At 52.7% G+C, this 63,831-nt stretch overlaps 3 protein-coding genes across 3 annotated transcripts; 2 read left to right on the forward strand and 1 right to left on the reverse strand.

Annotated features, from left to right (window-relative positions):
• Positions 1-18,635: 18,635 nt before the first annotated feature.
• Positions 18,636-29,993, forward strand: POLG (DNA polymerase gamma, catalytic subunit). Its single transcript, XM_084213803.1, has 23 exons — positions 18,636-18,683; positions 19,249-19,866; positions 20,154-20,349; positions 20,743-20,910; positions 21,163-21,309; positions 21,530-21,609; positions 22,031-22,213; positions 22,329-22,489; positions 22,694-22,817; positions 22,893-23,117; positions 23,258-23,378; positions 23,562-23,633; positions 23,747-23,866; positions 24,045-24,205; positions 24,316-24,369; positions 24,459-24,576; positions 25,342-25,477; positions 25,565-25,811; positions 25,895-26,017; positions 26,312-26,483; positions 26,731-26,939; positions 28,003-28,160; positions 29,226-29,993. The coding sequence occupies exons 2-23, from the start codon at positions 19,283-19,285 to the stop codon at positions 29,285-29,287; spliced, it is 3,621 nt and encodes a 1,206-aa protein (XP_084069929.1). The 5' UTR covers positions 18,636-18,683; positions 19,249-19,282; the 3' UTR covers positions 29,288-29,993.
• Positions 29,632-53,001, reverse strand: FANCI (FA complementation group I; the record flags this gene model as incomplete). The annotated part of the gene is made up of 37 exons (XM_084213804.1): positions 29,632-29,700; positions 30,454-30,579; positions 31,106-31,201; positions 32,233-32,319; positions 33,035-33,094; positions 33,178-33,234; positions 33,862-34,046; positions 34,354-34,441; positions 34,567-34,635; positions 34,760-34,887; positions 35,457-35,508; positions 36,192-36,308; positions 36,754-36,830; positions 37,241-37,404; positions 38,661-38,840; positions 39,086-39,250; positions 39,642-39,763; positions 39,858-40,040; positions 40,852-40,953; positions 41,997-42,065; positions 43,154-43,276; positions 43,666-43,780; positions 44,640-44,710; positions 45,363-45,493; positions 46,639-46,726; positions 47,331-47,511; positions 48,292-48,428; positions 48,929-49,021; positions 49,250-49,382; positions 49,548-49,633; positions 50,554-50,677; positions 50,926-50,967; positions 51,398-51,455; positions 51,535-51,691; positions 52,097-52,227; positions 52,766-52,838; positions 52,918-53,001. The coding sequence occupies 37 exons, from the start codon at positions 52,999-53,001 to the stop codon at positions 29,635-29,637; spliced, it is 4,020 nt and encodes a 1,339-aa protein (XP_084069930.1). The 3' UTR covers positions 29,632-29,634.
• Positions 53,000-60,133, forward strand: RLBP1 (retinaldehyde binding protein 1; the record flags this gene model as incomplete). Its single annotated transcript, XM_084213814.1, has 9 exons — positions 53,000-53,166; positions 53,399-53,586; positions 54,407-54,452; positions 56,452-56,656; positions 56,924-57,125; positions 58,260-58,438; positions 59,055-59,213; positions 59,752-59,862; positions 59,975-60,133. 9 exons carry the CDS (start codon positions 53,000-53,002, stop codon positions 60,131-60,133), a joined length of 1,416 nt encoding a protein of 471 aa, XP_084069940.1.
• Positions 60,134-63,831: the final 3,698 nt, after the last annotated feature.

Genomic DNA, 63,831 nt, shown 5'->3' on the forward strand with positions numbered 1-63,831 from the left:
CTGAGAGCAGGGAAGTTGGTATGTGTGATGCTTACCTGTCTCTATCTCATTAACAGAAGTGAGGGTGAGAACAGATGTTTATTGCCTGCATTCAGATAGACAGGCCCTTTGCTGAACTGAGAGGCAGGAGAGAGGGGGAAAGTTATGAAAGAGATGCTCATGAAATACAAGCCAAACCCAAACAATGGAAACCCAAACGCAGGACACTTGGAAACCTGCGCCGATCCAGAAACAGCCCCAGGCAGGTATCAGGTTCCAGGAATTCTGGAAACACAAAACTGCTCAGTCAAATAATTATAACCCAGGGCAAATACACTGCCAGCTGGGGGAGAGTGCTCTGGTATTGGCACAAGGTAGGTGCAAGGGGCTGTGACTGCATTATACCTGGGAAAGTAAAACAAAGGGCTGCTTACTTTCAAGACTGATTTGCCCAAGGTGTCCACTCCACTAAAAAACAGAGAGCCAAGCATCTTACTGAGAGCCAGAATGGAGATACCCACCAGTAAACAAAGGAAAAAAAGAAAACAAAAAAGTGCTATTTCAGGCAAAGATAAATGTGCTTTGCATACAATCACCTTTGGAGTAATTCTTCCAGCAGCTAAAAAAGAGATTATCCTTCCTATGTAAAACACAAAGGCCTCTCCTTTCCCTCCAACATGTGGAATGGTTCCTGACAGTGACATGGGAAAGAGGGAGTGTGCAAGGCAAGGCAAGGCAAGGACGCCAATCAGCAAGTACCTGCGAGCTGGTAGCACACGTCTGCTGGTGCGATGACGGGAGCGTGCGTGTGTGTGCACATTCCTAGGGACACCCTCACTTCCACCAGCACATAAATTCACTACACAAGCCAAAGGTTCCTCTAGAGCAAGAGCCCAAACCTCCTTAGGAGGGAACGAGGGAAAACCAAAGGCAAAGAAAACATCAAGGCAGGGACTGAAGGAACAAAGGCTTCCCCCCTCTCAGCTTGGAGACATCTTCTTGGCCATTTAGCTCAGATCAAGTGTAGGCTCTGTTGACTCCCCCACCTATTCAAACGAACACTTTCAATAGTCTGATAGGTCTTTTCTGCTCTACAGCTTCTCTACCCCCGTGTTTGACGTCTCCAGTTAATGCCACATGCAGAAATACTGCCCTGAAGAGCCCTCGCTTAGATTGCGTGGTCAAGCACTTCAAAGTTAGGAAGTGTCCAATTTATGGCTGTCCACACAACCTTAATTCCACCTCGCTGTGCAGCCACTCTGGACAGGAAAAGAGGGAGTGAGCTAAAAATAGGCTGTGACCGTGTTGTCAGCCTCGTAAGGGCATGGGCAGGGAGAGGCTGAATTAACGTCTCATGGTCAGGATGAAATCAGGTACCCCCCGACTTGCCAGCGCTTGCTTTGGTGCCTTCAACCATGTACATTTTTAATATACAGAAATCACGTGCATTCTAAACATACAGAAAAATGCATTATTTATAGCTAATAAATAATAGATTGTTTATATAAGCAAAAAGAAAAACAATTGTAGGCAAGTGTAACAAATTCCCCTTCCTCCACCCTGCACCCATCCTTGCTTCATCCTGTGTGGGCAGAGAGATTTTTCAAGCCCCAAGCCTTGGCACAGATTTCTGCCACTATGAAATACAGGACTAATGTTATCTGGCAGCGGCAGAAGGCTGCTCTCCCGGGGCCGGCGGAGAAGGGGACTGCTGGGGCTGCCAGTGCCCAGGCCAATGCACCCACATACCCTTCACTTTTCCCTCCTGGCACCAGAACACGGAGGAGTTTTCTCCCAGGAGAAGGGTCTGTGCTGGAAGGATATGACCTAAAGGTGGAAAGGGGTGATGGAGCTGGCTGTGAACACCCTCCCACCTTCCCTGGCTGGTCCAGAGCTCTGAAATAAAGTGGTGGGAGTCCATGGTTTCACCCTGCTCCTAATCTCTTATTATTATTCCAGGGAAACAATAAATTTTAATTTCCACCCCCCCTTCCCCTCCAAGAGGCAAGCGAAGGGAAATCGTGATTCTGAACAATTCATAATTCAGCTAAACCTGAAAGGAATTTAAGGGACAAAGAAGAGGCATTTCTCGACTCGAAGAGCTTCCCCCAGACGAATTTCAAGGGCCCACAGCAAACAATGGGAGTGTCAGAGGTTCTCAAAAAGAAAAAAAAGTTCAAGAATCTTTACAATAAAAAGTGTTAGGCAACACAGAGGTCAGAGCCAGCTCCTCCTATAATAAATAGCGCAACTACCCTACATTAACTATAGGAGACATTTTAATGCAGTGCCTCAGCTTCGTGCTAATTATACTTTTTCACCATATTTTGAACCTAAGAAAAAATGTCATCAGTTAATTATAACAGATGAGGGAGTGTGAAGACTTCCTCAATAAATAATGCCTTGATATCTCATATCCAACAAGCTGCGTGCTCTGCTCTGAAGGTGCCCAGAAATATGTCCTCTCAGGAAATATATCAAGAACTGATGGTCCCATAAGCTGGCTTTGTTTCCAAGCCTTGATTTTCAGCCCAATAATTAAGTGATTTTTATGGATTGGTGAGAGTAAAGGTCGTGGGACTGCTAGAACGGTGCCAGAGAGAGTCAATGTTTAAAAATAAATAAATACCTAAATCAAAATGAGATACAAGAGACCTCAAAAAATTTCGCCCACGGCTGCACAGGTGAGCACGCAGACACAATTTGGTTTCTGGACCCATGTCCCATCCTTCCTGCATTCGTGGCATCTCCATGGGAGTCTGTCATGCACTGAAAAAGCCCGGTTTTAATGAAACCAGGCCGCTGCTGCCAGCACGCCGCCAGAAGCCAGCCACCACTGTCCACCCACCCCGAGGAGGAGAAAGAAGGGCACCATGCCCCTGCTGCTGTGCCACCCTGAGCACTGCCCCTGGCTGCACCCATCCCTGCCGAGGCTGCTGGGCATCTGGGGCCTTATGAGGTTCCTCAACTAAGCCATCTTTCTTTCAGCTCCCTTTTCCACCAAGCACCCCTCACTTCCCCCTCTGAAGAGCCGGGATTTGGCGTGGGAAAGATGTCTTTGGGCTTTTCACAAATCCAGTATCCCCTTGAACCAAAACCAATTAGCCTGGCCCAAGGTCCTGCCATTGATGGACTGTCCCTTCTTTTCAAACCCCCGCGGGCTCAATTGCTCTAAGGAGCCTGGATGTGAATGAGCAAAGCCCGCTTAAAGTGGTACTTAAGGCCAGACCAGGGTGAAGGAAAAGAGAAAGCCTCTATAGGAACAGCAAGCTGAGTTTCCAAGAGACAGCTAACTGCCGGAGATTGTGTTCTTTTGCTCCCCCCATTTTCTTTTTTTTACCCCCACTCCTTAGCTTTTGAGGCAAACGCTCCTAACCAAACCTGAGCCCCTGAATAAATATTAGAAAACACGAAAGCCAGAACCTCGTCCTGACTCTTTGCAGGAGCCCGCCTGTGGGAAGTGTGATGGCCCGGCCTCGTATGCAAGCTCCGGTCACAAACGTGCACTCAGAGGGACAGAGGGATGGTGAGAAGCCCGAGAAGATGTTTTTCTAGTTTGGGTGCTGGCAAGCATCTTTTCAAGATGACCAGGCTTGTGGGCATGAAACACCAAAATCCCCGACCTGGACAGGGCAACTCCCTGTACTGTGTGTTGGGGAAGCCAGTGTGGGCAGCCTCATGTCCGTCCTATGCTGGTGGCCCCTGGTGACACCCAGAGACTCAGGGCCTGCAATGTGGCAGCAGCAGTGCCAGAGTGCCACGCGGTACCCACACCGTGAACGGTGTGCGTGCACCACCTCGTGCCAGGAGCCTCAGTGCTGATGCCAAACCAGCACCTTCCCTCCACCCAGACACACGAGTGTTTCCCTCTGGCAGCTGTGATCCCTCCCTGGACGAGCAGCACCCATCCATGGCCACAGGTTGGATGGACCCTCCAAGCTCGTTGGCTCTGCCCTTTCTCCGGTGGCACAGACAAAGCCAGGGCAGAGCAGCAGGTAAGGGGAGGCTCTGTTTGCATCAAGGGTGCAGGGAGGGCATGGGAGCCAAGAGAGACAAAAGAAATGGCTGAGCCCAGCCTCAAGAGTGGAACTCGCCATTGCCAGGCAGTTCCACAAAAATGCCCATTGATGGGATTTCATCCATAACCAAGCGTGCACGCTCACACAGACTGGCTTCCAGGGGAGCTCCTTCCAACAGTAGGGCCTGAACAGCCCCTTCTCCACCTGACCCCGAGCCCTGGTGAGTTTGGCTTCCTCAGGTATTTGGTATAAACCCCCTTCATCTCATGCACCAAGCCAAACCCACAGCATGGCAGACAAGTTTTAGGAAAAGGTGGGAAATCGTGAGCTGGAGCACGCGATCTCCCAGAGCATCATTTCCTTGGGGTGAAACCCGCAAACTGTATTTTCCATTCATCCCCCAATGGCACATGCTGATTCTTCTGTTTCTGTCTCCCTCTGCCCATCCCCAGCTCTGCCTGAAGAACAAAGACATCACAACCCAGCTCCAGGAACCTCACCCGTGTTTGGCCTACGCTGCATCCTATTGCTCCACCAGGAGAGTCCCACTGAGAAGAGAAAGAACCAGGAATGCCGGGACATGGACTCTCATCTCAGCACGCCTGAAAAAGACGCCTTCCCTTCTGGGTTTTGCCTACGCGGGGGCAAAGACCCATCCAAACCAACAGCTACCCTAACAGGGCAAAAAGCAAAGCCACAAAGGGAACTGTGTTCAGCCAAAATCCATCCCTGGCCCAAGGACAGACCCTTGGGGATCTCCCTTCCAATATGGCACTTTTTTTAAAAAAAAGACAGAAAGCAGAGACCTGTTGGTGGGCTGCCAGGGACTCTCTAGATGCAGCAGGTATGCCACAAGCAGAGATTTGCTGGGGGGTTTCATCCACTGCCTCGCCCCCGACCCACACACACATGAGCTGGGGATCCTCATCCTGCTGTCCCCCATCACTCACTGCCACCTCCCTGGCTAATTGAGGGGGTGCTGCCTTCACACCTCCTCCAGACACCCACAGGATCATACCAACAATGGGGCAAGAATGAAGCATTAAAGCAGCAGAAAAAATTCAACCGCAATTTCTCTCTCCTGGACATTAAAGGCCAAATTGCTCAGTCCCTGTCTCAGTCCCCTTCGGAGGAACTGCTCTGGGGTAAGTGTACCAAGTACATGGCCTGAAAAATACCTGAAAAATCAGCTCAGGAGAGGTGATTTTGTGGAGGAAAAAAAATAGTAAAAGTCAAGAGTGGTTTCTGACCAGCTGATTGAATAGCAAGGTGAAAAAGCTTGCATCAATCCTTTGTAAGAGTTCTCATGTAGACACGGATTTCCACATTTCCATTTTATTTCATAAAATTATATATATGTATATGTATTTATATATACACACACAAAGACATTTATTATATGTGTGTATATTTTTTTTCCTCAGATCCTCTTTTTATATTTTCACCTTTTGCAATTACAAAGGCCAGGGACAGAAATACCTCCTGGGTTCTGCCAGTGCAGAACACTCCCACCAAACAGATTTTCTCTAACATGCTGGTTGAATGATTCCTCCTGAATTACATTCATTAGGAATTTGAATGTTTCTTTCCTCCATCCCCCATCAAATCATTACTCCGGAATAAATGCATTCATCAACCACCTTGCTCAGTTCCCTCCTGCTTTGTTCAGTCTAGTTTTAAAGCATCTCCACTGAAACCGTTTGCACCTGACTCGATGCTAGCGCACGAAAGGGGGGAAAAAATAAATAAGAGAAGAATTGAGCGCCACTCACAATATTGTGAAAATAATTGGAAAATTATTTCTTAAAAATAGCCAACATAATAAAGGAGGGAAAGGACTACATTCCTTCCTCCCCACCTCCGATCTCTTCCACAATTTCTGGGATTGAATCAAGTATACATATTCCAGATGGGCTGGAGAGAAGGAGGTTGGTTCTTAATGACACGTCTTTCGCTGCCTTTGGAATGAATGATTCATTCGGATCTTGCCGAGACTCGGTGCCACAGTTGAGTTACATTTCTAGAAAATCCGTATCTTTAATTCTGGCGCTGCGTGTGGGACCCAGCAAATCATGGAATTACTGCTGTAACTTCGGATTAGTAACGCTTTCTAAATGATAGTCTAATTCCAGGCCTTCATGCTTTTCAGCGTTCACACTCACACAGCCTTTTCCCTGGGAGGCTTCCTGCGGAATTAGTGCTGGCGTCTTCGTCTTTCTCTGCCCTTTTTAATTTCTCCAATGACTTCTCATTAGAATATATAATAACAGCTCCTCAGAACTTTTCTTTCTCCCGGTATAGCCAAATTCAGGCTGAGATCCTTTTTCCTTACTGTGGTTATGGCGGTGCTTTGCTGGCCCTGGAAGGGTGCACAGGCAGATTTAGCTTGGCGGGCCTACGTGCCATCTGACGCCATTACCCCGTGCAAGGGAAGGTGGAAAACCTGCCTGCGAGGTGCGGGGGGCTCCCAGCTCTCGCCTCCCCTGCCGGGCACGGGCGGCTCGGCCCTGCGGTGCTCCCCTCTCCCTCGGCAAGGGATGCCCACTGCGGAGGATGGGGCAGGGTACCCGCGCTCCACCTCGCCGAGTAGAGGGAACGCGGCAGCGCCTTTCCCAGCCCTCCCCATCTACCGCAGCACCTCCTGGGGGGCAGAGAGACAGCTAAGAGCCCGCTCGCAACCCCTGCCACAGGAAGGTTTCTCTCTGCAGCCTTCCCGGAGCTGTCACGACCCGTGTGGGTTGGCGGCAGCGCGGGGATCATCCCTGCGGGATGCGAGCGGCCAGTGCCGGGCGAGGGGCTGCTGGCGATGCTCCCGGCCTGCCCCAGGGTGCCGGGGGGCCCGGGGGACTCCGGTCCCGGCCAGGGGCGCTCGCCCCACGCCAGCTGGGAAAACGTGCCGGGGAGGCTCGGCGGAGAGCACGGTGCTTTGTGTCGCCATGGGAACGGAATGCAGATGTGCCAATTGCTTTTCTTTTCTTTCTTTTTCCTTTTTTTTTTTTTTTTTTATTTTTTTTTATTTGCCAGACATTGTAATACATATTATGTTTCAACTTCTGGGGCTTGCAGCGGAGGTGAGGGAGGCTTTGTGCCTTGCCAAGCGCTCGGCTCCCAAAGAAGCCTCAGGGCCGGGCGGCTGCACGCTGGAAGGGTGCACACAGCAGCGGGACCCCTTCCCTAGGCATCCCCCCGCAGCTACGAACAAAAGCAACAGCCACCACGCAAGAAAAGTGATCACATTCTCACCAACTTGACCTTCCAAAGGGAGGCCAGGATCAAATCCAAAGCCGAAAAAATAGAGCAGGACAGAGAGAGAGAGAGAGAGAGAGAGAGGGAGAGAGGGAGAGAAGGAAAGATATCCAAGAGCTGGGGGGTTTCGTGATCTGACTCGTAGGCTGGGACTGGGGGAAGGTTTATTTAGGGAGGGTGCTCGCTCTCTCCATCCTCCCAGAGCCGCAACACTCCGCAGCCTGGGAGTGAATTTCGACGTGCGTTTAACCGATAATTAAACCCCGGATTTATTTGGCACAGGAAGAATTGGTGCAGGGCTCGCCTCCCTGTCCCCGTCCCTCCCGCCTGCTGCCGCGGAGCCCCGGGCTGTCCGGAGCGGCCCGACGGGGAGGTCGCGGACCCACAGCCCTTACCTGGAGCCCCCAGGGCGACGAGTCGGGCCGTCTCTGCACTGCCGGTCCTGGTGCGGCCGCTTCCCCTGGGCGAGCAGGTCTGGAAGTCATTTCTACTTTCGGTTATCTAGCTTTATGATGGCTCCACAACACTCATACAGCTAGATAACCAAAGACAGAAACATCCCTCCGTCGGGGATGCGGGCCATCCGTCCGTCCGTCCTTCCGTCCGTCCGCTCCAAGGTGCGGGCACGGCCGGGGCAGGGCGGCCAGGAGCTGCCACCGGGAACCACACACACATTAAAAAAAAAAAAAAAAAAAAAAGAAAAAAAAAAAGAAAAAAGAAAAAAAAAAGGAAAAAAAAGAGGAAATTAAAGAAGAAGGAGAAAAAAAAAAAGAGAGAGAGAGAAAAAAAGATAAATACGAGGCAGAAAAGATGAGCCGGGGCAGAGCCACGAACGCACGGCGGGCTGCCGCGGGGGCTCGGAGCCGAACCGCGCCGTACCGAGACAGGTCGGGCTGTGCCGAGCTGAGCCGAGCCGAGCCGAGCCGAGCCGGGCCGGGCCGGGCAGCGCGGGGCTGGGCTGGGCTGGGCTGCGGGGGCCGATGCGAGGCGCTCGGTGCCCAGCCCGCCGGCCCGGCCCGGCGAGCGGCACTCGCGCTCCCGCCCCGCTGCCCAACTTCTACTCCCCTCGCATGGTAATCGCCCCCTTTGGGAAGTGACGTCACGCCGCGCCCAGCCAATCCCCGAGCCCTCATTTAAATCAGCGCCCCCTTTCCCGCGCTTTCCAGCCCGGGATGGGCTGTGCAGCGGGCCGGGATGGGACGGGGCGGGCACGGCTAGGCTCGGCACAGAGCGGCACCGGGCGGCACCGGCCCCTCCGCCGCGCCCCGCCACCGGCCGCCTCCTCCCGCCCTGCCCGGCCTGTGCTGGGGCTGCACCGCGGGTCGCTCGCCTCCCCTACCCCCTTCCCGCTTCCTCCCGCCCCGACGTGTCCCCGCGGCACCTCCGCTGGTCCGGGGGAGAGGCGGGCAGCACCCCTGCACAGCCTGCACCTGCAACTAACTTCTCTTTCCCGCTCCTCGGCACTCCCCTCTTTCCTTTTCGCCTCTTTCCCTATCCACGCTCTTCCTTTTCCCTCTCCCCATCCCCTCTCCCCTTTACTCTCTCCCTTTCCCTGGCCTTTCCTTTCTCCTCACCTTTTCCCTTTCCATCCATTTTCTTTTCGTATTCCCGACTCCTTCTTCCATTTTTCCCTCTCCTCAGTTTGCCATGCACCCCCCCCCCATGCAGCGTACCTCTCTCACACCTTCTCCTCCCCCAGCAACCGGAGAGGCAGGCGCGGGGCCCGCCCGTCCCGAAACGTGCCCCGGGAACGCACCCGCGATCCCCCACAGATGCTCTCTGCTCCCCATTTCCCCACACTTTTAATTATTTCCCCTCCAGGTTCTGCTATTTCCTGCACAGATTCTTAACGCGATGTGCGTGTAGCGGCGAATCCGGCACATACAAATAATAACAGCAACAATAATCAGACTAAAATGCCAGGAGGTAAATATGATTATCTGGGGTGCTTAACTGACCTACTCCTCACTTAAAAAAAAAAAAATTAAATAAAAAAAAATTGTAATCCCTCGCCGCTTCTGCACATCTCCTTTCTTTAAATCCCAGACGTGGGTAAAATGTGACCTGCTACAAAACGAAGAGATCTCGGCGTGAGCAGCCGCGGCAGAGCGCTGCCTGCCGGTCCCGCCGCCTCCGGCTCCCGGCGAGCTCCGCTCGGATTATTTATTTCTCCCTCTCTTCGCCCTCCCCCTCTCCGCCATCCCCTTAAAAAAAAAATTAAAAATTAAATAAATAAAATCTACGAGCTCAATCAGGCTAAAAGCTAAAGGACGAGGACTGCCAGCCCTTTGCGAGCCGGCGCTGCTCCCGGCGCCCAGGAGAGCCCGGCCACCGCTGCTTGGCTCCCGGGAACTGCCCGTTCCCTCCTGCCCCCCGCCTAACGAGAAACGGGCCCGGCTGTGCTCTGGCCGCCCCGACGGGGCTGGGGAAGGTGGGGAGAAATATTTTCTCCCTCCCCAGCCCCTCGGTGCCTTCCCCGCGGCCCGGAGCGGCTCGGGAGGGGACTTGGCCGGCGTTTATTTCAATCTATCCTGGAGACAGGGGGGGAAAAAAAATTGCCATGAATGGGATCGCCTTAATTTTACGGCCTTGGATTTTCTCCTAATTTATCGGTTTCGCTGTTAGGGTGGTCGCTGCTAGAATGCTGGCTTCTGGGGCGGGGGGAAGTCGCCCGCCCGCCCCGCTGCCTCGGAGGGCAGCCCGGGGGTGCGGAGACGGTGGCACCGAGCGGGCACGACGGGCTCGCCTGGCCCAGGGACCGGCCTCGCTGTACCCGCTTTAACGGGGGAGGCCCCGTTACTCACCCCGGGGCCCCGGTAGCGGGGAGAAGCTTGGGGCGCCGCCGACAGCTTTCCCCACTGCCGGGGCCGTTTCGGCGGCGATGCGGCCCCGCTCCAGCCCCGCTGTCCCTGCGGCAGCGGCGAGGGGGCCCAGCCGGGCAGAGCCAGCCCCGCCAAGGCGCAGCTCTGCCGGGCTGCCGCCGTGCGAGATCTCCCGCCCGCCGTGCCGAGCCCCCGGGCCGCCGTGTCGCTCAGCCGAGGATGCTGCGGGTAAACCACCGCACCTCGCCGGGCTTCTCGGGGCTGGAGACGAGATCCCCTTTCTCTGTGCCTGCAAAGGAGGTGATTTTCTTGGCAGAAATATATATTATTTTTATTCCCTGCTCCTTTTCGGCAACGTTTTGCTCTGCTCGGAGCTCTCGCCTTGACCCTCTCTCTCCGTGTAGGCAGAGCCCCAGTACGTGGGAGAGAATACCATGCGCTCTGGGTATTTTTTGTTTGGTTTTAGGCTTGGGTATTGTGGTTTTTTTTTTTTTTTTTTTAATTCTGGTTATTTTGGGGTTTTGGTTTTTGGTTTTTTTTTTTTCCTTGTGGCGGGTAGGGGTGGTTTGGGCTTTCTTTTTGGCGCAATTTTAGCAGGATGCGTACAAAATGGCTCCTTGGCACAGCGCAAAGCACCATCGAGAAGCCTGGGGAGGGATCGGCGGGGCTGCCCTGGCTCCGGAGCTCCGATGGCATCACCCGGAGCCAGCTCGGGTCCTCCTGCCCTGGGCCGCCCACGGGGGCCGCGAGGCTCTCCTTCATCTGCACGAGAGAAAAGCCCCCACGGCGGCGGGCGGCCCGACGGGACGGGGAGGGACGGCGGTGCCGGCGTGGCTCTGGCCATGGTGCTGCACCGGCCCCGGCCCTGCGGACCGCCCGCCCCACCCGCGGGCAGGACGGCCCCGCTGCCCGCTCCCTCCTCGGGTGACCCCGGCGCCAGGCAAGGCGGGCGGCCCCGCTGGCCGCACCTCGGAAGAGCCCGGTCACCAGGCCGCCCCTGAATTATTTAACGTGATCGCCCAGGAACGAGTCCGCTGCCTTCCCCTCTTCTACGTCCTGCACGTCTGACGTCACTTTTCTTTAATTAGGAGAAGTTATTTTTAGCCAACCTGGAGTAACCCCCCACGCCTCGCAGCCTCGAGCTGCATCTTCTAATTGTTTTTTTGGGCTGGTTTTTCTTTTATATTCGTCTTTTCCTTTTTTTTTTTTTTTTTTTTTGGCGCGGGGTTGGGGGGGGGGGTTGCTTCTCCCCTCACCATCGGGGCTTGGCAAAGAAGCGGCAGCTCCCGAACGGCGTGAAGTAAACGCGTCGCTTTGTTTAGTAATTAAAAGCCGCCTCTGAGCAAGCCCCGGCGCCGAAAAGGGAAAGCGGCTGCGTCTCACCCCCGGCTCCTCTTTTCTCTCCGGCCGTCGGGGCCGGGACCCAGGTGGGGACCGCCCCGGACCCTCCTCGCTTGGCGGGGCAAGGTTCTGCCCGTCCGGGGGCCGGGGGTGGAGGCACGTCGAAGGGATCCGGCCAGGTGCAGACTCTCAGGCCACCTGCACTGCTATGATTCGGGTTTCCTTAAGGCTGAGGCCTAAAATGCGTTTCACTTCCAGGGTGATACAGGGAAAAAAAAAAAAAAACAAAAACAAAACAAAACACAAAAGCCAATCAACAATCTCCGTGGAAATAAGCACTCGCGGGAAGGCAGGGAGCAAAAAAGAAGAATGAATGGGGGGAAAATTGAAAATTTAAAAAATGAGGATAAAAAACAGAAAGAAAAAGAAAATTATAATAAATAAGGATGAAATAAAACGCCTTTTCCCCCTTTTTCTTCCTTTTCTCGCTCTCTTTTTTTTCTTTTTTTTTTTTTTTTTTTTTTTAAGCAAAGGAAATGCATACAGCAAATGAAAAATGAAAAAATCCACCAGCACCAGAAGCTGGTGGCAGATCAGGGCACAGGCAGCGGTGGCCCCGTTGCTGCTCCTCAGGGGTAAATCCGAGCAGGGGAGCGGGACACCCTGATGTCCTCCCCATCATCCCTAAAAACAGGCCCTGCAGCAGCACCCGCTGCAACGGGAGGATGAACTTCCTCAGGAGCCCGGGATTTCTCCCGCGACCTAAAACCTGGGTGTCCCGGGAGGCTCGGCCTCATCCGGGCGTTTTGGCCGGTGCCGCTTCTCCCACCGGCGAGAGCGGAGGTTTGGGGGAAACTCAGCAGCCCCCGGCAGCGCTCGGCCCCAGCTCCCCGCCGTCCCGTCGGGGCTCAGCCCGCCCCGGGCCCCTCTCCCGAGCTGCCGGGCATCCAGGGAGAAGCTGCCGGAGCAAACGCGTCCCCGGCAGCAAAAGGTGCCGGGTGTTTCCCACTCGTGCCCCGCCAAGGGTGAGCCGGGGCCGGGCAGCGGCGCGGGGCGGTCCCGGTCCCGCGTGGTGCCGGCACCCGGAGGAGCCCAACTTCCCGGCGGGGACCGGCCCAACTTCGTATCCCCCCTTCCTCTCTCCCTGCCTCCCTCCTCCCCCTCCGGCAGCCGGTGTGTCCCCCCCGGAGGAGACTGTCCCCCCGCACCCTCCCGCCTCCCGGGGCCGCCCGCCGAGGCGGCGATGCCCGGCCGCGACACTCACTCTGCTGCCGTGCGGAGGGCAGGACGGTGGTCCCGGGAGAAGCGGGCGGCGGGGCCATTCCCCTCCCCGGGGCGGGCGGAGGGGCGGGCTGGGCTGCCCCCGGCCGAGCGGTGGCCCCCGCAGCCCCCAGCCCCAGGCGCGGGCCGGCGGGGGCGGCGGAGGCGGCTCTGCCCCGGCTCCGTGCGTCTTCCCGGCTGCTGCCGGTGCCGGCTCTGGTCGCTGGCCGGGAGCTGCCGCCGCCGGCAGGCTCTGCCCGCACTGACGTCAGCCCGGCAGCCGCCTATTCACTCCAACCATGGCGGAGAGGAGGAGGAGGAGGGAGAGGGGGAGGGGAGGAGGCGGTGGGAGGGAGGGGGAGAGGAGGAGGACGGGAGGAAGGCGGCGGTGGCGGCGGGGGCTGGTGGCTGGCAGGCTCCGCCGAGCAGAAAGCGCAGCCCCTCCGCCTCACCCCTTAATTACCCCCCGAGGATGGGGCTGCGCGGGGGAGGGGGGCCGTGTACCCCCCTTTCCCCGCGGAGAGCCCCTCTACCTCCCGCTCCCCCGAGCCCGCTGTCGCTCACCTGGCCGCCCCACCGGGCGCCCCACTCTTCCCCCGGCCCCGGGAAGCGCTTCTCCGGGGCGAGAGCGGGACCAGCTCCCCCCACACCCCGACACCCGGGTCCCCTCTTGATGGTGCCCCCCATCCCTTGAGGAGCGGACCCGTGACGGCGGACAGCGAAAGGGCTGAGGCCGCCCCTAAACCTCCTCTGGCCCGGGCCGCTCCCACTGCCCCCCGGCCGCCTTCCCGGCCCCGCACCGCTGTCCAAATGCTGAAAGGACCCGCGACTGCCCGGTCCGGCCCGACACGGCTCGGCCCAGTACAGTACGGCACGGCAAGGCACGGCATGGCACGGCACGGCACGGCAAGACACGGCCAGCCTGCGGGGCACAGGCTGCACGCGGGCCGAGTCCCCGGCCCTAGAAAAGGGGTCCCTCCTGCAGCCGTGCCGGGCCGGGCCGTGCCGTGCCATGCCATCCCCGACGGACAGGCCGAGCCCGGAGCCCCGGTCTCCCCGACAGCCGCAGCGCAGGGCTCGGTGGCCGCTGCGAGCTGGAATGGGGCGCGGGCACCGCCGGCGGGCCCCCCTCCTCTCCCCTCGGTCTCTATCTTCCCTCTCGTCTTTACAGAATCACACACGTACTGCACCGCCTGCAGCCTCTGCTGCAAGGCTCAAAAAGCCCTCCCCAAAAACCCACAACCCCCCCACACCCCAATCCCTCCTGGCACACCTTTACTTCGCTTCCGACCTTTCCTCTTCCTTCCTGCGTTTAACCTGGCTCCTAATTTTTATCTCCGATTCACTCCACCGATGCCCCGGAGCGGCTCTGGGGAGTCTCTCGCCGCCCCGATGAATACACAGGGATCCCCAGACAGGTTTTCTATGTAGGAAAAAATAAACCGATCGAGCCCGAGAGATCTGCAACAGCCGAACACGCCGCCTCGCCTCTACATTCGTGTTTTTAAATTCCCCCGTTATTTTCCTTTTTTGCATCTGCGAGCTGCCACGAAAGGAAATACAACCCCAAATGCCACCGCCGGCAGAAATCGGAGCTCGTTGCCAAATTCCGTAGTATTTTATTTTAAAAGCAATTAACACCATTAAAAAAAAAAAAAAAAGAAAGAAAAAAAAGAAAGCGCGTCTTCTCCTCTTCCCGGGGAGTATAAGAAATCCTTTTGCTCACCCAGAGTCGAAAACCTAATGGCATTGTCGTTAAACACGAAAAGGAGAATATTAAGAAATTGCAACACTCCCTCCCGAGCGCTCCCCCCCTCCCAGTTTATTTGCCCTAATAATTAATTCACAAGAGCTTAACTTCGGTGTAACCCCGGCGGTCTTTTCATTAAAAAATCCCCGCGTTTCCTATTGAATTAGCTCTGCTCCATTGTCGCTGAAATGAAGACGCCAAACCAACTTTTACCCTGAGCATTTTCTCACCAGCCCAAAGAAAAGTCTCTCTCCTTTTTCTTTTCTCTGATTTTTTCTTTTTTTTTTCCTTTTTTTTTTTTTCTTCTTATTCTTTTTTTTTTTCTTTTTTTTTTTTTTAATTCAAGCACCCAGGCGATGGACGTGTCCTGCAATTTAACTACTTTCAAATTCTTTGTTCGGGTCCCACCGGGGCTCTATTGTCACCCTATTGAGAGAGCTTATTGCCAAGTCAAGCCTGAGCGAATTGAGACACGCACGGGAGGAGCCCCGGGGGCTGGGAGCGGGATCCGTGGGCTACTCGGCCCGGGGGGACCCCGGCCCAGCCCCGAGGGAGCGGGCACGGAGCGGGGCAGGGGCTGCCGGCAGCCCCGGGCCGGGATCACCGGCACCGATTCCACAGGAGCCCGCAGCCGCCAAAGCAGCCCCGGCCCCGCAGAGCCCGGTGCTTGTGATGGGGCAGCCCCGGGAAGGGGCTCCCCCCGGGATCGGGCTCCTTTGAACCCTCAAAGCATCCCCCGCAGCGGCGCCCTGGCTCAGGTACCACGGCTGCGGGCAGGAGAGGGACTTACCTCGGATGCCCGCGGTGCCGCCAGCTTCCCTCCTCCGCTGGTTCTCCCTTAATCCCGAAAAGGAGGGTCCTCTTCTGCTGTCATCCCACCCTCGACCCCTCCAGCTCGGAGCCGGCTCCCGCCTGTCTCCTGTCGCCCTCTTCAGCGCTCACTTTGGGAGCTCCGGGGCTCGCTTCCCGAGCAGGGAAAGAGCGGGATATTGGGGTCCTTTGCTTTTCTCTTTTCCTTCCCTCTCTCCCGACTCCTCCCCAGCCTGAAAAAGGGGTTGCGAGCTGGAATAGGGGGGTACGAGCTTCACGGAAGGGTTATTTCAGGAGAAAAAGAAGCTGAAAGAGCAGTGCTGGGCACGGATTCCCACGTAAGCCCGTACGTCACCTATAAAAATTGCCCGTTTCTCCCGTTTCTTGGCTCCGGGGGGGCAGCTGAGGCATCTCTACCTGTGGAGGGAGGGGATGAAACACCGTTAAAACCGGCACCCCGTTAAAAACGTCCTGCTCCAGCTGGGAGGGCAAAGCAGAACCGCGGGATGCTGGAAAGCAGGGGCTGCCTCTCTGCATCATCACCCGCTGCCCCGTGGTGATGTTTGGCCTCCCCCTGCTCCCCCAAAAACACCCATCTGGAGCCTTGCTCAGCCTCTCGATGCCGGGGAGAGAAGGAGGTTTACGGGATTTCACGGCGATGGCACGGGGAGGGCCGCGGCGGGGACAGGGGTGCGCTGCGGCCACCACTTCCCCCTCCTCGCCGCCGTCCTCCTCTTGTGACCAACGGCGTCCCCGCCGTGTCCCGGGGGAAGAGGAAGCCCTTGACCCCTGGCCCCGGGGGCAACGGGGTTAAACAAAGTCCCACCGCCCCATTATCCGACAGACAGCTTTGAGCTCCCGGCGGGGAGTGGGGTCTCCAAGAAGCTGGCGAGAAGTCGCAGCTCCCACCGCCGGTACCGGACCCCGACGGGGCGCACCTGGATGGGGATGCTTCTCTGCATGACAGACAGACATAAAACCAAAAAACCTAGGGAATGAAAAAAAAAAAAAAAGAGAGAAAAAAAAGAAAATAAAAAGACGGTACACACCCCATTCCCAGTTGTGCATTGCAGCCAGCTCTGCTGGAACGGCGGATTTTTGAGGTTACTTCGGGTTGTTCACAGTGGTGAATTTTTTTTTTTTTAGTGGTGCCGTGCCTTGCCGAACCTTCGTGCCCGCACTCAGGTGAGGTACAGGCAGCCCCGGCCCGGTCCTGCCTGCAGACAAGGCAGCGGAGCTCGTTGTCATCATCCCTCCCCAGAGCGTGCCGCGAGAAACATTTAGAGAATTTATTTTTGCTATTTACGCTTTGAAGAGAGGAGAATTTTTTTTTTTTTTTTTTTGGTGGGGCGGGTTTGGATTTTTTAGAATTTATTTTTTTGCGAACACGATGAAAATAAGGAGATAAAAGACGCCAAGTAAGAGAAATCGGCGTTAACACAATGCATAGGAAGGGAGAACAAGTGCACCCAGGTCCTTTCCTAGAGCCACCCGGGAGCCGGGGGTCCCTAAACCGTTCTTCCCTTCACTCCAGGGCAGCTCATGGCTCTTCCATCCCGGCCAGAGCACCCGCAGTCTTGGAGCATCTCTCCCCGCCGGCTCCGCACCCCGCGCCCCGCCGAGCTCCCGCAGAAAGACCCGGAAACCTGAAGTCGCCGGTGTGGAGGTGGCCGAGGACCCGCAACCCCTGTGGCTCCCGGCAGGCTCAGGCAACGCGGGTGCCTCCCGCTGCCGGGTGAAACTGGCTGAAGCACAACCCCCACATCGAATGTGGGGGGCTGGGGGGCGGCAGGGACTTTGTGGGGCACCGAGGGGCTGTGGAAGGCATTCAGAGCCGCAGAACCCTGCATGGCGCCCTGAGCGCGTGTTCCTCACATCCCACACCGCTCCCACGCTGGCTCTGCCTTTTCGGAGAGCGGAGGGCAGCAGCGGCCCCTCGCCTCCATCCCCCCGACCCTGCACCCCCGTGGGAGGGTGATGAGGAGCTGGGGTAGCGGAGAGGAGGCGAACCCGGGCTGTGGAGTTCCGCAGGGGCCGGGAAGGGGCAAGGGGAGTCTCGGTGCCCGCTGGCCCTGTCCGGTGCCGCACGTGAAGCGGGGAGCGGGACGGGACCCGAGCGGTGTCCGCGCCCCGACGGCCCCGGGGGGCCCGGCCCGGCCCGGCCCGGCCCGGCCCGCAGCGGCGGGGCCGCAGCGCCACCTGGCGGCCCGGCACGGCCCGGCACGGCTCGGCACGGCAATGTCAGCGCGGGGCTGGGCTGTGCCGGGAGCCACAGTCCCGGCCGCAACAGCTCCTGCGGCGTCCACGGAGCCTGCACCCACCTGTCCGCACCGTGGCACCTCCTATTTCCCTTCCTTGTCAACCCACATCCCGTCCCTTCCATCCCATTCCCGGCACCTTGGATCCCCAGCACCCTGCGCCCACCTGCCCTGAAGGTGGCATCCCATTCGCTGCACCTGTGACCTTTCCCCTGCACCCTCCATCCCATTCCTAGTACCCTGCATCCACACCTTGCACTTTACTTCCTAGCACCCTAATTCCTGGCACCTGCATCTCCTGCCCTGTGCACTACATCCCATTCCCTGCACCAGTGGCCTTTCCCCTGCATCCTACATGTCCTTCCCTGCACCCCACAGTCCATTCTTCGCACCCTACATTTCGTCCTGCACCCTATATGCCCTGCCTTCCATCCCTGCATCTACGGCCTTTTCTCTCCCTGCAACCTGCATCCTATTCCTTGCACCCAACACCCATTCCCAGCACCCTACATCCTACTCCTTGCACCCATGGCCTTTTCCCTGCACCCTACATCCATTCCTTGCACCCCACATCCCATTCCCGTCCCCCTACATCCATTCCTTGCACTCTCCATCCCATTTCTCGCACCCTACACCTTCTTGCCTGCTCCCTACAGCTCTTCATCCCACACCCTGCGCTCATGTTCGGCTCTCCACCCACTGCTCCATCCCCAGCCTATCTGTGGGGTTTGGGGCTTCTAGGGTGACAATGCGGTGCGCGCTGGCCCCACCACCCTGGGCGTCCCAGCCCGCCCGCACTCAGGCACTTCCCGCGCTCCGCCTCCTTCCTCGGGCCGGTTAAACTCACGAGCAAAAGCGGCACCGGGAGTGCGGTGAACCCGGTACCGACCCTGCGGAGCCCCGGCACGGGCTGGAGGAGCAAAAAGATGAGCACAACTGCAGTGCTCTGCGCGCGACCGCGGCAGGACTCGAACCTGCAATCTTCTGATCCGAAGTCAGACGCCTTATCCATTAGGCCACGCGGCCACCTCCACTCCCGCCTCCCCGCGTGCCTTACTCACGGAATCCCGGCGGGCCGTACCATGCACGGGAGGGGGGCGGGACGGGACGGGACGTCACCGCGGCCGGAAGCTCCCCCGGGCGCCCTGGTTTGGATCTGGCCGCCGGTCCAGGCCCCTGTGACTCTTGCGGGGACCAGGTGGGAACAGGGGGGATTTTGGGGGGGAGAACATCTGTATGGGGTCACGGCTCTATGGGGCAAAACATCTGTATGGGGAAATACCGGTATGAGCGAACATTTGTACGGCGGGCACGGCTGTATGGGGGAAAACATCTGTATGGGGGAAAACATCTGTATGGGGAGCACGGCTGTATGGGGAAAACATCTGTATGGGGAAAACAGCTGTATGGGAGCACGGCTATATGGTGGGCACGGCTTTATGGGGGAAAACACCTGTATGGGGTAAAACATTTGTATGGAAACGCAGCTAAATGAGAGAAAACATCTGTATGGGGACACAGCTATATGGGGAAAGGCTGTATGTGGGCACAGCTATATGGGGGACACGGCTGTATGGGGGCACAGCTATATGGGGGCATGGTTGCATGGGGATGCAGCTATATGGGGGAAGACTGTATGGGGGCACAGCTATATGGGGGAAGGCTGTATGGGGCACAGCTGTACAGAGGAGTGCATGGCTGTACAGGACAGTGCATGGTGCTGATGAGTGCTGAACTCACCCCTTTCCCTCCCCCATCTCCAGCTGCCCGTTCCGGGGCACACCCCGGAGCAGGGGGATGATGAGGCGCGTGTCCTGGATGCGCTCGGTGAGGGGCTGCAGCCCCCAGCCCCGGCGACGCCCGTCCAGCTCCTCGGCCAGCCGCCCGCTGCCGGAGGAGCCTGGCCAGGAGCCGGCGGCGGGCCAGCGGCGCATGAACCCCCTCAACATCCAGATGCTCTCCAGGAGCCTCCACGAGCAGATCTTCCGGGGCGCCCAGGTGCGCTACTCGGCGGAGGATGTCCAGCGCAGCGTGCAGCACCTGCAGCGCCACGAGCTCTGGGGCAAGGAGACCTCCACGCTGCCCGACGTGGAGCTGCGGCTGCCCCGCATGTACGGCCGCAACATCGACGAGCACTTTCGCCTGCTGGCGCAGAAGCAGAGCCTGCCCTACCTGGAGGCGGCCGAGGAGCTGCTGCGCTGCCAGCTGCCCCCGCTGCCCGAGCGCTGGGCCTGGCAGCTGGGCTGGACCCGCTACGGCCCCCAGGGGCAGGCGGAGCCCGTGGACTTCCCCGAGGAGCGGGCGCTGGTGCTGGATGTGGAGGTGTGCGTGGCCGAGGGCCACTGCCCGACGCTGGCCGTGGCGGTGTCCCCGCACGCCTGGTGAGATGCGGTGCCAGCAGCGATGCCGGGGTCACAGCAGGGCTGGAGGGGACAGTTTTGAGGGGATGGGGATGGTCCTGAGCAGAACCTATTCCTGCAGTCCTTGCTGGCTTGCAGGGAGGACACAACAAAGCCCCAGAGCGTGGCTCTGGGATGTGGGGTGTGTGTCCTTAGCAAGAACGGCTCTCCCTGGGGTTGGTCACCCTCGCACAGGTGGGGTCCTGCTCAGCACCCCACGGCACCGTGGCTGCTCTGTGACAGCCGCAGGTGCTGCGTGTCCCCCACAGGTACTCGTGGTGCAGCAGGCGGCTGCTGGAGCAGCGCTACTCCTGGTCCAGCCACCTCACCCTGGCTGACCTCATTCCCATGGAAAGCCCAGCAGGTGCCAGCTGTGCCAGCAAGCAGGACTGGACGGAGAGAGTGGTGGTGGGACACAACGTAGCCTTCGACCGGGCGTTCATCAAGGAGCAGTATCTTATCCAGGTAATCCACTGAGCCTTTGCTTTGTTCTAGGAGCTGCAGTTTCTTACCCAGATAACCATTTGCATTGGCTCTTGAGGGATATTTTGGCACATGCTGTTCTGCACAGGTACCCCAGGTTTGTGCTCACTTGTCCTGCAGAGCAGGTTGAGGCTGGATGCCTTTAGAGGAAGATATTCTTGCACCCTATATGGCTACTGGGGGCTGCAGGGTGGCACCTGGGGATGTGACAGGAGGCTTTGAGCAGCTGACAGCCTGCACTGGGAATGCTTTTGGCTCTCAGAAGGGGAGTGTGGGAGGCAAATTTCCCTTAGCAAAACCACCTTAAGCAGAGGACTTGCAGTTCCTCCAACATATCCCAAGCCCTCTGTTTTCTGCCCCTGTGTTGCGTCCCAGGGCTCCAAGATGCGTTTCCTGGACACCATGAGCATGCACATGGCCATCTCGGGGCTGACGGGCTTCCAGCGCAGCCTCTGGATGGCTGCCAAGCACGGCAAGAGGAGGGGGCTGCAGCAGGTCAAGGAGCACATGAAGAAAACACGCAGCAAGGCCGAGGGGCCAGCAGTGAGTGAGGGGAACTGAGCTGCTGGCAGTGCTGTGGGTGGCAGGGGACCCTGTGCTCCTGTGCCAGGAGCTGTTTGCTGCTGTTCTGGCAGAGTGGGAGCTGTCGGAGCAGCTCCACTGAGTGAAGCTCTCCCAGTGCGTTTCAGATAAGGTGGCCTTGGTTTAAGCTGGAGCAGCAGCATCCTTTACTCCTCCTGATCTCGGCTGCAGCTGGTTGTCCTCCCACACTGTGTGACACCCCTGTTGTCACAGGTCACCTCATGGGACTGGGTGCACGTGGGCAGCATCAACAACCTGGCGGATGTGCACGCGCTCTACGTCGGGGGGGAGCCGCTGGAGAAGGAGGCACGGGAGCTCTTTGTCAAGGGCACCATGGCTGACATCAGGAGTAACTTCCAGGTGCAGGAGGCCATCCCACCATCCTGACAGGCAGCAGGAGCTGGAGAAGGGAGCAGGGTGGCAGTAGCTGCTGGGGCAGTTTCTATTTTGCTGCCCTTTCTTGCAGCATTGGGTGTGCGTGGGGCTGTGACCTGCTCTGTGCTCCTGCAGCCCCGATGCCTTGCCCTGTGCTGGCAGAGGGGTGGCTGCTTTGCCTGCTCTCACCTGCTGCTGTCCCCAGGACCTGATGTCATACTGTGCCCGTGATGTCCAGGCCACCCATGAGGTGTTTCAAGAGCAGCTGCCACTGTTTATGGAGAGGTGAGAGCTGCCAGGTCCTGGCTGGTGTTGGCCGAGGGGCTGTGGGCTTGGTGGGCAGTGGGGAGGGTCGTGGTGCCTCTGGGCATGAGATGGAGCTCCTCTTGTCCTTAGGGTGTTCTGAACCTCTTTTCAGAAGGTAGTCCAGACCCCTCCTGTGTAGGTGAGCAGGAATAAACAGCAGCACAGTGGCTGAGGGAGGTGAGCAGGCTTCCTGAGGCAGTCTGGAGTGATACAGTTTTGGGGCTGTTGCACAGGGCAGGCAGAAGATACAGGGATCCTTCTGGTTTAGGAGAAGAGCATCAAGGGCTGTGTGAGGCTGGGAAGCTCTAGATGAAGACACATTTGTGTCTGTTGTAGTCTGGTGCTTCCAGGGCCTGTCCCCTCTGGCAGATATCTAATTCCTTGCTGCTTTGGGGTCCAGGTGCCCCCACCCTGTCACATTTGCAGGGATGCTGGAGATGGGAGTGTCCTACCTGCCAGTCAACGGGAATTGGAACAGGTACCTGGATGATGCTCAGGGTATTTACGAGGAGCTGCAGAAGGAGATGAAGAAGTCCCTGATGAACCTGGCCAATGATGCCTGCCAGCTGCTGCACGAGCACAGGTACCACGGGCTTGGGCTGCAGGAAGGAGCTCAGGCACCAGCTGGTCTATGGGGGGCTGTGGGTGGCTGTGAGAGACAGGAGCAAAGCTGTGGTGTGACAGTGGTGTGTCATCAGGTACAAGGATGACCCTTGGCTCTGGGATCTCGAATGGGACACACAGGAGTTTAAGCAAAAGAAGAATCCAGGGAAGAAGAAGAAGAAAGGTCAGGATGGGAACAGCCAAGTCTCCCCAGCAACAATGGATGCAGAAGAGTCAGCCCAGGAGTGGCAGGAGGGTGAGCACAGGTGATCCCTGGGGATGAGGGAAGCTCCAGAGCTGCCTTCCCAGGGATGGACAAGGTTTGTTGGTGCTGCAGGGTGAATCATGGCTGGCCTATGTCCCATGCTGCTGCATGTGGTGGGGGACTGGTTTCATGTCCCTGTCTCCAGAAGGGTGGCACAGAGGGTCCTTTGCAAGCCAGATCTCCTTGCCCCACCAGACCCTGGTCCCCCTAGTGAGGAAGAGGAGCTGAAAGTCTCTGCCAGCCAGCTCTGTCTGGAGCGCCTGAAGGAGACTGTCACGCTGCAACCCAAGAGACTCCAGCACCTGCCAGGCCACCCGGGGTGAGTTGGGGACCCTGTGTGTCCCCAAGGCTTTCCCTGCACTTTCTGACCCACCCTGCTGCTCCCCCTGCCCAGCTGGTACCGCAAGCTGTGCCCACGGCTGGAGGAGGAGGGCTGGGTGCCTGGCCCCAGCCTCATCAGCCTGCAGATGAGGGTGACCCCGAAGCTGATGCGCCTGGCCTGGGACGGCTTCCCCCTCCACTACTCAGAAAAACATGGCTGGGGATACCTGGTGCCAGGACGGCAGGACAATTTGCCAGCAGACCCTATGGAGACTGATGGCCCCTCCTGCCCACACAGGTGAGAGAGATGTGATGGGCTGCTGGGCTGGGAGCTGCCCCACGGGGGTATTTGGGAGCTCCCTGGCACTCTGCCCAGGTGCTGCCCCAGAGCCTTGGGGCCCGTTGTGGGTGCATCAGCCCTGCCTTCTCCTCTGCCAGGGTGATTGAGAACCTGTACAGGCAGCACTGCCTGGAGAAGGGCAAGGAGCAGCCCCCAGGGCTGGAGGCAGCTGTAGAGGACGAGCTGCTGGTGATGGACAGCAGCACGATATGGCAGAAGGTGAAGGAAGGGATGGAGGGTTCCCTGGTGGGAGGGAGATGTGGGGCTGTTCTTCCTCCTGTGTGCATGCAGTAACCAGCCCTGTGTGCAGCCCCAGGGGCTGCAAGTAAGAAATTCCCTTTAATAAGGGTTACTGGAGGATTGGTGTTTGATCTGGCTCCCCACGGTCCCTCTCTGCTGCAGATGGAGGAGCTGAGCCGGATTGAGGTGGATCTAGAGGAGAAAATGAGCAAAGCGGACCAGAGCCTGGTGCTGGTAAGGGGGGTTTCCTGTGGAATGGGGTGGTGGATTGGTCTCTCTTTCCTTGGTTCCCCCCTCCTGCCATGCTTGAAAATGTTCCTGGCATTGCCTCACTTTGCTGGTCGCAGGAGGAGATGGAAGAGCTGAGGTGTGCAGAGAGGAAGAGCAAGCCCTCGTTCCACCATGGCAATGGTCCCTACAATGATGTCAACATCCCTGGGTGCTGGTTCTTCAAGCTGCCTCACAAGGCAAGCTGGGGCTCCTGAGGCTCTTCCTGTCCCCAGTGCTGCTGAGACCCATGTGATCTCATCCCATGGGATTGGGTGGGGGAAATCCATCTCTGTAGCTGGGACAGGAGGATGCACAGAGCTTTGCTGATGTGGAGGGGTGGCTTGCTGAGTCCTGACACCTCTTTTGCTGCTAAAGGATGGGAATGATAACAACGTGGGAAGCCCTTTTGCCAAGGATTTCCTGCCCCAGATGGAGGACGGCACCCTGCGGGCTGCTGTGGGCCGCACCCACGGGACAAGAGCCCTCGAGATTAACAAAATGATCTCATTTTGGAGGAATGCTCACAAGAGGATCAGGTGAGCAGCTGCTTTCATGGTGACACCTCTGTGGGTGGAGCTGTGTTGAGACAGGGGAGTTTGTGTGGATGACGGGGGCTCAGCATCTCACCTGCCACGTGTCCCCTCAGTTCCCAGATGGTGGTGTGGCTGAAGAAGGGGGAGCTGCCTCGTGTGGTGACCAGGTACAGTACCCAAATCTGGACTGTTGTTCCCTTTACCCCGTGCCAGGAGGGCTCTTGCAGGGTGATGCTCATCCTTGCCTCTGTGCCAGGCATCCTGACTATAACGAGGAGGACAGTTACGGGGCCATCCTGCCACAGGTGGTGACCGCAGGCACTGTCACCCGCCGCGCCGTGGAGCCCACCTGGCTGACAGCCAGCAATGCCCGGGTATGGCCACGCTTGGGTCCTTGAGGGGCTGTTTTGGGGCTCTCTCTGTGTTTTGGACTGATGGGAGCTGCTTGGGTTGGAATAGGGGTTGGATGTGGATGCTGGGATTTGGGGTAGCAGGGCCAGAGCTGGGGTCCTCTTGCTGATGTGCTTTCATGTGGAAGAAAGGAAAGAGTCAGCAGGGGCTCTGGGGCTTCAGGATGTGGTGAAAGGGGAACAAAACACCAACATACCAATTTCTATCTTTTCTCAAGCTCCTTTTCTTCTCTGCTGGAGTAGCCAAGTGGGGGATGCTCCACATGAGTTAAAACTGGCTTTGACATTGAGAGCAAAACTCAGGGGTGTAGGGGGATAGAATATAAGAAAATAAAGATAGTGTGGAAAGTAATCTTACCCCTGAGGAGTTGCAGCTGGGCCAATTATCAAAGGTTAGGAACAAGCCTGACTTTAACAGGCCATGGCTCTAACCAGTGAGAAGAAGAGTGCTACAAAAGAGTGGGTTGGTTGTTTGAGAAGGGAACTGGAGTTAGTTGGCTACTTTGTGAAGAAGAAAGAGTCACTGCTCTGAGGAGCTGCCCATGAGAAACACCAAGAAGGTATGAAACTTTTGTGATAAGGAGACAACAGTATGGAACCCCTGCAATGAAATGACAACATAGGGGCACAGGGAGTGCTGTGCCAGCACTCTGTGGCTGTGGGAGGAAGGCTGCTCCTGTGCCATGGAGGAGGAGAGGGGTGTGCTGACCCGGGCATCGTGCGCTGCAGGCCGACAGGGTGGGCAGCGAGCTGAAAGCCATGGTGCAGGTGCCACCTGGCTACTCCCTGGTGGGAGCAGACGTGGATTCCCAGGAGCTGTGGATCGCGGCGGTGCTCGGCGAGGCGCAGTTCGCCGGCATGCACGGTGAGCCGGGGCTTTGCTGCGCAGGGGGCGATCCCCGATCCCCATCCCGATCCCGCTGGGCGTCCAACCTCTCCTCCCCTCCCGCAGGCTGCACGGCCTTCGGCTGGATGACTCTGCAGGGCAAGAAGAGCAACGGCACCGACCTGCACAGCAAGACGGCCACCGCCGTGGGCATCAGCCGGGAGCACGCCAAGGTCTTCAACTACGGGCGCATCTACGGCGCGGGGCAGCCCTTCGCCGAGCGGCTGCTGATGCAGTTCAACCACCGGCTGACGCCGCAGCAGGCGCGGGACAAGGCCCGGCAGATGTACGCCGTCACCAAGGGCATCCGCAGGTGGGTGCTGCTGGGGATGGCGTGGACGGGGCTGGTGGCGGTGCTCCAGCCGGAGGAGCTGGGTTACTCGCTGTCCCCGGCAGGTTTCATCTCTCTGAGGAGGGGGAGTGGCTGGTGACGAAGCTGGACCTGGATGTGGACAGGGCGGAGGATGGATCGGTGTCGGCCCAGGATGTCCAGCGGCTTCAGAGAGAAGCCATGAAAGGGTGAGATGGTCTGACCCTGCTTGGCTCGGTGGCTTCAGGATGTGAGGGGGAGAGGGCTGCAGCCTGATGGGCAGTGGGCAGAGGAGATGGGGCTGGTTAGTCCTGGTCCGCCCTTCCTGCTCCTCCAGGGCCAAGGAGGTTCGATTTGGGGGCTGTCAGCCTCACCCACTTTCCCAGTGAACAGCTAGCAGGGTCTCATCCTGCTGCCCCAAACCAGGAGAGAGTGTTTGAGGGTCTCAAATGGGGACCTGCAGCCCCCTCCCGCTCTTCCAGCTCCTCCTCTCTGCCCCACAGGTCCCGCAGGGAGAAGAAGTGGAATATAGTGGAGCAAAGAGTGTGGGCTGGAGGCACGGAGTCCGAGATGTTCAACAAGCTGGAAAGCATTGCCTTATCCCCCTCCCCACAGACCCCAGTGCTGGGCTGTCACATCAGCAGGGCCCTGGAGCCTGCCATGGTCAAGGGGGAGGTAAGGATGAGATTTTGGCTTCGCTTACCTATTCTGAAATGGGTGCCTGATGTTCAGCCTCTCTTATATTGCTGGAGGTCCACTAGGCTCTTGTAGCCATTCAGGAAAAATTGTGCCTTTATTTCCATGCCACCAAGAAAACCCAACCACCCTGAGTTTAACAGATTTCTCCCAGGAGCTGTCCTGTACAGGCGCCATGCCCTTGACTGCAGTGCTCTCTCACTGTCCATCTCTTTCCTTTCACCAGTTTGTGACCAGCAGGGTGAACTGGGTGGTGCAGAGCTCAGCTGTTGACTACCTGCACCTCATGCTGGTTGCCATGAAGTGGCTGTTTGAGGAGTTTGACATCAACGGGCGCTTCTGCATCAGCATCCACGACGAGGTGCGGTACCTGGTGCAGCACCAGGATCGCTACCGGGCTGCCCTGGCCCTGCAGATCACCAACCTCCTCACAAGGTGAGCTGTGATGGCTCTGGTGTCTCCTGGGGAGCAGCAGCTGTGACTCCAGAGTGCGACAGGCAAGCCCCAGGGGCTGGGGTTGGCTTTGCCTACAGCAGGCTGGTGCAGAGCAGTTTTCTTCTGTTCAGGGCAAGTTAGCAGCACTGGAGGCTGCAGTTCCTTCATGCTATAAATGGACCTCAACTCTGATTTCCAGGGATAATGTGCTGACAAAAGGGCTTTTTTTATCATCAGCTTTTGGCCCTGCAGGGGTGGGGCCAGTCACTGGGTCTGCTGGGATGCAAGTGCATCGCTTCATGTTCCCTTCAGGTCTGCAGCTGTCACATGGCAGCAGCTTTTGGGCTTGGTTGAGGAGCAGGGAGCCTGAAACTGTCCCATCCCTCATCCCCTGCTGCCTTCAGGGGACAGCAAGGGACATGGCTCATCTCTGCTGTGAGCACCAGTGCTGTTCCCTTCCCACAGCGTGGGGTGTTCCTGCCGTTTCCCTGCCCCACACAGAACTAAGCTCAGCCTAGAAAGCTCCTGACCTCCAAGGGCTCCTGTTGATCCAGCTCTGTCCCAGCCAGCTTTGCCAAATCCCCCTCCCAGCACCATGGGGTGTTTGGTTACACAGGAGCTGGCCAAGGTGAGCTGTTTCTCCTGTGTGGAGGCAGGAATGACACAAACAGCCTTTCTGCAGCCACAGCAGGGCAGGCACCCTGATGTTCCTGCCTTTGTGCTGGCTCCTGTGAGCACAGGGCTTCCTGCTGGGAAAATCCTGCATCTGCTCTGCCTGCCAGGGAGGATTAGCCAGCAGTGAGGGGCAAGATTCTTCCTTTTTCTCTAGGAGGCTCCATTACTTCCAAGGAGGCACCATTACCATTCCTCCCATGTTCACTATAGCAATTCTTGACCCTCCTGCTATCCAGGACTTAAAAAGCACCTTGTCCCCCACCTGCTGAGTGAAATACCCCGTCAGGGGTGGCTGGCCAGTGTTTGGTAAATGTGGCTGATTGGAACTGGGTGTGACAAGGCCAAGGGTGATGTCCAGCACTGTCCCACCTGCTTTCTTGCTCTGCAGGTGCATGTTTGCCTACAAACTGGGCCTCCAGGATCTGCCACAGTCAGTGGCTTTCTTCAGTGCAGTGGATATTGACCAGTGCTTAAGGAAAGAGGTGACCATGAACTGTGTGACGCCGTCAAATCCCATGGGGATGGAGAAGTATGGCATCCCTCAAGGTGAGCAGTGTCCCCTGCAATCTCCTCTCCACCTGCAAGCTGCCCCCTGGAATCTCCTCTGCATGAGCCTTCCCAGTTCAGGCAGAGCACTTGGCCTAAGTAGCCATTCCCTGAGGGCTCTGTTCAGCTGAGGCACCTCCTGAGCCCCTTGGTTCCTGACACATCATCTGACCTACAGGGCAGCCACCGTGCTGGAGCCTGCCCCTCCTTCCTCACCCCTCAAGTGTTCATCTGCTGCTTTCCAAATATTTGTGAGTGATGAGCCAGGCCTGGCTCTGTTCTCCCACACTTTGTTTGCTTTGTGCCCCCTGGAGGAGCCCTCCTGTGCACTTTTAACACAAACCAAATTTAATTTCTTCTTGGAAAGGAAGCTCCTCAGCAACCTTGTTTGGTCAATTTTGCCCTGCAGACCCAAAATCTTTCATTCCTTTCCCTCCTTCCCTGCTGTCCCTTAGCCAAGCACAGCTCTGTTCAGAGAACTGCTCTGGTGTTGCTGGGTGCTTTCTCAGCACTCCCAAGCCCTCAAGTCATCCCTGTCTGCACTCAGTGTAACCCTCCAATTGCTGCAAGCCAACATTTAACTCGTGGCTGGGAAAGCAACTCCTCCTCACTGTGCAGCAGCTCTTCCCCACACAAGGGAAGAACCTGCCCTCATATTTGTTCTCTCAGTCACTGCACACATCAGATGCTCTGCCCTTAAGTAACCTTTATTAGGACTCTTACAGGCAAAGGGTGCTTTTAGAAACAGGATTTGTGCTCTGTAGGCAAAATGGGCACTTTTCACCAAGAACAAGGCATATTAAACAAGTGCATCACAATCAGGGTCAGCAAAAACATAACAGCAAAACCAGCCTGGGCAGAGGAAGCTGTGGCCTCTCATTGCTCAGGAGATGCACACAGCAGCTTCAACTCCAGGGCAGAACAGCTCACGTTCCCAGCTCCCTACTGGTGCTGGTTTCTGCATTCTCACCACCACCCAAAACACAAGTTTGAATAAATTTAGGGTGTTCTGTGCTAGATACCCTGAGTGTACTGCAGAGAACTGACTGTCCCCTTGTCTTCCAGGGGAAGCACTGGATATATATCAGATAATTGAAATAACCAAAGGTTCGCTGGAGAAGCAATGACGACACCAGAGCGCCAGGACAGTTGTCCAGACCGCGTGCCAAAGCCTCCCTGTCCTTTCAGAAGCAGATCTTTTGGCAGGGACTGACTGATCCCAGCCTGCTCCCTTTCCATTTTGCTGTAAGAAGGGACGTTCCTGGGGAAGATTCAAATAGCAGAGGCACTTCTGATGGCAGCAGCCAGCTGTGAAACCTGAGACAGGGGCCAGAGTTGCTCCCATGGACACAAAGGAAGAAGGCACAAGCATCTGACAGGCAATAAACCATCATCTCCATATCTGCAGCCTCTGAGACCAAGGAGAGTCCACCATGGAATGGGCACTGTGAGAGGAGGCAGTGGCAGCAACCCGTTATTTTTTTCTCTGTCTCTTCTTTTTGGGTTCCTGGTTCTCATCTGTCTGCTCTGCTGTGCTGCTCTGGAGAGGGGAGGGAGAGAGCAGCAGTAGAGTGTGATTGTTTTTGTGTGAATAGTCTAAGGAATATTTACCTAGAGCAAGAAGCCAGCTGTGCAGAACAGGATTTAGCTCTTTTTTTCTCACTAACAAAATGACCTGAATATGGGATCCCTGTCAGCCACTGAGACTTTCCCCATGGGTCACCCCCTCCCTAGTTCATGCTGGAACTTAGACCACAGGCTACCAGTGGCACAGGACAGGGACTCTGTCCTGGGTTTTGGCTTGTTGAAACACTCAGGAAAATGTGGACAGAAGCACCAATAAAAACCTGGACAATCACAGAGTAAACTGTTTATTTTTCTTAGCCAGCATCTTGCACTGCCTCCACCAGCACTATGTAGTAGAGATGGGTCTGAGGAGAATGATGCCTTGCAGAATTTGTCCTGCCAGGTCTTTATCTACAAAAACTTGCATACAAGACCACTTTGCATCATACTGCAAAGGTCTGATCCTGGCCAACAGTGCCACTTCCCCAAGACCAGGGACACAGAGCTGGTGCATGAAAATAAAGGCTGCTAGAGGCAATGGGCTGGGGTGTAAGGGGTGTTCTGAGAGAAGCTGTTCACTCCTTCCTATCAGCTTAGTATCAAAGTGAGAGCTAACCCGGGGAAGACAAGCTGTTCTAACCTCACACATTCCTGCACAACTCACAAATACAGCTGGCTTCTAAAGAGGAGGACACCTATCAGTAAAAGCAGCTAACTGAATTCTGACCTGGTCGTTGTGTGGCTCGTTCTCAGTGTCCTCGGAGTTGCGCTCCTGCAGGGCGCTGTCCAGCACGGAGGCGTTGATGCGGAAATCCCGGGAGGTGCTCAGCTTCATGTACTGCATCAGGTTCACCTGCAGCAACCAAGGGGAAACCAGGCAGGGGAAACGTTCAGCCATGAGCATCTTTAGTTTCCTACCCTGCCTAGTCCTTTGCACAGCACTGGGACAGAGTCCATCGCAGTAATAATGCAGGATTGAAGCACAAAGAGGGTGAAAAAGCACCTGCCCCTGTGTGGTCCAGGGGCCCATTTACATTTTCCTAAAAGCCAAGTGATTGCTAGCTACTCTCACTCTCATGTAGGATCTTCTTGTGGTACATTTCATGACATAAACTGGGAGACAGTGAGGAAAGTTGGCATGATGTGTGCATGGTTCTGCTCCACCAGGAACACGGGTCACAGGCAGGACTGATATTGACACGGGCTGCTATCAGTGTGGCAACAGTTCAGCGGTGTTCGGCCAGGAGCATGGGCAAGGGCTGAAAGGTCCCTACACCTTCCTAATTTAAGCATTAAAACAGACTTTAACAGCCCTCCACCATGCCACTGATCCCACAGTTCACCAGGTTCAGGTTGCAGATCTCTGTGCTTTACATTACCTTTGACTTCTTGGAGAGATGGATAAGGAACTTCTCATATTGCTCAATTGCAAAAATCAGGTTTGGGATTGGCTTGGTCTCCCGAAGAACCTTGGCCTGAAATGTGAGAGGTGTGAGATGGGTCACATATGGAAGGGGCACTGTAGGGTGACATGAAGACCACAACATTCCCAGTTTAGAAAAGTCTTCAGTAGCCTTGCTCTGTACCAGTCCTGCCCCACCCAGGAAGCCTTGCCAGCTTTGTTACTAGCTTTAAATCGACTCCCAGGATGGTTCTGCAGTGAGGCTCTCCTGTGCATTGTTTTGTGCTCTGGCTGCAGTCCACAGCCCTGACATCCCTGTCAGCAGCTCCTCTGCTCCAGCTCTCCCAAGGCACCACAAGCATGAGCCATCCAAGCAAGGAGCACCCTGACGTTTCACCACATTGTTGTCCTGCTTATTCACCACCACTGGTGTTCGTTCCCCATGGTGACAGAGTGCTGAAGGACATGCAGCATTTCAGCCCATTTCCATACACTCAGGGAAATGCTAGGAAGATCATGTTTGTGGCTTTTTTAAACCCTTAACATCACAGGAATGTCTGGGACAGCTGACGAGACGGAGGAAATGCTGTCTGGGAGCACAAACAAAAGACATCAAGGACCAGGAACCTGCCAGCCTGCTCACTTGCTCCCAAACAAATAATCCAGTCATTTTCAACTGCTTTACTTTAGTGGAATCCCTGCCTTCCTTCATCTTTAAATGTACTGATAAAATTAAGAAACACTTAAAGAGGATGCAACTTCGGTTCCAATAAATTAGCCCATATCTCTAATTTCATAGCTTACCCCAAATAGTAAAAATACCAGACAAGGCAGACTATCCAGATTGACCTGTGTTTCATGTCCAAGAGATTTTAAGCTGCATTTAGTGAAGATGGCTTTTTTTGTTGTGGATTTTTTTTTTTGTTGTATTTTGTTTGGTTGTGCTTTTTTAGACTTTTCTTTGAAATTACAGTATATTAAATTTTGTTCTTACTTAAAGGCCCAAATGACAAATTGTCTGGTGATCTGTAAGAAGCCACCAGGTACCACAAACCTCGAGGTATATGATCCTACCCATGTTCTCATGGAGTGAGTCAGTCTTACCATTACTGTGGAGACTGCAGCAGCTTCATCCTCTTTCTTCTTCTTTTTCTTCTCTTCTACAAAGCTTAAGCTCTCACTGTGGATGTTCTGAAGGAGAATGCCAAAAGATGTGTCATTAGAGGGTAAGCAGGGAAGAAAGGCCAGCCAAGAAAGGCCAGAGAGGTCCTTGCTCTAGCCAGCTAACAGCATTACCAGCTAGATAACAGAAAGGTAGAAATATAAGGGTAGAATTAGGTGTGATCTCAAAAAAAAAAAAAAAACCAAACCAAGAAAGAAACTAATTTCATAATTTAATTTATACATTCAGGAATATGCATGCATGAGGAATCTCCAGCAGTGATAGCTCTGCACACCACGACACCTTCCCCAATATGGTGTAAAATTCCTGTGGTCCTCACATAAGTACCCAGGTCCTCTCCAGGCAGATAAATCCCAGCTCCAGCACTGCAGTCTTTGGCACCCACATTACTTCACACTGTGATGACTGCAGTGTTGTTGACCTTTATTTGCCATTGTGGTTAACAGCAGTATTAATCTCATCCAAAAACCCCACATGAACAGAGGGGAAAAAAGCCCAGCTAAAACCCAGCTCCTTCCCTGCTCAAGCAGAAATCAGCATGTTCAGTCCCAATGGTGCTGAAATGTCTTATGCTATATTTGACAAAGTAAAGCTTGAACTGTAAGAAACTCAGGTCATGTCAAGAAGATTAATAATCCCCAAGAGTGCCTGTGTACTGAAGCTGATACACCACTCAGCATCAGACAGACTGGCTGTGATTCTGCCAGTTAATTTAGGCCTCACCTGTACGTAAGTAATGAATGAGTAACACTGTGGGGTCAGATGGGAGCCTGAGAGCTTCACCTGTAAAGGAGCAGACAGAGAGGCTGCTGTTACTCCTAACTCAAGGCAATGAGCCATTTCCCCAGAAATTTGCTCACACTCACCAGCTTTTCCAGTCTTCCTGGGATGGTATTTGAGCTGCTGCGGCAAGCCTGGATATACTGCAAGGAAAACAGGAGTTTCTTCTAGGTGTGCTGTTCCCATCCTGTGTCCAGCTGGAGCTCAAAGCAGCTCACACAATGGCACAGTGGGGAGGGCAGGATTTGCACAGATATCCTCCCCAGTGGCTTGTGATATCCCAAATGCCATGTCTGCATTCCAGAGCAGTGAGAGGAGAGCTCTGGGGCAGTCACCACCTGGTCTCAAAGGAGCTCTGCAGGCTCGTGTTTCATGGCCCAGTTCCCCCAGGTCCTGCTTCAGGGAATGGGAATGAGTGGCAAGGGCATGGCTGGTGAGCACTGTGAGAACACTGTGAGTGCCCTTCATTGTGCACAGCTGTGCAGAGGAACCCAAAGCACACACTGGAAACAGCAACTCCAAGCCATGCAAAGCCAAATTCAGCTGGAGAGCAACTTTCCTTTTATCTCCACTGGCACAACTATCACTGCTCAGAAAGGTCACAAAATTGAGGGCATGAAAGCCAACAGAACAAGGGCTCAACCCCTTCAAGAGATCAACAGGCCAGTCCTGAGCGTAGCTGCTGCCAGGGGTCACTGTGAGCTTGCTGCAGCAGATGGGGAGGAGGTTTTTAGCTCAGAGAGAGCCCACTGTCAGCAGAGCACACTCACGTGTTTGATGAGGGAGGTAAGAATTGCATATGTCTTGCTGAGGCTTCTCAGCAGTGTGTCCACACAGCTCCCTGCTGGGAGTGCAGTCTGCACCAGCTCATGATAGACTGTCAGAAGAGTTCCCAGCTGCAGAATTACACCTTTCTCCAGAGCCTGAGTTTGGTTTGATGCCTGAGAGGGGTCTTCTAGAAGACAGAGATTAATACCTGGTGAATATATATCTAATGAATCCAGTTGTGCAGGTGGGAGGCAGAAAAGACCATCTTTGTGTCTGATGCATAAAGCCCCAGTAGGGCAAGGGGAAAATAATCACTGGAGAGATTTTATGACAACACCCTTATCTTACTTTGTTCATGTGGAACCAGCTCAAGGGAGAGTTTAACCTGACCTCAGATGATGCTATCTCAAAATCCCCAAATATCTTTTTGCTCTCTGACTTTACCTGTTTTTGACAAAGGTGTAACAATAAGAACTGGACCACTTTCACATTACCTGATGTGTCTGACCCCAGACTGGTGAGTTTCTTGATAAGCCAATCCACCTCTTCAAGGACCTTATCCACCTGACCCAGAACCAGCAGCTGAGACAGAAACCAATAACAAAACAGATTTTTGGAGGAGTTTGGCACAACAGGAACCTGCAAGCTGCTCTAAGCACAGTAGCCCTGGACACTGCAGGTGTCACACACACGCTGTTCTGACTCACACAGACAGTGGGGGCTGCAGTCTTGGCATTCACTATGGCAAAATGGCACCGACCCTCCACTTCTATGTCCTGGGCAGAGGAGAGAAAACAAATCCTGGTAAGACTGTAACTGCTGTCACACAGTTTGCACCAGAGATGCACTCAATTCTGACAGCACTATGTGAGGAAGAGCTCAGCTGCTCCTGCATCATACCTGATCTATATCTCCCAGGCAGGCGTGGATGTCTTGTGCAAGCTCCCGCAGGAGACCAACAGGGCTCTTGTAGAGGACGTGGACACTGAAGAGCAGAGACAGCAAACCCTTGCAGCAAGAAATATCCTCTGTGGGGAAGAGAAAATGACACAGTGCCAGGTGCAGAGCTTGCCTAGCTACTTAGGAACATCAGATATCCAGTGAAGGAAAGTCTCAGATTCAGTATGGATTCAGCAGTAGGTGAAAATCCTATCAAAATACCCCAGCTACAAAAGCAAGGTTTAAAACATCAGGCATTCCTTGTAATAGTGCAAGGGGCACTATGGCCCACTGGAGCTGTTGGGTCATAGAAAAATGGTGACCAAAAGCACTGAGGAAGTGCAATACAAACCCTGGCAAGAGTACTGTCTTTCCAGAGTATAAATCCTGATTTGAGCCTAAATAACAAGGGAGAAAAGTCAAGTATGTGAGTGGCTTCCTTTCCTTCAGATAGGAAGGAAAGTTAAGGAAAGCTAATAGTTTTAGAGATGGAGCTCCCTCTCTAAAACTTGTACTTATATCACAATGTTGTGGCAATCTGCCACCGAATGGACCTGAATGTATCTTGACAAAGAGGTAAAACCAGGACAGAGCATGTAAGGGTCTAGTGTCAGCCCTGACACATCACATCTAAACATGCTCCTCAAAGCTTACTTACCAAGAGCATTTTCTTTGCAAACTTTGACTGTCCAAGTCAGGAACTGAAGGAACTAAGAGGAGAAAAGGTACCATGACTTTGAAACAGAATTCAAAACACAAAACTACTACTAGTAATAAAAACAGAGGAAGATGAGTAGGAAACCCAGCTGTGCTCTGTCAAGCTCCCCAAGGGACACGTAGCCTACTAACAAGTCAAAAACTGAGACCCAGGGCAGGGTAATGGCTATACATCCCCTTGGACAGAGTAACAGCTCCATTTAATTTAAGGTAAATGATGACTCTAGACTTCTGGCACAGTTAGTGCAGTTCCTAGCTTGTAAAATTGGGGCACTTTAGAAAATGACTCCTTGCATGGAAAGAATTAGGCACTCAGCCAGTTTGGACTGGACACAAGTCTGCTGGCCTTTTTTGCCTCTACTGCCATGTGGAGGCCACACCACAACTAGGCTATGTCAGGAGTCCCTGCTCAGGCAAACAAATCATTCAGGTGCCCAAAGGCAGGATCAGAACGTGCAGGAGTGGGATGGCAAGACAACTTCCTCTGAAGTGTGCTAGCAGATGTGTGACAGGAGAGCCCTTCACAGTGTAACAGAACTGTCCCTTTGACCTGGTGTGGTCTGTGGGAGGAGGCAGGGCACACATGCCAGAGCCCACAGATGCCAACCCCATCTGATAATCTCCTTCCCACACCCATGGCTATGACACCCAGCTACCATGTGAAACTGAGGAGTACCTGCTGTGAGGCTGGGTCCAGGAGTTTGGACAATGTGGAGAGAACAGTGATGAGTGACTGTGTTTCCTTGGCATTGAAGTCATCTTCAGCACTGCTGAGCTGGTTCACCAGGGACCTCTGGTTAGGGGAAGGAAAACACTCCCTGAGTGTGAATATGTGCTGCATGTTGCATAAGCAAATAACCAGAAGCTGCAAGCAGATAAAGGGATCAGCAGCAAGGAGAATGACAAAGAGTACAAAAACAGGACTCTTCTCAAGAACAAGTGCTGATTTTTGATAGGAGTGCTTACATAGAGCCTGCATATGGTCAGTGTGACTTTTAGAATACTCAGGTAAGTTTATGCTGCACTGAAGAACCTAGAGTTCTGTAAACACACATGCACATCCACCCACCCTAGAGAAGCTTTCCTCAGGGATCAGAAACTTCTCTGAACTGCTAGTGAATCTGTGCCACAGTTGCTATCACATACTCAACCCTGTGGTCAAGCAACAGAGAGCTAGCAGTGTTTCCTGCCAGAATCCCAAATGCTTTGGAACACTTGCAGCACACAGTGGTACTCACCTGAAACTGTCGGATCTGGAAGGCAGCTTTCTCTGTGACATTAATATCCGTTTCTTCTGCGTCACCATCAGTAATATCTGGCAGAGACAGAAAGGTGCAGAAAAAAAGCTAAATGCCAAGAGCAGAATACAGGATTTACTTCCAAAAGTGGGAAAGACTGCTCACAGCTAGAGGAGGAATACAGACTGCAGAACCACGGTGAGCCGAAAAACATGTTAACGGCAAACTTCAAATAGATGAATGCTGTGTCAGACCCCAGCTATCCTCTGCTGACAGACTGAGAGCTCTATAAAGGCAGGTAAAATATATCTCTAGAACCTGTCTCTGGTGTGAAAATCTATGCTACTAAGCCCACCTTGTTGCTGAGAAACAAGAACCAGACCCATCTCTCCCTAGTTATGGATAAAGGGTGCTGGGTCTCTACCTGCCCACACATGGGCTGGAACTGGAGGGTAGAAACCAGAGCAGAATGGTGCCATGTGCCTACCCAGGGCTTGCAGAAACTGGGGGATCTTGGCAGAGTACAGCTGCTGCACCGTGTTGAAGATCCGCAGCAAACCTTCCAAGCACAGAAGTGAAATGCTTTTGCCTTTCTTCTTCCCTGATTCTTCAACAACGGTGGGAATTGAAGTGTACCTCCAAAGCAGAACCCTGTGGGATGGGAGATGAGATTTACTCCAGTAAAGCTGGCTGCGCAGGGCAAGAACTAGATCTACTCTTAGGATCCCATTTTTAATACAGCTAAACTGGAAGGTCTTTTACCTATAGAAAATGGTGGGGAAGAGATCTTTTTTAAGAAGATTTTATTTCAACGTCAGCAAAACAGCTACTGCATTCTTCCTGCACAGCTAAATAATTTAATTCTTTCCAGGTGCCAAGGGACCTTCCAATCCCATTTCAAGTCCATCTTTTTACACTCATTTCTTCCACCCTGCTTTCCCTTTTTCTCAGACTACCCTGACCACTGGTGTCAAATCCAACAGTGACAAAAAGAGCTTTACTCATGGCAGTTTGGTTCTGTGAAATGTCAGAATTCACTACAGGGCTCTCTATAAATAAAATCAGAAAGGTAAAGGCAGGCAAAGCAAAGTAAAAACCTGTAAGGAAAGCAAAATTGTTTGGCCCAAAGAAGACTTTTCTATTTGTAGGCAAACATATTTTTCCTGCTTCCCTAACCCCACTTCTTCCCTTTTTTGTTCCCTTTCCTTTCTTCTCATTAGTTCTGTTGCCTGCACAGATGATCTTATTCTGTTTCAATGTCCAATCACGCAAAACATGTAGCTCACATGTAGTCCTAATGACTGCAACAAAAATAGCCTCTATTATTTGGGGTGAGACACAAAACCGGCATTATGCATGGCAGGGGTAATTTGCATTTTGTGCTCTCTTGCTGACTGGGCTCTGAAAAGACCCCATGCAGATATGACCTAGATTCCAAAAGACATTTACATGGTTCACATTCTTGGATTTCCAAAGGATTAGATGCATGAATGTCTTCAAGCATCTTGCAGAAGTCCTAAACAAATGATTTCTAAAGCTTGTGTCCCTCTGTTTTGTTCTGTAGCTCGAAGTGAATTTTAACTTTGCTGCATTCCAGAGGCCTCAAGAATCCAGCCTGGATTCATCTTACCTTCTCTGTGACAATGAGCGATGAACAAGAAGTCAGAAAGAGGCTGAAAATGTTTGATGGCATTTGGTTCTTCCAGGCCAAGTTATTAAAGCTGGATCACTCACTCTGGCACAGAAACTGTAGTGCCACCACTTGATTTCTCAGGAGCACAGAAAGGCACTGACCCCAACCCAGCAACAACAACAGTATGAACTGCATTCTTTCTTCAAAACCCTACCTGAGAATCAAAACTTCCCCAAATGCATTGCTGATGCCTCCACATGCCACACTGACTCACTGCGTGATTTTGCAGAGGTTCTGGAACATCTTCTCTGGATTCTGTCCGTCTGGTCCGTCCGTCTGTCCCGTCTCCTCCAGCTGCTGCACCTTCTGCAGTGCGACGCTGACGGCGTAGCGCATGAACTCCGTGCTGGAGCGCAGCACGGCCAGGCTCTCCTCATGGCTTTGGGCATTGTCCCTGCAGGACCAGAACTGTCAGAGAACTGGGGACGCACAGAGGAAGCTCAGGGACGACCTATGAGATCCCAAACTTAATATGCACTTGCAAATAAAATCTCTGGCTGAACAGGAAAAGACCCGTTGTTTTGGTAGCTTGTAGTGAACACCCAGAGGGTAAGAGCTGCGCCAGCCTTTCCAAGCACACTAACACATGGGTGGAATTGATGTCTGGCTCTGCTCCACAGAGGACTGACACCTTCTCACCTGAACAGAGCTGTGAGCAGAGTAGATACAAAACCCATGGACAGGAAGCTCCGTGCAGTTTTGTTGCTCAAGGCAGATTTGTTCTTTCCAGCTTTCTCCCTCAGGATTTCGGAGAGTTTGTTGTAACATGTAAACAGGCCTAGGACATCCTCAAACTTGTTCTTACTGCAATAAAATAGCGTTGTAGAAAGTATTAATGGAGAAAATGCGTTCTTGGAGTTTTCCATTTGAAGCTTCAGCTGCCAAATTACACAATAACACTGCCTAAATGATGAAACCTGTTACATCTCCCTGCCTCCCTAATAGTGTATACCTCACCCAATCCTCCTCAATCTGCTCTTCTACAAAATGTCAGATCCCATCTCCCACAACACATGACATTCCAAAGGAAAACACTCCCCAAGGCTCTGTGAGTGGCCGTGCCACGAGGCACTCACGCTCAGATCACTGATTCTGTCTTGGCACTACCATCCTGTGCCTGCAATGAGGCTGTACTCCAAAGAGCTGGGCAAATAATAGTACAGCTAATGCTAGAGGGGAAGATTTAATATTTTACCTGAAATTCCCAATGTTGAAATTGTACTCAATCAGAACCTCACAAATTCCCATCACCTGAATGGCATAGATGTTGTTTTTCACACCGACACCAGAAGACAACGAAAAATCTGCTGATTTATCCTGAGAGGTAAAGGAAACAAGTGAAAAATCTTTTCAAAAACTGACAAGAACTCGGCATCTTCTCCCACTGAGTCAAACTGAAAATCTGATTTACCAGTTCAAAGTCTTCCAACTCGCTCTTGATCATTCGTCGTGTGACAGATTCTAACATCTCTTCAAAGTTTTGCTCAAATCCCACATCCTCCTCCTCCTCCTCGTCATCTTCAGCTCCTTGGCACAGACGCACGGTGCTCTTGTACCAGGCAAGACAGTGCTGGATGCAGCAGAGCAGGTGGGCCTGGAGGAAGCAGCCACACAGTCACACTCAGCCTCTGAGCTGGAGGTCACTGGCAGCAGTGGACATGGGCCAGACTGTTCTGGTGGGATGTCAAGAGCTGTGGCTGCCTTTGTAACTGCCTTCAGTCTTGAGGATATGCCTTGCTCACAAACTGAGGGGATCAGTAATCTCACACAAAGCTGCTCACTTCCAGCTTCAGACAGTGCTCTGTGCCTGAGCTTTTCGAGATGGGATGTAAAGACTTAACTCCCGCTGCTCCCTCCACCCAGCCACCTCAGGTACTGAAGGAGATGGAAAAGGAATTTCCAAAGGGACTCTCACTCTAGCTGAAGAGTCTGCACCCTTCCTGGGTGTGCTACTGCACACAAGCTTCCTTAGGGGAAAACAAAATTATTAATTTGAATTTGTTCCTTTGGAAATCCAACAAATCATTGAGGTCTCATCTCCAACAATTTCAAAGGAGCAAAACCAAAGGACAAATTCTTCCCCCTGCTACCCACACACACACACTGCACAACTATTTCATGTGGAATTAAGTTTAAGGAGGGAAAAAACCCTCTAGGGTGAACTCAATAGAGGATAACAGAAGAACACTATTCCTAGAGCATTTTTCACACAGGTCCCCACTATGCTCGGGGAGCTCAAATAAATAGCCTGAGGCAGGGGTGAGATGCCCAGCTCTGTTGCTATTAAAAGAATTGCTCCAGGCTAGAAGAGGCTGAAGAAGCACAAGGTATTCAGCTCATGTAGGACAACTAAAATGCTAGTAACAGATGAGCTTGCAGCTGTGGCCAACCAATATAGCTCTTACCAGTGGTTCTTGCAGAAAGATTTGATCTCCCTGAGCCATAATACATCCCTCCAGTTTGAGTGGAGGCAGGAGGTCTGGCTGGGGCAGGTAATACTGCTTTATCTGTCACAGAAAACAAGAAATAAAAATAACCAGTTACTTGGTAACTGAGCCTCTTAGGATGTTTGAAAACAGAGCACAATCATCTTTGTACCCCATTCTAGAGAGCAAAACCTGGCACTGTGATAAGGGGACTGCACAAGTACATGAGCCATGTCATCTGCTCTACTGGTGATTAAAATCCCTTCTTGAGTTGCTCCTGTAGCTCAGCCAGGACACGTCAGTGCCCTAAAACAAGATTAGCTGACCACTTGCTGTTGTGTTGTCTCAACAAGTAACATCACTTGCACCCCCCCTGCAGTGTTACCCCTCCTTTAAACAGTGAGGATCAATAGCTGCTGCTGCTATTGAAAGTTATAGATACATATGATGCTATAAAATTTTACACCTTTACACCAACTTACTATTAAGTGCCCTCTGTTACCCAAAAGCTGTCTTAGCTCTGTTCATGTTCCTTTCCCAAACCCTATACTGTCATGGGAAAGCTGGAATTAGTCAGCATGAACTCTTTGGATGATTAAAGGGAAGAAAATTACTTGTCTCAAAGAAAGCACAGCCTGTCCAATGGATTGAGGAAATGTGATTGTCTTGTTGCCATGAGCAACACTGCTGGGGGATGAGTTAATCCTCCCAGATCCTACATGGACTTGGGTATTCTCCCGATGGGAAGACAGCAACAATAATTACTGTGTCAGCACATATCCTTGGGGAACTATGGGAGGGTAACTGCTAAGGAACAGGGAGAGCACAAAGAACTTCTCTGGGCTCACACTTTCCACAGCACCTAAGAACTGAAGGGTTGGAAAGAGCTCCAAAAGATCCTTCCTCTTCCACCCTATGGCAGGAAATTAATTTGTCTCCAGATGTTTACCCAGTCTGCTCTCTCAGTGTAGCAGGGGCTTGAACACCTCCTTAGGGAAGTGTCACAGCACCCAAACATGTTTCCAGTGTGAGGGAAAACCATTTCCCCAATATTTAACCTGAATTGTTTGCCATACTGGTTGAAGTGCAGAATTCTGCAGCCCCATCACAGAGCAGGACTTTACCTGGGACAACAGTGTTTCCATTATAGAGCTGGCCAGCTGGGAGTTCCTGCGAAGGACATCATAAAAACCCTGGAGACAGGAAGGAAGGACAAGTTGGCTGACACAGCAGAGAAAATGAACCACAGGCATAAGAAGTTGGCGTCATAAGACTGCAACGACACTTTGGCACCGCAAGGAACCATGAGGAAGTAACAATGTGCTCAGTGTAAAACTCCATACCTGGCAAAGCAAAGGCACCACAGAAAGAAGGTATGAATCAGAAAAAGTATGAATTTCCTCACAGGGGCCCTCTCACAAGCTGTATCTCCCTAGCAGCGGTGGCATCAAGCCCAGAGTGACTTTCACTGCTATTTAACACAAGCACAAGATCCAACTTCAAACTGTGAAACCCTGCTTCAAAGGCAAAACAAGCCAGTGGGGAAACTGTAGGAGGCAACAGATCCTGCAGACTGAGAAAACTCAGTGGATGGATAAAGCAAGCACAAGTTTTCTAGCAACAGTGACGAATACACCCAGAACTTGCAGCTCATCAAAGGTCAATCCAACCCAAGACAAGAAGGAAACAAAACCTCTCTGACTGGTACAGGGTTTTTTTCTCGAGGTGGTACCCCATGGTTATAACATAACCTAAGATATGCACTCAAAAATGGCCCTTTATAACAGGCTTATCACAACAGACCTAAGGACAGCCAAGTTTTAAAGAAACTTGGAAAGGAAGAGGAGAAAAGACAGATCCCTGATGCAGTCTCTAAGGAAGTTTCTCCATACTCTCCAGACAGGGTTTTCTTTGGAGCCCATAATTAACTCTCAACAGCTCCACATCTACCCAGTGACTGTTATATCACTCCTCCTCACAGGGCATCAAACATCCTTCCCATTCCCTAGGCCCTACCACAGCAAGACAGACTTTGACATATTTTTGCTCTTAAACAATGCATGAGCTGAAGAAGATACATCAATGTGCCTTTGGGTGCATAAGGGTCAAAAAAACAGCAACAGAAGGAGTGAAAACATGTTACACACATCCCATGAAGAACAAAACTGAGCTGGAAAGCTGTTTTTCACAATAACATGATTGTTATTTACCTGAGGCTAGACAAGAATCAGACCACAGAAGAGCTTGTGGCTGTTTAAGAGACAGAAGAAACCATGTTTACCTCATATAGCATGAGTCGAACGTCTGCTTGCTGGCTCAAACATCGCCTCAGGCTGCCCAGGATTTCTAGGCAGAAGGCCTCATTAGCTGCAGAATTATAGCAGGCATGAACATCTGCCTGGACCTGAGAAGGAACATTAGTCAAGTTATACTGGTTACAGTATCACAACACAGGAGCAAGGTGATAAGGGTCTGGCCCCTGAGCAATCACTGAGATAGTCCTTGTGATGCCAGGCTCCTCGTCATTGTCATGGAGCAGTGGGAATGCCCCCCAGAGCACTGGTGCTCTAAGAGAGAATGGCTCTGAGAAGCAACATCTCCAGGCCAGCTTCTCTTTGCACATTGCACTTCCTAAAGCTTTCCTTACAGGAAGGAAATCCTTGCTGAATTTCCAGCCCTAATCCTTACTAAAGCTGTATTTCCATTCTGGGGGAGCACTTGCCTTTTGAGTTGTTTCAAACAGACACCAGACTGTCTCACATGCCCACACAGAGACTGCAGAACAACACTCACCTGAGTGGCACCGATGGCCTGGCTGCACTGGGAAGAGGACAAGCTGCCCAGAACCTTAAAATTTCTTAACAGGAGCAGAAAGCCAGCAACTGCAGCTTTACGAGCATCGAGCTGCCTGGGAATTGGGACAGGAAAGAGGGTTATGTAAGGAAATGTGGAAGCAAGAAGCTCAGAAGCACATAAAGTATCAACTCAGCAATGAAAAAAAGGCCACAAATACAGAGTGACTGGACTCTGTACAACTGTATTTCCCAAAAGGGCAGTACAGTCCCAAACAGTCTAGAGCTGGGCAGTTTGCTGGAAACTCCCCTGCTCTACACTCTCGCAATATTCAATCTCCTTTCTGTCTTACTATGCTCACACTCAGGGAAAGCCCAAGCCAAGACCCAAGATATTAAATATCCCTTGAAAGCTGGGAGAGTGTCACAGACCTCAGAGTTGGAAAATTCCTAATAAAAACCTGGTGTTTTGCTTTACTCACAGAAAAGCCAAGTCTTTCCCAAGACCAAGTCCCTTGCCTTGAAAAATAATCTTAAATTTTGAATTCTATATACATAACCAGGCAGCCAGTGGCCAACAAAATGCAGTCTACAATCACAGCAGGATGGTTTGCTCAAAGAATGACCAAGAGATCAGAGGGAACATGGCAGCTCAGCATTTTGATCAGTGGCTCCTTCCAGACCCTCCCTAGATGTATTTAGCTGTGAAATTGGTTTTAATTTTGCCTAAGTATTTGGAGTTCCCAACAGATTTCTGCAAAGCCCATTCATTCAGGTGGGGGCTGGGATTTGTGTCTCAGTTTAGTGGAGCTGTGACTGTACCACAATTCCAGGCTAAAGGGACAGGAGATGTCACTATCCAGTTATGGGAAGAACACTGTAAGAAGATACTTAGCCCAAAATAAAAAATACTTCTGCTCCAAAAACATTAATGAGTTGTAGAATTTTTTTCAAAGAATCCTCTCCCCGGCTTACCTGGAAAAGATAGCTTTTTGGAGAACAAGTATCAGGGAGTCCCTCACTGACATGCTGACTTTGAGCAGAGGCTGGAAAGGAAAATAACCTTTGGAGAGAAAAGCACTAAGGCATGCCAAGCCCTTGGGGCATATGAGCTCATCTTCCTCAGGCCCATCTGGCCCTGTATTTCCAGTACTGTCATCAGTACAGTAGGAAGACCAAAACATTTTAAAATAGACAAGAAAACCCATAGAGCTGTGACAGTGAGACACCTTAGCAGGTTAGTGAGGACACAGGGCAAGGGCTTAGGAAAATAACTGTTATGCCCAGGTTGGAGAAAGCAGGTGAAAGCTAAAACACCAGGGCAGTAGCTCAGCCCAGGCAAAGAGGAACACTAACATGGAGCTTGGAAGGAGAAAAATCAACGTGACAGCTACAGCTGTTCAGCTAAACACTGTGGACTTAGTTTTCTACAGGGTGCAGCATCTGGGCATCTTCCAGATGAAAGGTCAGCACAGAGCAGTTTTGGTCCTGTGCCAGACCACACCATATGCTTTTTGCTAGAGGGCACATGCAAATCCATGCTTGAAGAACAGTTCCATGCTACACCAAACAACCCACAGCAGAGAATGAAGGCTTATTTCATGAGGAGGGTTATCAGATCATGCATATAATTGCGGCCCAGAGCTGTCACTGGAACTAAAGTAGCAAGGAGATCCATGGAGAAATGCAAAGCTTTACCTGAACTGCCCGGAGAAGCCCTTGCACTGTGTCAATGGGCAGAAAGGACAAATTGTCAAAGGTCTCTGTGACTTTGGAGGATGAAGTCTGAAGCACGAGAGGAGCAGACACAACAATACTGGACAGCAAGTCTGAAAAATAAAAGGACAAAAAGAACAGCTGACTTGTGTCAAGGGGCCAGAAAAGCCTGAGCAGAAGATGTCTGTAGAGCTAACAATTATAGATTAATCAAAGACCTTCCATGACAAAGAGAGATCATTGACAAACTGAGCCTACTATAGACAACAAGCACTAAAATTGTTCCCAACCCAGCTGAAGGGCCTCACCCCACCAGAGGGCACTGAGATGCAAGGGAAGAGGCTGCAGCACTGACATCCCAGCAGCCCCAGTGGCTCCCGAGCCCAAGGACGGGAGAAGGCAAGGCTGGGAACGTGGAACAGGCAACTGACTGATGATTCTGATTTTCTGTGCGTCAGCTGTTCCATGGCAACTGCCTGCAAACATATTTTTCACCTGTGATGAATACAAGGCAATCTGATGCAGCTCATACCTCAGTCAGAGGAGAAGGAACAACTGATTTTTTTGGCTTCAGGTCACTTCTGCAGGTGCTTCAGAAACCAAATCACATCCTGGGCTGCATCAAAAGCAGCTTGGCCAGCAGGCTGAGGGAGGGAATTCTCTCCCTCTACTCCACTTTGGTGAGAGCCCCCTTGGAGTACTGTGTCCAGCTCTGGGGTGCTCAGCACAAGCAGGACAGACACCTGCTGGAGCAGGTTCAAAGGGGCACAAAAATACTCAGAGGGCTGAAGCACCTCTGCTACTGAGATGGGCTGAGAGTTGGGGCTGGTCAGCCTGGAGAAGCCAACTTTGGGGAGACCTTGCTGCAGCCTTTTGGTACTTAAATGGGGTTTATAAGATGGGGACAGACTTTTTAACAGTAGCTGTTGTGGTAAGTAATTTTAAACTAAAGGTAGATTCAGAGTGGATATAAAGAAGAAATATTTTTACAGTGAGGGTGGTGAAATATTGGCACAGGTTGCCCAGAGAGGTCGTGGATGTCCCATCCCTGGAAACATTCAAGGTGAGGTTGGATGAGGCTCTGAGCAACCTGGTCTAATGGAAGATCTCCATGCTCATTAGTCCAAGGCAGTGGACTAGGTGACCTTCAAAGGTCCCATCCAACCCAAACCCAATTCTGTGATTCTATAATGAGTTTTGAGGAGCTGTGTTGTGACTGTCCACAGAACAGAGCACATTTCTCTCTCTTTTCTGTTACCTATGAAGTGGCTGACAGGAGACGCTGCTTTTGTGAGGACTCTATTCAGGACCTGCTCAAGAATATCACTTCTGATGGGCTCATGAACCTGAATGAGGAAGAACAATAAATAAAAATCAAAACCTTTAAGATATTCCTGTACTTCACAGCACAGGCATTGTACAGTACAAAGCAAATCCAGATCTGACAGGTAAGCAAGGATGGTCCCCAGAAGTCCCCTTTCAGCTAAATCCAGATTGATTCAGACTTCATCCCAAGACAATCAGAACCAGCACATAAAGGCACACACAGTACACTCTGAACATAACAGTTACAGTCGTCTATGGGATCAAAATTTACCAGTTTGGTGAAGATGAATGGGTTTCAATCCCACCTTGTCAGATTTTATTTGTACCTCTGAATTTCTCTACCTTCCCTACCTCTGCAGTTTCTTGGAAACTGTAATACAGTTTATAATAATAGGGATTACACAAGTATCATGACAGCTGGAACAGATTAGAATTTGGTCTTCATGAGGATAGCCTCTTCCAGCTGGAAAGGGTCAAATAGGAGAAAAATCTAGTATTGTTTGCAAAACACTCACAATGGACTTAGCAGGCAAGGTTTTGACACTATTTACCAGGATAGAATAAGAACAAAAATTTGGTGGTTTTCCTCCCACCAAAAATAACCTTCTCCAAAACCTACATTACCTTAAATGTTTCCAGCAGGATACTTGCTCCCAGTCTGCAAGCCTGCTGCGCTGGCATTTTTGAAAGGCCATAATTGTTATCAGCAGCTTTTCCTCCAAAGGGCTTTTTTGGTTCATAGGATTCCATTAGGCTGAAGCCAAGATCCACCAAGCCCTGAGTAACATGGTCCCAACCAAATGCACTGAGGAAAACATTAAATAGATGAGGAAAGAAACAACTTAGTCATAGGAAAGTCTGGATTAGAGCTGAGCTAAAATCTTGTGCAGTCATTTGGACCTGTGCAGTCCAAAGCAGCAGTGAGAGACACCTGATGACAGCAGGGAAGATGACAGCCCTCACAACCCTGTGGCTGTCCTCAGGTTGAGGGACAGGTGCTCAGCACATCTCTGCAGTCCTGGTTCTCCATCAGAATTCCTTTCCAGCCCAAAGGTTTCCTCACCATTGGGAATGATGTGCCCTCAGGTCTGACCTGAACATAACAGCAGGCTACAGTTGGAATGCATGAGTACCCTACTGATGTCAAGATCTTCAAGTTGGAGAAAAAGAGAAGAGGAATGCCTCCCATCAAACTGAAGGACAACTGGTGACAGACCAGAGCTATCCCACAGGATGTTTAAAGGACTAACCAGTGAACCTACTCCTCATCCCTTGATCAGAACACAAACTACAGCCAGGAGCATGACTCATACTGAAGATTAGGCCCTGATCAGTTTAGTCCTTTGTACCACCAGAGCCTGAGATTTGAGGTAGAAGGAGCAGATTTATACAGCTGCCTGTTGTTGTTTGGCTTTTTTTTTTTAATTCACTAATATAAAACTGGGATAAAACCTTTGGATTTTGACACTGATCCCTGCCAGCACATGGTCAGAAGTATTAAGCATCCTAGAGTGTTTTAACAAAGCTGAAACTCTCCCCACTTCTAAAGCCCGTTGAATGTTCTGCAGCACGTGGAGCAACTCACCTATTTTTCACCACTTCCAGAATGACAGCAGTTATATCATATTGTTGAGGAAACAAATCCTGCAGAAACTTGGAGGCCTGAAGGAACTGCAGGTCCTTGCAGCTTCTTGTGATTGATGTTTTCAAGAAATCAAATATCTGGAACGTAGAATCATTACGTGTGAGGAAATGATCTTTGAAATGGGACCTGTATAGTCTTGGGTATGTTCCAGTAAGAGCACCAGCCCGACACAAGTTCCACTACAGCCTGCCAAAAATCTTAACTCACTTCTTTGTCAGGACAAATGCACCAGTCTCATTAAGTGCCTCAAGGAGGGTGACTTGCTGCCAGATGCTCTTCATGTGGCCACCACAGAGCCAAAACATTAGAAAAATAGACTGCTTTTCTTCTCATCCTACAACACCAACCCACAGGAATCACTGCTCTGGAAAGTTGTGCTCTGGGGTCTTTTACAGTGTTCAGTAAAGTACAGCATACCAATGATCTAACTGCCTACCCACGAGCATCCTGAAACCATTTTAAGGCTAACTCTGATGGGACTCTGACCTAACCATTTTCCTTCCTTTCCTTTACAGGGAATCCTTTCCTTTACAGTGCATCCCCATGGAAGCTCTCTGCAAGGTTATCAAGCACATACCTGCTCTTGCAGTCTGTGTTTTACAGCAACTGACAGCAGAAGAGCCACGCTGAAGGGACACAGGGCTCTACCAGGGTCCTTCTGTTGCTCAGTCTAGGAAACAGCAAGGAGCAATGAGAAAACTTGTTGTCTTTACTGAAACACCCTGGAAATTCAGGCAGCCATCAGGCACATGTCTCTTTAAACATATCACAGCACTCCCTAAAGAGAACGTGACTGCAGTCATAAAAATTATTAAATCCCTTGTCCAGATAATAAATTAAATTTTTAAACCCTGCTTCAGTATCTTCAAGAACAGTGGCTGCTCCATCTTTGCCATACCTTCAGATGTCTAATTAGCTCCTCACCCAGGTCCTGGTCCAGGTTGATGACAGAAACAATGTGGAGAATAACGGTGCCTTCCACGTGGCGGAGCTGGTCCAGGGGCATTGTGGCCACCTCAAGGTCCACTGACCTGTAAGTTTTACCAGAAAATAAAAGCCAGAAATCATTCCTTATGGATCAAAAAGGATGTTCTTGTACAAGGTTTAAGTGTTCAAATTCAAGGAGCCCTGGGCAGGAGCAGTGTGACTACAAATACCCAGGTATTAAAGAGAGGGGCGACAGAGCAAGAACTTACTCTGGAACCCTCTGTTCTTCCTTCTGTCTCTTATCCAGCTGATTGAAAAAACTGATGATTCCTTCCAAAACAGTCTTCTTACTGCCCTGCAAGGCAGGACATTACATTAAGCCATTGCAGGGTCTGCAGTATCCCAGAGAACAATACTCAATTCCCACACCTATCACAAATCTCAGGGTATCCTTCATTTCTCTCCATAAATTGCTAAGGCAGGCGAGCACTCCTCTATGGCTCACTTCCAGATTTCCAGTTTTCATATTTCTTTTGACTGCACTTATTTCTTTTGACTGCATTATAGAATAGCTGGAAGAAACTCAAGCTGTCAGGTGTTCTGATTGTCTTTTTTTCTTCCTTTTGAAGTTGTTATTAATTAGAAAGGACCCTTTATGTTTTAATCAATTGGGAAGGCTTTCAAATTCCTAACCTTAAATCTAACAATACATTTTGGCCAGTGGACCCAAATGACCCTCTATAACGCATATATAATTTGTCTTTGGATCATTTTGGCATTGACTTGGTCCTAGATGAAGCAAGAAAAAGAGCCAGATCACCCTGTCAAAGGGCAGAGATGTCCCTGACAGCCTCTGCTCTGGAGAGGAGCACAGGAGATGACACATTCCCAGTACAAGTCAGACTACAGCCCAGTAGACAATCACAGTGCATGAGCTATTATTGTAGCATGCAGATCACAGAGTGTGAGCAAAACCACACTGAAAGAAAAACAGTCCTCTCTGCTGTCTGTTAGCTCTGTGCTCATCCCTTATTTCCCAAAGGTTTGCTTCTTTTCCCACAAGGAAGACTAAGATCCCATCTTTCTCTGAGCAGTCAGCTTCTTCAGGCTAGAGGGAGTTAGAGGAAACAAAACCTACTGGTGTTCTATTGTGTCCCTACAGCATGGTTTGGGAACAATCAGAATCCCTGCCAAAATCCAGACTACAGATCACTCTGGACATTTTCTTTCTGTTAGACTAAACCTGGGGGAAATCCAGCTCCTGAGAGCTTTTACCTTTGCAGAAAGGAGGAGCAGCTGATAGACCAGAGGGGGAATTTCCTGCAGGTCTAATTTGGAGAACATCCTGAGGACCTTTTCCACAACAAACTGCAGTTCCTCTCCTGATAGTGGAATATCCCTGTTGAATTAAAGACTTTTTTTTATAAATTTATTTGCCGAGATTCACTCACACATGGAATAAAAACCATGCTGCCATGCCCAGATGTGTTTTGCATCCAAATCTGGTGTGGATGCTCACTGACCAACCATCCACGGTGTTTTGCCTGGTATGGTGTTTTGCCTGTTTGTACTTGCCCCAAATTGCTTATGAAATAGGACACGGACAGGACCATGGCACAAGTTGATGTTGAAGAGAAAAAGAATTACCTGAACATGTTGACAAGATGTATTACACACCGAGGATCCCACCTGGTAAAACAAAGATATGTTGGAAGATTGAGAACAAGCTGAACTATTATTTAGCTCTTCCCTCCTACACCATTATTCAATGTCACCACTTCCCTGTTACATTCTGATACTAAAATTAGAAGCCAGATTTCCACTAGAAATCATCAGTACCAACCCAACCACCCACATTTCCATAGTTCTGAACTGCCCCAGCCCCTTTAATAACAAATGCCAGAAAAGGAATAAAAACAAGCACTTCCTGAGACCAGTTCTTGCAGCACAAGATCTGGGAACAGGCTGCTCCCTTGCTTTCCCAGCTAGAGAAGACACTGTCACAGAGGACACAGATTCAAGGGTGACAAGACACACAGCCCATGGTGATGCCTTTTTCCAAGCACAATGTGAAACACAATATTTTGCCACGTAACCAAGACCTGCCAGACATACGCACTTGCTGGAGCAGAGGGTATTTATCAGCTGTTTCTTGAACTCTTCCCCATTCAGTTCACCTGAAAAAGCAAGAGTCTTAGGAGCTGATTCCAGAGGAAGGGAGGACAAGATGCAGAGAAGGAGCTGATAGGGGATTACCTTTCCCATAAGCCAGGTTCTCCTTTGAACTGGCCAGGGCCGTGAGAACAGTGGAAAACAGCTCCAAGGATTTCCCATTGGTCAGGCTGCCCCCTTTAATGACATCCACAAACAGGCTGGCAAGCTCTGCTAATGCGTGGCCTGGCAGCTGGCGGGCCTGAGAGAACATACAACAGGAGAGAGCCTGAGGCAGTACACAGAATTCCACATAAACATCCAAACTGTCACCAAAACCCAGCAGAAGACAGAATTCCTTACAGGGAAATGCTCCCTTTAAAGGAAAATTCAGCCCTGAGATCTCTGTTTTGTACTGTTCTTTACAGAACAGAGCAATAAACCAAGATTATGTGATTATAGGTTTAGAGTTTTGAGCCTAAGATTAAATATCTAAAGATAATCAAGTTCACACACAGAGCCAACTCCAACACCAGCTAATTTAGTCTAGGGAAGATCTATGGAAAGGATACAACTAATTTTCCTCAGTGGCTTAGTGAAGAATCTCAATTTTCATATTAAATTACACTCAGCAGAGCCCAGGAAAGGCAGCCCAAAGGAGCTTTACCTCCAGCATCAGCAGTCCTATGATTTCAGACACCTTGCCCAAATGCAGGTCCCCTGACTCCACTAGCGGGACGCAGTGCTTGTAAACCTGGAGTCTCCTGAGAACACCGCTTCTCTGGGAACAGGGGGAGCCTTAAAGCAAGCAAACAGAGGGACAAGAGAGTGGGGAGAAAAGTTATGTGAGTAACATGTTGCAAAACGACAGGAAATCAGCAGGAATAAACTGTCACCTGGCTGCAACTTCCTATTTTACCTATCTGGCAAAATAAATATAAAACCCCAGAGAACAGGAAATGAGATACTTGGACAAAATAGTCGGCCACCCTGTTACCACATCCTGTGGTTCACTCAGCCTGCAGCCAGAGCCCGGGAAGCGTCAAAACTTTGAGAAGCCAGATTTCCTGTGAAATAGCTCTCACCTGGCCAGCTCAGCGCTACTGCAAGGCACCTAAGGGCTCTCAAAAGCAGATCGCACTTACCCCGGGCTCCAGTCCAGTTTGCTATCTCCCCGCATGTATTTTGGATGTCGTGCTTCCCCGTGACAGCCCTGACGAGCGGGTTTCTTACCACAAGTGGCAATTCCCTGTGCTGCTGAGCGCTTTCCTGTGCGCTGCACCCACCGGCCCGGGCTGGGGCCGCAGCCCCCGAGCGCAGCGCACACAGCACCCACCTTTGAAGATCCCTCTCAGCAGAGCCGCCGTCTCCCTTCCCTTCAGGGCCTGCCTGGTCACCATGTCGCCCAGCTGCAAGACAAGGGGACGCTGTGAGCCGCCCGCCCGCGGCGCATCCCCGCTGCCCGCCCGGCCCGCGGGCACCGCGCACCTCGCCCTCCGCCAGGCTCTGCAGGGCCTCCTGCAGCCGCTCGGGGCCCTCCTCGGCCGCCAGCGACAGGATGCGCTGCGCCATGGGGCCGGGGAACGCCCGGGGACCGCCCGGGACCGCCGGGCCGCGGCTCCGTGCCCCGAAATTCCCGCCCGGAAGTGGCCGCGCGTCACCCGGGGAACAGCTCCCGCCCCCGGCGCGCTGCCCGCCCCGCCCGCGGGGCCGCCGGTTCGAGTCCCGCGGGGAGAGGCAGCGTGCGGGGCAGTGTCCCTGAGTCACAGGGTGGGTCAGGGAGGGACCGCCCGGGGTCACCTGGGCAGGACTCCCTGCTCAAGCAGGGTCCTCCTAGAGCACCCGGCACAGGATTGCAGCCCGATGGTGCTGGAATATCTCCAGTGAGGGAAACTCCACGGCCTCTTCTCTGGGCATCCTGTTCCGTAGTGGCTGGGCAGTGAAAACCTCACTGGAGTGGGGTGCACAGCCCGGGGAACTGGCTGGGTATCGGGGGTACCAATGCACTTTATGGGGTGCACAGCCTGGGGGACCGGGTGGGTATCGGGGGTACCAATGCGCTTTGTGGGGTGCACAGCCTGGGGGACCGGCTGGGTATCGAGGGTACCAATGCACTTTGTGGGGTGCACAGCCTGGGGGACCGGCTGGGTATCGCGGGTACCAATGCACTTTGTGAGTTTGGCACTAAGTGCCCATCAGGGCCACTCCGCATCGGTAGCGAGTGCCACCCACGTGCGGCTCGGATAGGTTCGAGTAAACCCCTTAATGCCGGGGGACACGAGGGGTGTAGCGTACCAGGAGGTGTAGCCCGCCTTTGAGCAGCGGGATTTGGCCAAATGATCCGGTGCCAGCGCAGCGTGGGAGATTTCGCAAGCCCCGTGCTCACGTGGAGCGGGAGTTGATGGTGCTGAGCGAAGGGAGCGGGTCTGACATGGGGCTGGGGGCAGGGGGATAACCAGACCTGGAAGGGAGATGTGCTTAGGGCTCTGTCACAGTGCATCAGGGACCCTGATGCACAGTGCATCCCCTTGGGACTGTTTACCCAGGACAAAACACTCGCTTTGTGATGCCAGGGGTTGTACATGTGTCTGCAAAACGATTTCACCTGTGATGACCGTGCTGGCCATGATGCCCAGGTGCCCCAGGGATCAGAGATTCACTCTGGCACCCCAGAGCATTCATTATTGGGTCTATTTGGGAAAGCCCATGCTGATGATGTCCCCGTTATGCACTCTTTTGCGCTGATCTGCACACAAGGTCCAGTGTGCTGTAGGAGGGAGCTGAGCCTTGCACCAGGTTCAGCTGGTGTGGGAAGGGGATGGGAGGGCGGGGGTCTCCTCTGAAGAGCAGTGCACAGTGCCTCAGGCTGCAGTGGCATTGCTCAGGGTTTTGGCACAGGTCCAGATTTTCCCTCAGCAGCACCCCAGCCTTTCATCTGGAGTCTCGTGCCTTCCTCCTCCTCCCTCCCTCACATCAGGGTCTCAGCTCCGCTTGCAGGACAGCCCTGTGTGGAAACCAAATCCGTAAATCCCAGAGGCATTACAAAACATGCCTTGTGTAAGCCCCTTCAGCCCTGCTCTGGTGCTTAGCCCGGCCCTGCCACCTCCCCAAAATCCCCATCATGGTAAGAGCCTGGCCAAGCTCCTCTCCTGGGCTTGAGCACAGCTCCATCCTCTCCACATCTTCACACAGCTCCCACAACCCTTGACCCAAAGAATTAAGGCTGCAAGGGCTCTCCTGCCCTATGTAGCTTCAGCATGCTGGGGCATCCCAGAAAACCCATTTTGCCATCCTGCCGCACCCACATGTGGACGGAGCTTTGTTTCTTCAACATCTCAGGACTCTCCTCCCTTATGGGTCTGTGGCATCTCCAGTTCTCAGAGCTCTGAGCAGTCAATCATCACTGGAGGACATTGTAGAAATTTTGCCTGTGTCTTTTTTTTTTTTTTTAAGCTGAAAGGGGCCTTGTATGGATGTTGGTTTGGGAGGCCCCTTAGGGGAGGAATTGGAGAGCCCCAGGAGCATCCTCTGCCATAGACCCATCCCCACAGCCAGACCCTGCCCACACGGCCAAATTCACAGCAGGACCTTGCCAGGGTTTTTGGGGCAGGAGCTGGGGAAGAGACCTGTCCTGCTCACCCCGGGGAGCAGGCCGGGATGGCAGGCTGCCCACCCCCTGCCTCTGCCCCTGCCCCGTGCTAATGAGCGAGTTACACAACAAGGAGCTTTTATACTTTGTTAATCGGGTCCGGCATCCAGCCCGCCTCTCCACGCACGCTCTGGCTGGCCGTGGAACCCCAGCTCCCTCCTTCCCTCTCCTCAGCTGCCTTTTGTAATGTTTTAATGGGGTTTCTTTCCTGGGCTGGGCTGACTTAATTGCAAAGCTGCAGTGAGTTGATGCCTTGTGACGGTCTAATCCCAACCCGGTGACTCTACAAAGCTTTCGCCCGGCTCCCTCGCTGCTCCACTCCGGCCTCGCCATCCCTGCTCCCATCCCAGCTCTGTGCACTGACCTGCTCAGGACACTTCAGCTCTTCCTCTTCCTGGTGAGTATCCAGGACATTTTTCAACTGAAAGAACTGCGTTGAAGACCATCAACCTCACTCAACCTGGCACCTCCAGAGCTTGAATTGGTTTCGATGCCTATCCCTTCCCCAGGAGGTGGAGGGAAAGAGGATGCCCTGGGAAATGGGTGAGCTGGAGGCAAGCATCCCTCACACAGCCTGGGCTTGGAGCTGGTGCTACAGCCAGGCAGGGGTGGATGCTGGAGGCAGGATGAAGGCAGCCCTCCTCCTCATGGATGGGAACAAGGTGTTTCACCCAGGCTGCGTTGGAAAGGTGCTGAGAGGTTTATAGCCCAGCCTTTCAGTTGGTGGAGCAGTGAGACTTGAGAGTTTGGGAAATACTTTGAGGATGAGTATTTATTTTGGTAATATTATTTATTTTGGTAGTAGAAATAAAAGGATGAGCTGGCTGCCTGGCCAAAGTTGGATTACTCGCCTCTGCCAATGTGAAGGTGGTCTGAAACCACCTGGGTGAGCACAGCCTGAGATGCCCCCAGCCCAAAGAGGAAAGGCAGAGGGAGAAAAACATGTGAAGGTATCAGATGATCAATACACAGATTCTCCAGGCTGCTCAGCCTCCTTGGGCAGGCAGAGATGCAGGCAGTAGGTGATGGAGCTGAGGAGGGTTGGGAGTGTCCTCTGGACACTCACTTCTGCCCCCGTCTGTGCAAGATGTCAGGGAATGGGGCACAAGGGGGCCGTGGAGACCATTTGGATCCATGCTGATTCCTCCTTCCCTCTGCCAGTGTCCTGCTGCTGACAGAAGACAGAGGACAGCATGTCTGCAGTTGTGAGTACTGTCCCCACGCTGCCCCATCCTCTGGGCCCTGACCATGCCCTCCCTGCAGTGCTGGGATGGGATGCACAGGGTGCACCTTGGTCCGAGCAGAACACAGTCCATCCCTATCCCACTGCACCTCCTTGGGTGCACGTGTGGGGCCTCTCCCCTTCCCCATAGCTCCCAAGGAGATTTGCAGTGGGGCAGGGAGCTGGGGGGCTGTCTGGGGAGCCCCCACATGCTCTCCTCCCCCCAGACGGGCACGTTCCGCATCGTGTCGGAGGAGGAGCAGGCGCTGCGCTCCAAGCTGGAGCGCCTCACCACCAAGGACCACGGCCCCGTCTTCGGGAGGTGCGAGAAGATCCCCCCACACACCCTGCAGAAGGTGAGGCAGCTGTGGGGAACGAGGGGAAGGTGCAGCCCGAGGCTCCTGCTCCTCAGGGGCCAGAGGAGACTCTCTGCTGTCTCTTGCACTGGGGGGGACGCACTCACCGAAATGTCTCCGGGCTGGGGATTGAGTGACCCTGCCCTCTTTATGCCGGGATGCTGCAAGGAGCTTTACTGTCCTCCCCCAGTGTTTGGGTGCCTCCACGACCCCCGGGGTGTTTTAGCGTGTGTGCCCATCACTGGGTGCCCTCTCTGCTCCCCCCAGGCAAAGGACGAGCTGAACGAGACGGAGGAGAAGAGGGAGGTGGCGGTGAAGGCGCTGCGGGAGCTGGTGCAGGAGCGGGCGGGCGGCGAGGACGTTTGCCAGAAGGTGGCCGAGAAGGTGCAGGAGAGGGACGACTCCTTCTTGCTCCGCTTCATCCGCGCTCGCAAGTTCGATGTCCACAGAGCCTACGACCTGCTGAAAGGTGGGCAGGGCTCCTGGGCTGTGATGCTGGGTACACATCCCCCAGCAGCTCCCCGTCCTGTGCTGGTGCCTCCTAGCCCAGACTGGGCTGTGCTGGCAGAGCAGGACCCTGACATAGGAAGGGAATGAAGAGAGGGGGTAAACAGAAAAAGTCAGGGTTTGAAGAGAGGGGAAAATTAGAAAAATAGGGTTGAGGGGCTGAAAGGAGCTGGGATGGGGAAGGAAATAAATGAGGGTGACACCAGGCATCCCGCAGCACCAGGACAGTCCCATTCCTTACAAGTTTACCCAAACAAAATGGAAAAAATTCTCAGATTTGGTGATGGTTTAATTTGTGCAGTCAACCCAGCTGGCTTGGGCTGGCATCCCCTTGAGACCCCCATGGCCTGTACATGTCCTACACTCCCCTCTCTGTACCCCTGTAAGGAGCCAGTTCTGCACCCTCTTGATGCTTCTGTGCACGGTGCCTGGGGATCTTTGCACCCCTGGGGCACCTCTAGGTCAGGGGACAGGTTGGGGTGCTTGTGGCACCCTCTGCTCACACTGAGAGTGACCCAGAGGGATGGAGGGGAGGCAGAAGGGCAGCCCAGAGGGTGGCTGCTGTCTGGAACCTGCCTGGCTCCAGCTCTGCTCTTCTTTGTGTCAGCTTCGGGGATAATGAGTTGTAATTATCAGTGCTGGCTCTCAGACGAGCTGTTTTGTTTGCCTGCATTTTCCCAGGAAGAAATTCCTTATTTTGTGCCTGCAGGGTGCCAAGAGAGGATAGATGGGGGTTTTCACCCAAACAGGGAGGAAGGGGAGAAGGGAAGTGAGAGGGGAAATTACTTTATCTACTTGTTAAGGTGTTGGAGAGAAAGCAGGTGTGGGAAGCTCCTGGCAAGGGAAGGGATAACACCAAGCATGCTGGGGCTGGTCTGTGGCTGAGCTTCTCCTTCCCCCTTTGCTTTCCCTCTTTGCTTTCCCTCTCTCCTCCTCAGCTGGAGGAGACCTGATCCATGTGGGCCACGGGCAGACCTTTCCACAGCTCTTGGGCTCTGACATCTCACCATCACCAGCCCGTCCTATCTCTGGCAGCTCCCCCAGCTTCCTGAGGCTGGGCAAGCAGCCAGTTTTCCCAATGTTTGCCTCTCTCCAGGCTATGTGAACTTCCGGCAGCAGTACCCCGAGCTGTTTGACAACCTGAGCCCCGAGGCCGTGCGCAGCACCATCGAGGCCGGCTACCCCGGCATCCTGGCCAGCAGGGACAAGTACGGCCGCGTGGTGATGCTCTTCAACATCGAGAACTGGGATTACGAGGAGATCACCTTCGATGAGGTGAGCCCAGCTCAGAGGCTGCTCCCACAGCCGTGGTCCTGCTTTCGGGCTTGTCCCGCTCGGCACTCTGAGCACAGCCTCCTTACACACTCACATGAATCTGTCCAGCATTACAGGTGGAAGTAAATCTGTAGCCCTTTGAATTTGTCCTTTGAGGGAACCTGGGAGAGGGTCTGCCACCCCAAAGGATGCAGTGCAAGATGCGTGCCAAATTCAGGGTGTGCATCCCCCAGCCCATGTAACATGGGCTGAAGAAAGGCACCACACCATTAAATCAAGGGCAGAGGAGGAAACTGAGGCATAGGGCTTGGAAAGGGCTTCTTGGCAAAGAGGTTCCAAGCATGAAACTCACAGCTTCTCACAGTTTCCTTTTCTGCTCAGCTCTGAATCTGGTCTCAGTGTATCACTGATAGAAATCTTATGCTCATGATTTTAAAAGAATGTGGTCCTGATTTCAGAGCTCTCTCTGCTCTAAAATCTGGGGGCTGGCTGTGGCAAGCAGGCAGGAGACCAACAGGCCCTGGATAACACTCCATGGGACTCTTCCTGAGTAGCCCCTAGCGTCCATGGGAGGTGAGACCTCATACAAGACCCTGCCGTCTCTCCTCTCCATTAGATCCTTCGTGCTTATTGCATTATCTTGGAGAAGCTGCTGGAGAATGAGGAGACCCAGATCAATGGGTTTTGCATCATTGAGAACTTCAAGGGCTTCACCATGCAGCAGGCATCAGGGATCAAACCCTCCGAGCTCAAGAAGATGGTGGACATGCTGCAGGTGAGGTGGCAAAGGGGACCCTGGGGAAGCAGGGAGCTCAGAGGCAGGGCTAACAGGGTTTGGGATTGCCACTATGCTGGAACAATTAGAAAGCATGGTGGAGAGGCTCTTCCCCATCACCCTCTCCCTGCCTTGCCAGCTTAATTGGCTTAATCCTGCAAAATTTTCCCCACCCCATCTCCCTGCCTTCTCAAATGGCTGATCAGAAGCAGTACTACCACTCCTTGCAGCATCCTAGGGCATGGCCTGGAGGGCTTTCCTCATGAGCCTCTCAGCCCAGCCTGGTCCAGGCTGGACAGAGACTCACAGGCACTCCAGGATTTCTGCTCTTGGACCAAATGCCAAAGACACTCAGTCTTTCTCGTGGGGTGGGAGTAGTGAGCTGTCTGGGAGGGTCAGAACAGAGAAGGGGACACGGAGCAAGGAGAGCTGTGGCAGTGCTGGTGCATCCATTGCTGCCTGCTCAGACCTGGGTGAGATCTGAGCAAAGGTTAAGATCGCCATCTGTAACCATCTGTGTCTGGGTTTGGGATCCCAGGACTCCTTCCCCGCGCGGTTCAAGGCCGTCCACTTCATCCACCAGCCTTGGTACTTCACCACCACCTACAACGTGGTCAAACCCTTCCTGAAGAGCAAACTGCTGGAGAGGGTGAGTGTGGGGAAGGGACCTGCAGGCAAAGGCAGGTGAAACAGGGTGAAACAGAGCAGCTGGCAAGAGCTGCCCTGGTCCTGTGCCAAGGGTCACTCCCATCTCCCCCCAGGTCTTTGTGCACGGCGAGGAGCTGGAATCCTTCTACCAGGAGATCGATGCTGACATCTTGCCAGCAGACTTTGGTGGCAATCTGCCCAAGTACGATGGCAAAGCAACTGCAGAGAAGCTCTTTGGGCCTCGCATCGAGTCTGAGGACACGGCTCTCTAAAGCAGGAGCCTGCTGCCCTCCCCTGTACCACAGCACCAGAGGTGGCCCTCTAACCCCAGCCACCTCCCTCCTGTAGCATTGGTTGAGTGACTGCTCATGCTGAAGCACCTTGGGTGTGTTGGTCCATGCCTGTCCCTCCTGTCCCCACTCCAGGCAGAGGGCTGTCCCTCCCAGGTACAGCATCCTTCCCTCTGGAGCCAGTGGAGAAAGGAGGCCACCAGCCCTCTCCCACAGCACTGCAAGGGGAAGACAGGAGAGTGTCTGCTCTGGGAAGGGAGGGCTACAGTGAGGGAGAAATAAAGTGTTTAAAGCAGAGCTCTGGTGCCTCGTGGTGAGGAACAGGGGCACAGCTTTTTGGGTGCTGGCTGTGTTGGTGGTTCTAAGGAGACCAGGAGTGCCAGTGTTTGACAGGAGACTCCTGTCCCCTCATCACTGACTACACTTTGGCACCAGGACCAAGGAACTGCCCATCTCCATCCTTCCTGCATTCCAGATCAAGTCCTTTTCTTGCCTGAGAAAGGGCCCCCAGTTCCTCATTACCTGCTCTAACCAGGGAAAACATGCAAACAAAAACCCAACCAAGGTCCCAGGTGGAGCTGTCTGCCCAATTCCTGCTTGGGCAGGGAGGAGAACAGAAGCTGCAGGAGCCATTGGGACTAGGAGATGGATTATCAATCACAAAACAATTGAAAGACAAGCAGATTGTACCCTCCTAAATCCTTCAAAAGCCTCAGCACTGTGGTTTCTCCTAGCACTGCACTGTGAAAAGTCACCATGCAGGGCAAAGGATGGTACCTGTGCAGCAAACAAAGCTGCACCTGATACTAACTTGCACCTTGCTCAGGTGGTGGGAGGAAGGAGGCATAAGGAGCTGCCCCAGGGAAGAGAGTCTGTTCTGGTTCATGAACCAGGCATCTCCTCCAAAGAGCCAATTGAACACCCATTCCCAGACCATCTCCTCCCTTGGCCAGCTGCAGGGCTCAGAGAGGAACAAGTTCCTGGTCTCTGCCCAGGTTACCTTCTCCCTGAGCCTGGTCCCAAGTGGGTCCTCCCAGCTCCACATGGGTCCTTTTCACCAGCCAGATCAGCTCCCCCAGCCAAAGCTGGCTGAGGTGGAGGGTGCTGACAAGAGCAACATTCAGCAGGGCACTGGCTCAGGCTCAAACCAAACAGGAGAGAGGCTCTGAAGCCACAGGGAGGACAGGGCTTGTCTGGGGTTAGATGTTTGCTCCAGCCTCAGCTGCTTGGTGAGTCCATGCATGGAGACTCCCAAAGCCTGGGGCTGTGCCAACTTTGTGCAAAAGTCCAGAGACAGAGCAAAAGGCACTTCTCCACCTCCTCTGGCTCCTTTCTGTACCTGGAGCCATCCCAAGGAAACCACGTGTGACAGCCCTGCAAGCATCAGGCCAGTGCAAACACAACAGCACAGCTTGCCTGGGAGGCAGAGCAATTGCAGCTTGTGGAAACAGAACAAGGGGGAAAAAACTCATCCACAGAGACAGGAGTATCACATTGCTGCCTCTGGGGTTTGGACTGGGATAGTCACAGCTCTTGGGAGGTGCCCGTGGCTGCTCACCATTCCTGTGACAAATTATCATCCAGGAGCTTCCTTTGATAGGGAGACAGAGAGCAGCACAGCAGAGCTGGGAGCTGGGTGACTGAGCAAGGCAGGAAGGAGTTCTGAAGTGGCTCTAACAGCTAATTCACAATAAATTACAGATGAAGGCCATTGTGTCCCACAGAGCACCCAGTCCAGCTACCCCAGCAGGTCACCAGTCCCAGTTACCCTCCACAACTCCCTCCCTTGGGCTGTAGGTAATAAACCACACAGTGGAGAGTTGTTAGGGCAGGTGAGCAGTGCTTTTGTACAGCCTAGGCTCGCAGATGTCACTGTCCTGGCCAGAGGTGCTGGTTTGTGTTTCTTCTGCCAGCAGCTGAAAGATCTGCACTTGCTCTCATATAGGGAAAAACAGCAGCTTCTCTATTCTAGTGGCAAAAATAACTCTTTTTCAGTAGTTTCACAGCAGATGTGCTTTTTTTAAGCTGATGCTGTACCCATTCTCCACCAGAGTGGCATCATAGACCTTTTCTTGGCCAGAAGACAAAAAGCAACCAGGAAAGGCTTGAGCACCACGAGTGCTTGTATCACCTTCCCCCCAGCCAGCTCCCCAAGCTGGGCCTCAGGGAAGACTGAGAGCCTCTGCCAACATATGGAACTTCACACACAGACACTAGCTGTAGCACTGACTTCAATAAGTCCTTTATTTTTAAATAAAGAAACCCCACTGAATCAAAGATAACAAAATTACATTTTGTTTTGCAATGACTTCCATTTTACACCACACAAGAACAAAAATTAAAGAAAAAAATCAAAGACAGTTTTATATATTTATATATAATTTTAAAGGTAAACATCAGCAGATATAGAAAAATTGCATTGCTAGTTGCAAATCATCTCCCCTGCAGCTCTCAGCTCCAGAGAATCTGACTCAGAACATGGCAGCAGGGAGGGTGTCTCAATATACAGGCTTCTTCAGGGCAGCATTTAGAGATAGTTACAACAGAATAAAATTTTGTCAAATTGAAAATATTTTCGGTCAACTGCTCACCAAGACCACTGGAATTCACTCTACCTGTTCTAACACAGCTGCATGAGAAAAACAAGGGCACAGGTCTCCTCTTCCCAAGCTCTTTACACACCTTTTTGGCTAGGAACTTTCAGAGAAAGAGGTTATGCTTTCTCAAGAACAATGGCTAGAGACTGGGAATTACAGTCAAGCTATCATGTAACAATGAGACAATATGCCCCTTTGGAAAGCTGTTGACTTGGGCACAGCAGTAGGATTTGGTTATAACAAATACAAATGAGTTTTGTTTGGCTTTTTTAATTTTAGAGGCTTTCCAGTTGGAAGGGACCATGAGATGGGTCAACATCCCAGCAGAGCTATAGTGGAGATCCAAGAAGAAAATTCTGTATTTCCTCTCTGGTCATGCAAGAACTTTGATTACAATGGGAGCTTGTCAGTCAGACCAAAGCAAAGGTGCTTTGTGCCACCTTTGTACAGATGTTCAGGGTAACTCCAGAAACCCTTCCAGCACAGCATGGAAAGCTGGCAACTGCTTTGAACTCATTGCTGGCACTTGTGCCTAAGATCCCCTGACAGCTGAGGAAGCCCAGGCCAGTGTCACTGCCAGTGAGAAGAGGGTACAGGAGCAGGGCACCCTCCCTTGGTGCTGCTCTGAGGCATTCTAAGCTTGGGAGAAAAACCATGAAGCCCTCACACCTAGAAGGGCTGTTTGCTTTTCACCCAGAAGCCATGGAAGAGACACTGCTTTGAGTCACTGTGGCTCCAGCACCTTCCCAAATGAACCATCCCACAGAAGGGATACAGACATGGAGTATGACTCAAGCCAGAAACAAGATGTTCTTTACAACAAGTGACTTACACAGGCAGCACAAGGCTCAGGCCTTCTCTGGTCTCACAAAGAACAACTGAAGGATTTCATTAAGCTCCAGACAAGCATAGCATTTCCAGAAAAACTTGGAAGCAATCCAGGTGACTAAACTGGTAATTAAGTCCTGAAGATGGTACTCTCTGCTCTTTCCTTTGAGACGTAGCCACTTGAGCAATTTACCTCCAGCTATGCTGCTGGAGTGTCAATAGACAAAAACTTTGGGATTGCAGGATAACAAGTCA

Source organism: Fringilla coelebs (genome assembly GCF_963513975.1).
Source record: "Fringilla coelebs genome assembly, chromosome: 12".
In the NCBI taxonomy this organism is placed as follows: Eukaryota; Metazoa; Chordata; class Aves; order Passeriformes; family Fringillidae; genus Fringilla; species Fringilla coelebs.

Bases quoted from the DNA above. Each gene is read 5' to 3' on its own strand.
- POLG (XM_084213803.1), top strand. From the start codon at position 19,283: ATGATGAGGCGCGTGTCCTGGATGCGCTCGGTGAGGGGCTGCAGCCCC. The intron at 22,818-22,892 runs GTGAGTTGGGGA...CCCCCTGCCCAG, and splicing joins CACCTGCCAGGCCACCCGGG to CTGGTACCGCAAGCTGTGCC. The intron at 26,940-28,002 runs GTGAGCTGTGAT...CTTGCTCTGCAG, and splicing joins ATCACCAACCTCCTCACAAG to GTGCATGTTTGCCTACAAAC.